The sequence below is a fragment of the Papaver somniferum genome, chromosome 2 (genome assembly GCF_003573695.1).
Source record: "Papaver somniferum cultivar HN1 chromosome 2, ASM357369v1, whole genome shotgun sequence".
NCBI lineage: Eukaryota > Viridiplantae > Streptophyta > Magnoliopsida > Ranunculales > Papaveraceae > Papaver > Papaver somniferum.
Window position 1 is genome coordinate 61,518,252 of NC_039359.1, and position 72,089 is coordinate 61,590,340.

The window sequence follows — 72,089 nt, forward strand, 5'->3', positions numbered from 1 at the left end:
CTTGCATTTTTGCTTTGTCGGCTAGTGATCTCATGCCGTTATGATTCCCTGCGTCACCATAATGGATGTCGTTTAGAATTCGGTGCCCCTCTTTCCTGGATAAGCAACGTAGTAACGGTCCGAGGAAAGATTTCTTGTACAGGATCCCATCCCGATGATCATATCTTCCTACTTTGGAGAGTATTTTCCTGGTTTGTTTGTGATCCGCGGGTAAGGTTCCATCCTTGATAAACGCATGGATCATCATTCTCCAATCATCTTCGTTGTTGAAATCTTCGTCTTGATTTGCTTTTGACAAGATATCTTCTTCCTCAAAATCGCCACGGATGTCTTCTCCCACCTGATCTTCGATATTTTCTTCCACTGTATCTTGATTTGTAGCCAAGGAAAATTGTGATGCAATCGATGGCTCGTATACCCTTGTTATTTTGATAGCTTCGATACTCTTGTCCTTCAGCATGGATGATATATATGCTAGGGCATCCGCGTGCCTGAGATCCCTTCTGCATAAGTGCCGGAACTTGATGTTCAGAATTTGTGATGCCAATGTTTGGACCAAGGCCATGTAAGCTGAGAGGGTCTCGTCGTACACATTGTATTCGAGCCCTATTTGTCGTATGACAAGCTGCGAATCACTTGTCAGTCTTACATCAGTTACCCCCATCTCTATTATTAAGAGGAGAGCATGTACAACTGCCTCGTATTCGACGATGTTATTAGTATGCTCTTTGAATTCTAACCTGAATGCCTGTACGATCCTTTCTCCAGTTGGGGTGGTGATGACAATGCCTATTCCTGCCCCTTCCTTATTTTTGGAACCATCAACGAAGACTTCCCATTGTCTTTGACTCGCGGGTTCGAGGACATCAACTGGATCCTTGCTTTCCTCGTCGGCTTCTGGTATTACCCTAATCTCTTCGTCGTTGTCCAGGGGGAGGTCTGCTAAGAAATCCGCCAAAACTTGGGATTTTTGGGAATGTTGAATTTCATGAATGATGTTGAATTGGTCCAGGTGGGTGTTCCACTTGGCTATTCTACCTACTTTTCCCGCGCTTTTGAGGACTGCTTTCAGTGGTGCTTTGCATGTGACGCGGATGAAGTGAGTTAGGAAATAGGTTCTCAGCTTTTGAGTAGCCCATATCAATGCCAGGATGAGTTTTTCGATCTTCGTGTAATTCCTTTCCACATAATTGAGGGTCTTACTGACATAATAGATAGGCTGTTCCATCTTCGTATTGGTTTTGACCAACACTGCGCTAACTGCGTCTTCTGTCGCTGCTATGTACAATGCCAAAACCTCATCGGGATCAGGCTTCTGCAAGATTGGAATTGAATACAGGTGTTCCTTGATTCTTTGGAAGGCTTATTCGCATTCTGCGGTCCATTCAAACTTACTCCCTTTTTTGAGAATATTGAAAAAATGTTTGCATTTGTCCGAGGATCGGGCAATAAATCTGCCCAAGGCCGCTAAGGACCCATTGAGCTTTTGCACTTCTTTTAAATTCTTCGGAGATGGCATTTCCACTATGGCCTGAATCTTCGTGGGGTCTACCTCAATACCCCTTTTTGTTACCAGATATCCGAGGAATTTCCCTGAGGTGACACCGAAAGTGCATTTTTCTGGATTTACTTTCATGTGATGTTTCCTCATTGCTTCGAAAATATCTCTCAGGTCCTGGTGGTGATCTTTGCGCAGCCTACTTTTGACGAGCATGTCATCAACGTAGACTTTTAGGGTACTACCAATCCATGGCCTGAAGATAGCATCGACCATTCTTTGGTACGTTGCCCCTGCGTTTCGAAGTCCAAAGGGCATTCTAGTGTAGCAATAAAGGCCATGCGGGGTGTAGAATGTTGTGTGTAGTTGATCTTCTTCTGCCAGGGCTACTTGGTTGTAACCAGAATATTTTTCCATAAATGACAACTCTTCGTATCCTTCCACTACTTCAACCAGTTGATCTATGCTCAGCAGGCGATAGTTTTCCTTTGGACATGCCTTGTTGAGGTTAGTAAAGTCGATGCATATCCTAACCCCTCCATTTTTCTTAGGAACGACGACCATGTTGGAGATCCATGTAGGGTATTTGACTTCCTTGATTAAGCCTTCTTCTTGTAGTTTTCGAAGTTCTTTTTCTACTGCCTTATGATACTCTGGTGCAACTTTTCTTATTTTCTGCCTGAAAGGTGGCGTGCCTGGTTTGATGCGCAGCTCGTGTTGGATTATTTTCGGATCAATCCCCGGCATGTATCCTAACTTCCAGGCGAATACATCCGCGTATTCTTTAAGTAATTTAGTTAAGGAATCTTCTCTTTTTTCGTCCATTATGGTCCCTATTTTGATCATCTTCGGGTTTTCTTCCGTTCATATGTTGATTTCTTTTACGGGCTCCACTGGTGTCAACACCGGCTTCGGGTCCCCGAGGACTGGGACATTCTTTAATTGCTATTTGGTATGTTTCTGTCCTTCGTTGGCTGTTGGAGTACCTGCCTCTGTGTTAAGGACATTATCATCTTTTGTCAAGCCCTTCCTTGTGGTTTCCTTGAGGAACAGGTATATGGCCTTTTCTTTCGCAGCTTCTTTATTTTTGATCCTTTGGGTTTTTCGCTGCTCTTCCGGTTCGTTGTTGATACGATCCTGAGTGGTCTGGCACTCTTTTGCAGAGACCCGATCTCCCTTGATTTTCATTACTCCCTCGGGTGTAGGGAACCTGAGATATTGGTAGTAAGTTGCTGCCACTCCCTTGAGTTTATGTATCCATTTTCGTCCAATAATGGCGTTATAGGGGGATGGGGCGTCAACCACGCTGAATCGTGTTTCTACTTTCATGGGCCCGGCGTTCACCTGCAACACGATGTCTCCCAATGGCTTTGTGGGCACTCCATTGAACCCGTAGATGGTTTAATAAGAGGTCATTAGCTGTTCATCATGGAGCTTCATCCGTTTGAAGGCGTCGTAGAATAGAACGTTCACTGAGCTTCCCCCGTCGATGAGGATCTTTTTGAGGTTACATCCGGCCATTGGCAGTGTGAGGACCAAGGGATCGTTATGGTCTTCCATATCTTCTTCGATATCTTTAGTATCAAAGATGATAGGTGCGTCCATTGATGAGTGCCAAATATTGTATATATTTATCCCTTTTTGTTGGCATTTAACTCATCTTTTGTGCATTAATTCTACATTTTATCCCATATTCTGTGTTTTCATTGTTTTCAAGAATAAATATTTTTCTTACTTAATTTTGCATTTTTAGGTAATAAATAAAGTCTGGATAACTTGCGGAGCGGAAAAGAGCTGAAGAGTGGTGAAAAGCCGGAAGAAATTACGCAAGGAAGCCGCAAAGAATGGAGCGCACGTCCAAAAAGCTAGGAATGGGCTCAAGAAGGAAGAATTGTTCTTGAAGAAGATATGGGATTGGCATACCCAAGGCCCAAAACCCTTACCCAAACCCATTTTCTATATCCATACCCGCCTCCATTCTCAACCGTTAGATCGGATACATCTCATCATCCAATGGTCGATCCTTCGTAGAGCATCAAAATCTGCTGAAGTCTCTGCAAAACACACCATAGTACCTAAATTCCAAGCCTTCAGATTAGATCACATTTAGATCCCTACGGTCGCTTCTTTTCCTGCGCATCAAATAGCGATACTTCCGCTAAACACTACAACACCTAACCTCGATCTTCGCCGTTAACTTCGTTGTATCAAGACATCCGAAGGTCGCTACCAGACTCTTCAGGGGTAGCCATCCGATTCACCTACCAGCTTCGCATCCAGTGACTCAGATCGCCAACATAGAATCTTGATATCCCGCCTAACACCCAAGTATCGAACACCTATACCCTTCAGCCAAACGCACCTTACCCAAATTCTCATCTTCCTTCGAGAGCAGTCGAGCTCTGCTCCTGCCAACTCCACCACCACACCCTGCCACAACCACCACTTCCACCAACTTCCAACAAACATCATCATCATCACTCACAAATCCCTCTAACGTGCCATCATTTCCTATTCACTGATTTCCCCTAGTCTAGGGTTTTGAAAATTAGGGTAAAAAGAATTGATGGACATGGAAGAGAAATTAGGTGAAGCTAGAGCCAAACTGACACATGGGAATGGAGTAGGAGAACAAGAGGAAGGATGGGTCAGTGTGGATTGAAGAGAAATCGCATCAAAGAAGGTAAAATCCGAAACCCTAATTTCTCTGCCAAATTAGGTATTTGGGAAATTGTCCCCAATTTTCAATTGAAAAAAAAGCATGGAGAAGAACAGAGATGATAGGGGTATGGTTGAATTAAATGAATTAGGTGAGAAACCCTAATTATGTACTGTTTGATTTTGGGGATTTTTGGGAAAGAACCCTAATTTTGTAATTTGGGGGAAAACCCAAATTGGGTCTGTGGGTATAAATAGAAGGGACTGGTGTGATGTAAAGGCTTATCTCTGGACTAGCCAGTGTATCCCCATTAGGGCTGGACTAGCCAGTTCCTCTTGGGTAGATTTTTCTTCCCTGTTTTGTATTTGTAGATTTAATTTTATTTTGCAATTTTAATTCCAAATTCAGTTTTAGTTTATCTTGTTTCAATTCATGTTTTGCTATCCATGTTTTGCTATCCATGTTTTTCCATGTTCTGTGTATTGTTCAGTTTCTCCATTTGATGTAATGTTCTGTACTGTTTCTGTTATGAATGTTCTGAATCCCAAATGCTAGGACTAGATGAAATTATGAACCAGCTGAGATAGTCTTCATCATGTGCAGCTCATGTTCAGTGTTGCTAAGCCCTTAGACTAGTTGTGCTTTAATCAGACAATTAGCACTTTGGTAATTATCTTAGCTGTGAGTAGAATATCCCCTAGGTTAATGGTGGATTCAACATCCTAGTGTTCTTTCATCACTCTTGTTTACTGTCTCCCTTCATTGTTGTTTTCTCAATAGTTCACTGATAGTTTAATGTTTAGTTTTGTGTTTAATCTTAGTTCACTTTTAGTGTCAACTGTTAGTTCACTGTAGTGTTTAAGGTTTAGTTCGTCAAATGTTAAGTTTGTTCATTGTGAAGTGATGGAATGTTAGGCTATAAGCCTTAGAGCATTGTGTTGATTGAGCAATGGGGAGAAACTAGTGCTCACTAGTGACTGTGAGCAAACTAGTTCTCTTCCCACTCTAGTTGTATGCCTAGGCTCCCAACTTTGCCTTTCATTTTTTGTTCTTGCTCACCTTCACCATCTCCACTGCCCTTGGCTAAAAACAGCCTTGGTTTGTTCCATTTCCTCCATTGTTTCCTTGTTACTTTTTTTTTTCTCCACTGCCATCTCTCCTTCCCTGGCCTTGCTGCCAGTTCTGCTCAGCTGCCTTGGCCACTGCCCTGCAACCCTGCCAGCAATCCTGTTGCTGCTCCCAGCTCCTGTTGCCTTCACTTCTCCAGCCTTGCTGTGCTCCTGCCAGGCCCATCCTTGTTTGCTGCTACTGCTCCAAACCCAGTTCATCACAAGCCCAGTTCAATACAGCCCAGGTTCAAACCATATCCAAAGCCTAGTGCACTTCAAGACCAACTAAGCCCAAGCTCAGTTCACTTCATTATCAAACAAGCCTATAATCCAAAGGTACCCTAAGCCCAAAGCCCAAAAGGCTTCATAGTTAACCAACAACAATTTAGGAGCCCAAAACAGCTACACACTCCAAAACACACCCAGTCTCTGTGGATCGACCCGTACTTGCACGAGATACAACCGACGACCGTGCACTTGCGGTATTACTGTAGGCCCGTTTTATTGCGCTTAATTTTACACATCTCCGGGCCCACCAAGTTTTTGGCGCCGCTGCCGGGGACTGGTGCTGTGTTTTTCTAGTAGTTTTATTAGCTATTTTTGCATTTCACTGCATAGCATTTGCATCTGCATCTGCTTCACTTCATTTGCTGTTGGACCTGCTGTTCTGAACCAATTTTTCCTCTGCTGGGACGCCACCAAGGAAAAGAACCAAAGCCCAACTGGGTTTTTGCAACAATATCAGAGCAGCTGGGCTGTGCTTAAAAGGTAACCCATTTAAGAGAACCCGAATTGTGGGCTTCCAATTTTTAATTGTGGGCTTGTAATATTAAAGCCAATTTTTGGGCTTTTTATTTTCTGTTGGGTTTGTAATTAATTTTTGTGGGCTTGTTTGTTTAATTTGTGGGCTTGTTTAAATTCTTTCATTGGACTTGTATTTTGGACTCTGGGTTTAAACCCAGCTGAGCTTGTAACCGATTGTGGGATTGTTTCCACTCAAGAGTGGACCTCGAAACCAAAATTTTAAAACAAACGTCGGGCCTTAACCAACTGGGCCAAATTAAACTTTCAAAATTAAAACTTAGTGTTTCGTGGGCCGCAGCCTTCCTCCCATTCCATTAGAGGACCAACAGTGGGCTTGCTCCCAATTTCAAAAACCAAAAATTTCTCCCATAAAAACCAAAGTTTTCCAAATGTTTCCCTAAAAAAAAAATTTTTCTTTTTCCCATCAAAGCCAAATGTCTCCCGACAAAACCAAATTTTTCCCAAAAAGTCCAATCCCATTAAAAACCAAATTTTCTTGTAGATAATGTGTTAGTTAAAATTCCTTTTGTATATATTTTGTGCTCATCCATTGTGACTCCGAATATTTGGAGTTTTGCCTTGGATAACGGAGTTTTAATTCTGCTTTCGCCGAAATCGGGTATTCTCTCTCCTTTACTCTACTCAGCATGTCCCTTTCCATATGTTGCATTCTAATTCTTTCCATATTTTTAAACATTGAGGACAATGTTTAGTTTAGGTTTGGGGGTATAGAGTAGATACCACGATAATATGCCATAATTGAAAACAAAACTCCATCTTTTGAAAAATTGAAAAATTCCAAAAAAAATTGAAAAAAAAAAACATAAAAAAATGGAGCTCATTTACCTTGAAATGTTGACTCTTTGCAAATATGTAATTATTAGGAGTCTTAGTCTAGATATTTAGGCACCCTGATTCTAGCACAATTCACATAGTGATAAGAAATTTGCACGCGCACGATCTACCAATACATGTATGGCCTCGATCTTCAAGGTGTTTGATAGGAAGTTACGATTGCCAATCACTTTAGAATACTGAACGAAACTTGACTAGCTTGTTCTTTGGTTGGTTGGGATAGAAGGTGGAGGTTACATTAAGAAAGACAACCATCGAATTTAACTGGGTGCATCAAAAAGGGTTACCTCTTGCAAAGTGTCATGTAATTTTTTGTTTCTTTTTGTTATGTATCAAAAGAGCTACCTTATGTAAAAATCAATTTCAAGTTCTTGTGCAAAAAAAAAAAAAAAAAAAAAAAAAAAAAAAAAAACGATGTATATTCAGAAAAAAAAAAATAAAAAAAAATCAAGTATTTATCAATTCCATCTCTCTTGTTCCAAAAAAAAAGAGAGTAGTCAATGTAAATAAGAGTCATGTAAATAGTCATTTTGTTGTTTCATTGTAATAAGCAAGGAGGGTGTATGCCGTTGATGTACAACGCGAGTAATTGTGAAATACCTCCAACTCATTCACAATTCTCGTAAAGTCCGGACAGCTAGCTAGATTTCGACCTTGGTTCTTAGCCTGAGAAACTATCTCTTGGTGATTAGTAGTCATAACTTCAGATCTTTTTTACACATGTGTAGATACACTTTACACTCTTATCACATGTCCTTTTTTGTTATCAGTGCTAGGATTGTGCCTTATAGCTAGATTGACATCTCCATTTTGTTGTGAGCTTAAACTGTTTTGCACATGTCACATTTGATGGAATATGAGCTTATATTTTGACCTAGAACTTTGTAGGTACGTTCTAAGCAAACCTTCACGAGACTTCAACTCGTCCACTAGGGACACTTAGTGGTTTAAAAGGCTTAGTGCATACGCTAAATGCATTCGAGAGACCAGCGACAGTGGTATAGTTAGGATTTCCTTAGTTTTGTTTTACTTAAGGACAAGTAAAATTCAGGTTTGGGGGTATTTGATGAGTGCCAAATATTGTACATATTTATCCCTTTTTGTTGGCATTTAACTCATCTTTTGTGCAGTAATTCTACATTTTATCCCATATTCTGTATTTTCATTGTTTTCAAGAATAAATATTTTTCTTACTTAATTTTGCATTTTTAGGTAATAAATAAAGTCTGGATAACTTGCGGAGCGGAAAAGAGCTGAAGAGTGGTGAAAAGCCGGAAGAAATTACGCAAGGAAGCCGCAAAGAATGGAGCGCACGTCCAAAAAGCTAGGAATGGGCTCAAGAAGGAAGAATTGTTCTTGAAGAAGATATGGGCTTGGCATACCCAAGGCCCAAAACCCTTACCCAAACCCATTTTCTATATCCATACCCGCCTCCATTCTCAACCGTTAGATCGGATCCATCTCATCATCCAATGGTCGATCCTTCGTAGAGCATCAAAATCTGAAGTCTCTGCAAAACACCATAGTACCTAAATTCCAAGCCTTCAGATTAGATCACATTTAGATCCTACGGTCGCTTCTTTGCCTGCGCATCAAATAGCGATACTTCCGCTAAACACTACAGCACCTAACCTCGATCTTCGCCGTTAACTTCGTTGTATCAAGACATCCGACGGTCGCTACCAGACTCTTCAGGGGTAGCCATCCGATTCACCTACCAGCTTCGCATCCAGTGACTCAGATTCGCCAACATCGAATCTTGATATCCCGCCTAACACCCAAGTATCGAACACCTATACCATTCAGCCAAACACACCTTACCCAAATTCTCATCTTCCTCCTTCGAGCAGTCGAGCTCTGCTCCTGCCAACTCCACCACCATCACCCTGCCACAACCACCACTTCTACCAACTGCCAACAAACATCATCATCATCACTCACAAATCCCTCTAACGTGCCCATCATTTCCTATTCACTGATTTCCCCTAGTCTAGGGTTTTGAAAATTAGGGTAAAAAGAATTGATGGACATGGAAGAGAAATTAGGTGAAGCTAGAGACAAACTGACACATGGGAATGGAGTAGGAGAACAAGAGGAAGGATGGGTCAGTGTGGATTGAAGAGAAATCGCATCAAAGAAGGTAAAATCCGAAACCCTAATTTCTCTGCCAAATTAGGTATTTGGGAAATTGTCCCCAATTTTCAATTGAAAAAAAAGCATGGAGAAGAACAGAGATGATAGGGGTATGGTTGAATTAAATGAATTAGGTGAGAAACCCTAATTATGTACTGTTTGATTTTGGGGATTTTTGGGAAAGAACCCTAATTTTGTAATTTGGGGGAAAACCCAAATTGGGTCTGTGGGTATAAATAGAAGGGACTGGTGTGATGTAAAGGCTTATCTCTGGACTAGCCAGTGTATCCCCATTAGGGCTGGACTAGCCAGTTCCTCTTGGGTAGATTTTTCTTCCCTGTTTTGTATTTGTAGATTTAATTTTATTTTGCAATTTTAATTCCAAATTCAGTTTTAGTTTATCTTGTTTCAATTCATGTTTTGCTATCCATGTTTTTCCATGTTCTGTGTATTGTTCAGTTTCTCCATTTGATGTAATGTTCTGTACTGTTTCTGTTATGAATGTTCTGAATCCCAAATGCTAGGACTAGATGAAATTATGAACCAGCTGAGATAGTCTTCATCATGTGCAGCTCATGTTCAGTGTTGCTAAGCCCTTAGACTAGTTGTGCTTTAATCAGACAATTAGCACTTTGGTAATTATCTTAGCTGTGAGTAGAATATCCCCTAGGTTAATGGTGGATTCAACATCCTAGTGTTCTTTCATCACTCTTGTTTACTGTCTCCCTTCATTGTTGTTTTCTCAATAGTTCACTGATAGTTTAATGTTTAGTTTTGTGTTTAATGTTAGTTCACTTTTAGTGTCAACTGTTAGTTCACTGTAGTGTTTAAGGTTTAGTTCCTCAAATGTTAAGTTTGTTCATTGTGAAGTGATGGAATGTTAGGCTAGAAGCCTTAGAGCATTGTGTTGATTGAGCAATGGGGAGAAACTAGTGCTCACTAGTGACTGTGAGCAAACTAGTTCTCTTCCCACTCTAGTTGTATGCCTAGGCTCCCAACTTTGCCTTTCATTTTTTGTTCTTGCTCACCTTCACCATCTCCACTGCCCTTGGCTAAAAACAGCCTTGGTTTGTTCCATTTCCTCCATTGTTTCCTTGTTACTTTTGTTTTTCTCCACTGCCATCTCTCCTTCCCTGGCCTTGCTGCCAGTTCTGCTCAGCTGCCTTGGCCACTGCCCTGCAACCCTGCCAGCAATCTTGTTGCTGCTCCCAGCTCCTGTTGCCTTCACTTCTCCAGCCTTGCTGTGCTCCTGCCAGGCCCATCCTTGTTTGCTGCTACTGCTCCAAACCCAGTTCATCACAAGCCCAGTTCAATACAGCCCAGGTTCAAACCATATCCAAAGCCTAGTGCACTTCAAGACCAACTAAGCCCAAGCTCAGTTCACTTCATTATCAAACAAGCCTATAATCCAAAGGTACCCTAAGCCCAAAGCCCAAAAGGCTTCATAGTTAACCAACAACAATTTAGGAGCCCAAAACAGCTACACACTCCAAAACACACCCAGTCTCTGTGGATCGACCCGTACTTGCACGAGCTACAACCGACGACCGTGCACTTGCGGTATTACTGTAGGCCCGTTTTATTGCGCTTAATTTTACACATCTCCGGGCCCACCATCCATCCACTCTTCGTGCTCGTCCACCTCTACGCCATCGATCTTATATAATTCGCAGTGGTCTTCGAATTGCTTCCGTAGCCTCTTTCCTATCTGCTCTGTAAGTGAGGGCCCTGCGGCTTCGGAACACGAGATAATGTTGATTGTGCGGTTTCCCTCTGGAAGTTGGACTTGCTTGGTTTGTTTAGATCTGTCCTCGGTCTGGTGTCCATTGAAGCAATAATACTCACAATAATCTTTAGACTTCTCGGTTCTTGGGGGATGTTTTCCCTTAGACCACGGCCACTCCAAATTTTCCTTTCCTTTGATCTCTCGCAAGATCCGAGCGTAGCTAGCATTGAGCTTCGTGTAAACCTGATCTTCGAATTTTCGATCATCTTTTCGTCGTTCATCTCTTCGTTCTTTCCTATCTTCGTGAGTCCGTTCCACTGAGCTATTTCTTTTGGCCCCGCTCGTTTGTTCTGCGGAATTGGTACGGTGAGACCTCTGTGTTTGTGCCATCGGGTTCTCACGCTGGATTTCTTCAAGACGAGCGTACTTATCAATAATTATTCGAAAATCTCCTTCTGTCTTAGGTACGCTTCCGTGGATCTCAACAAATAGTGGACACATTCGGTCTAATCCCAATTTGTAGCAGTTGATACTTACTACAGGATCCACATTCCTTATGGCTTGGCAGATCTTGTGCCATCTGTTGGTGTATTCCCTCGTTTTCTCCTTGTAACCAATTGCCAGAGAAAAAAGTTTATCCATTCCGGTGTTGACAGCTTTGTTGTACATGTAGGTCCTCAAGAATTTCTCTGCGAGTTGATCGTAGGAGTTGATGGAATCAGGTGGCAGGTTGTAAAACCAAGACAAAGTCGATCCCTTCAGACTTGATGGGAAATATCTACAGAGGACGGCGTCGTTTTGACTCCATCGGGCTAAGATACGATTATAATACCGGATATGTGCCGCGGGATCACATGATCCGTCATAGCATTCAAAAGTTGGGACAGGGCACTTTAACGGAATGGGGGTATTTTCCAGGCGATGAGTTAGGGGCGTGGAGTTATCTTCTTTCATCACCTCTTCAATCCTTCCTCCGCCTTGTTTGGCTTTTAACTGCCTGATCTCAGCCATCATCCATCACGCAGCTCCTCCATTGCGCGGTAATATCCCACGTTCTCATGCTCAGTTAAGCGTTTCTTTCTTCGAACTTCACTGTCATAATAGTCTAAGTCTTCGGCGGCATATTCCGGATCGGATGGACTGCTTCCCCTGGCGGCGTTTGCTAGGATGATTCTTCGGTCTCGATTAGGCTCTGGTGATTTAGAATTTGCTTCGTCTAGTTGTTGGCTAGTCTCCGTGCTTTGGGCAATCCTATCTTTCAAGTCTTGGTTCTCCCTGGCCAGAAGAGCTACGACATCTGCGTAGACCTGCTGGCTCTTTTTCAATTCTTCGAGCTCTACCATCAGTCGGTGGGACTGGTTTGATCCCTGATTGGAAGTTCCGGCTTGTACCCCTACGTCCATAGTTCCCCCTTCGTCTACTGTGTGTATTAAGGGTGGCCGAGGATCATCTTCAATTGTTGGTATCTCCAAGTTTGGTCCCCTCGGTTGAGCTTCCACCCGCGGTACTAAAACCACTGGTATGGTTTGATTCTGTCCGTTGGTTGACGGCATTCCGAAGACTGGTGGATGTGCGGGCTGATGTGTCATAGATTCTGCCACCCCTTCTTTTTGTTGATGGATTTGGTTTGAAACCAAAGTCTTGTTAGCTTCTGCAGCCTGGAGGACCGCAATAGTCTTCGTGGCTGCTTCTTTGAGAGCCGCGGCTGCAATGGAGTTAGTGTTCATAGGTGAGGTGATTTCCGCAACATCCTGCCTCTGAGTAGCTGTTTTAGCTTTGTCTCCTTTATGCTTGCTTCGGGTCATGACCGGGGTAATCCTCGGTGTCTCCTTTGATGAGGTTTTGGTTTTTCCTGCCTCTAGTATCTTTTCCATTTTTAATCTTTTTCTGCATAGAGGAATAAATAAAGAGAACCAAACATATCCACGAGGATCTGGTTAGTGCCATTCATATCCGCAAGATTATTGTAATAGAAGGAAATGAGCTGCCCAAGGGCTTTAATAAAACAGAAATGTAAAGACTTCATCGGTCTAGTTTTTGCAATACAAATCCTCTAATAAACAATCATGGACCTTGTTTTCAGACTATTTTTGAAAAAGAAAACTCTTGAAAAGGCCGATCCGTCGCGGGAACTCATGAATCTGGATTATTAAGTCTTAGTTTTAAAAGGAAAACGCCTCATGTGCAAATCTGTGATAGATAGACGTGGGTTTGTCTGCTTTGAAATGGTGTTTGTGAAAATGAAGACCATGAACCCAGAATAAAAAGGGTTTTGAAAGCACGCTGAACCCAGAATAAAAAAGGTTTTGAAAGCACGCTGAACCCAGAATAAAAAAGGTTTTGAAAGCACGCTGAACCCAGAATAGGGCACAACCATAATGCGCGTTTAAGGTGAAATCACAGGATAAGATAAATCTTTTACCGGGACAAAGTCCCTGTTTCTAGCGCCATATTGTGAACACATAAATCACGAAGCCATCCACGTGTTCACAAACAATATTCGCATATATCCTAATTCTAGAATTGTACGTCGTCTGCGTAACGGGGATGATTATATCGATTCATCCAATCGAAGCCCTCGGGCTTGTCATTGTCTAGTCGAATATTATCATAAATAATGCTCGTATAAAGGAATAAACCAAGAATCAAGTATAAATGTAAAGCATATGAACTTTAACGCTGAATGTAAGGTGCTGAAATGTAAATAAGACAGATTTACGTGGTTCGGCACTAAGGCCTACATCCATGGGGTTGATGTTTCACTATGTATTGAATGGATACAAAGATAGTCGAATGACTTTGGAGTATACATAGGTCTGCGGAAGTAGGGGGATTACTTACTCTTCCTATTTCCCTCTCTGTATTCTCCTATAATTTCTCTCACTTGGTCGACCCCTTCTCTCTTAGTGGAGAGGGGTATTTATAGGGTTGGAACGTGGGTCCCATTTCTGAGATGTCGTTGTAATCTTATCTTCTTGTGCTTTGTGCCCATTACGCAGAGGTCTTCGGCATATGCCGCGGCCTGACCTTGAATACGAAGGATTATCCTCGCCTCTTCCACGCGCTGATTGACACGTGTATATCTCTTTGGTATTTAATGCGGGTAGATGGATGTCTTCTCGTGTCAGACAAGTGTCTCTTTGTCTGGTCACGTCTGTGTCAGCCAAACTTCCTCTCGGCCGTTGATCTGGGATATTCCTCGGGATTGGGTGTGATAACACCCAAGGGATATTATCTGGTGCTCCTCTGAGCCATCATACCTCTGTGATCCTCTGTCCCTGACCGTCGGATCTGCTAACCAGTGGCATCTTTTGATGAGATGCTTGCTATCATGTTTTGATATCTTGTTTTGCAAGCCTTCCAGGTGTCTCTTTCTGTACACGTGGTGGATGATGAAAGGTGTACATACAGTGTCCTTATTGTGATGGTTGTATAAGCATTTGTTTTCTTAATATAATTCGACATTTTAAGCCAGAGAAAAGTTTATGTTTCGGTTCTAGAATTACAAAGAAAATTTAGCAGAATAAAAATATCACGGTTTGCATCTACATTTTGTCATTTTACCCTTAGAAAATATTTTGCATGCTGACCTCTTTATGGATAAAAACATTTTACATAGCAACAAATTTCTCGACAATATATTATACGATAAGTTTTTAGTTTTCTTAACCATCTCATTCTTTAGTTAGTATTGAACCATATGGATTTCTGGTATCTCTGTTCGCATAAAAACTCTTCTAATATCCTACGTATCTAATAGCCAACATATCCAATTGGTAAACTAAGAAAATATTGAGTTAATATGAAAGTGTTTCTTCCGAAGGGAAAATTATGAGATAAAATGCTTAGTGAATGCACCATTTTTGTGTGATAGCTCATGCATAAGTTATCGTAAATTTAATCTACTAATAGCTTTTTTGGATAGCATATAAGAAGTTGTTTATTGACTCCTAGAATTGAAAAGGAAAAACTCGGTTTGGGTATAAAATTTCGAAACTAATGATTTCAGGAAGCCGAAAAATTAACTTTTTATAAAACAAAATAGTTTTGCTTCTAGATTATGCTTCTATATCCAAACGCGCTATAAGAGTTGTTGGAATCGATGAGCACAAGAGACTCGTGAGTTATATTTCAAGGTTACAAATTTGAGAATCGGAAACTACCAAAAAAGTTCAGTAACTTAGCTGAACGCAGTGATGCGTCGCCCATCTACAAAATATAAAGCACAGATGGTGCAGCTTTTTCAGTCAAATATCGTGGGCACTCCTCACATTGTCCGCAAAAACGGCTAGCTCCATATGAGTTTTGCTAAAACAATCTACCCAACAGCTGACATAATCCAAGTTTTAGAACATCCACAACTGTATATCTCATGAAAACTAAGTTACATTCGGCTTTACTTTTCACATTGTTAAATAACACATCAGGATATGAATGAAACTTCTTTTATTTGGGTACCGCTAAAACATTTTTGATCTAGCAGTATCACAATCAACCATTAATCGATATGAACAACATTTATATTTGCAAAATAGATGTGGCAAGATAAAAATTGTTCAAACATTGGAAACAAAAAAATTATTTGATACCCTTAGCTCCCTTTGAATGGGCACTTGATGGGGTTTGTGAGTTTGTCTCCCTCAGGCCCAGATGCGTGGTTTTAAATGTGCGTTTGAACCAAACATGCCGAGCCAAATTTGGCAGATACAGTATGCCATTTGGTTCTTTATTTCCCGCTTGGAAATCTTTTTTTGTTCTACGGCCTCTTCTTCACTTCTTCTTTTGTTCTTCTTCCCTTCCGATCCGAATTCGATTGGTACTTAATGCTTAATGGTTCTCTTCGACGCAAATTTCTCCGATCTCGTTTTAACCCGGCGACACTCTAACTCTCACACAATCATCGTCAAATCCAAACAGAGAAACATGACTATAACGGCAACTCTCTTGATTTATTTGCTTACCTTCTCGAAAAATGTAGTTCTTACAAACAAACCAAAGAAATTCATACAAAAATCATTCATTCTGGAGAAAATCAATCTGGGTTTTTATTCCCAAGACTTATATCAAATTACTCAGAACCGGGGTTTCTTGATGGAGCCAATGAAGTGTTTCATAACATACCCATTGACTGTAAATCGGACTTTCCTTTATGGAATTCAATCTTAAGAGCTAGTAAAATACATGGGTTTGATGAAGAAACCATTCATCTTTACATTCAAATGCGGAATTCAGGTGTTTCTAGTGATGGGTTTACTTTCCCACTTGTTATCAAAGCTTGTACTTCAATGGGTGATTCTAAGTTGTGTAAAGCTATTCATGGGCATGTATTGGTTTCAGGATATCAATTTAATCTTCATGGTGGGAATGATTTGATTAATGGATGATGCAACTAAGGTGTTTGATAAAATGTCACACAGAAATCATGTTTCTTGGAATACTATGTTTTCTGGTTTTGCACATAATTTTGATTGTGATGGTGCTGTTAAAATGTTTCAGTTAATGGAACGAGAAGGTGTAGAACCACATTTGTTGACATGGACGTCATTTATATCGGTACATAAGCGATGTGGATTGCATGACAGAGTTATAGAATTGTTCGAGATATGAGAGGGAAGATGAATTGTTCAACTGGTGAAGTCATTGCTGTGGTTTTATCTTCTTGTGCTGAATTGGATAAGTTTCAAATGGCTAAGGAGATCCATGGGTATGTTATAAGTGATGGGTTTCAGGATTATATGTTTGTGCAAAATTCGCTTATATCTGTTTATGGGAAAAATGGTAATGTAGAGGAAGCTAGAAATTTGTTTATGGAGATTAAGACGAAAAACATAGTGAGTTGGAATGCGTTAATTTCTTCATTTGCGGGTGCTTGTTTTTGTGATGAAGCTCAAGAAATTTTCTCCCAGTTGGTAAACCTTGATGATTGGAAATTGAGACCCAGTGTGGTAAGTTTTAGTGCTGTCGTTGGCGGTTTTGCTGCCAAGCAGAGAGAAAACGAATGCTTTGAAGTCTTTCGTGAAATGCTGCTTTCTAGGGTTCATCCAAATTCGGTCACAATTGCCAGTCTTCTGTCTTTGTGTGCAGAGGTTGTAGCTTTGGGTTTAGGGAAGGAAATTCATGGGTATTCGATTAGAGCTCTGATGGATAAGAATATATTGGTAGGAAGTAGTCTAGTTAATATGTATACGAAGTGCGGTGATGTCATGGACGGATGTTCAGTATTTGATCGAATGGAAGATAGGGATTTGATCTCTTGGAATTCGATGATTGCAGGGTATGGTATGCATGGACGTGCAAGTGAAGCACTTCCAACTTATATGTTCTGGGCCGCACGCGCGCTACACTGATGTATTCAACGAGTATATAGCCTTGGCCGACAGGCCCGGGTAATCTTCGAAAATTTCATCGTGATGGGGATAGATCAATGCAATGGACCATGTCCAAAGGTAATCCAACAACCAGACTCGAATACCCAACAATGTTGAGCGCTAAAACCGTTGATTTAGCATCTGGTGATGGTGGTCATCCGTATTCTGTATCCATGAATTCTTGTTCATGTGTACAGGCCATTCACCAGGGTCCACTTTAAAGACGGTCATGCCCTCATCATGCGAACTTGTCACACAACCAGTTGGCAGACTTGCTCTGTCTTTTGGGCAGGGATAAAATGAGAATGCTACTTTAACGGTCGTGAATACGTAAACCCAACTAGAGCGGTGTTCTCGCCCCCTGTTCATCACAACGAGATACAGAATGTGTTAAGGATTTGTCCTTACTTTCGGGTGGGTTGCATCTCGACGGGCTGGCAGCGGGTGTAAAAACTTTCGCCGCATTTTTGGAGATAAGATCGTTATGCGGTTTATCTTCGCTCGACCCGGTACCTGATACTGGAAAAGAGCTTGGTTTTGGTTTTGGTTAAAATAGGACGAAAACCAGATGTAGTTACAATGGTTGCACATCTTTCTGCATGTAGCCATGCGGGGCTTGTTGCTGAGGGTCGTAAGCTGTTTGATCAAATGGGCAATGAATTTCTAATTACGCCAAATGTGAAACACTATTCTTGTATTGTTGATCTACTTGGTAGAGCGGGCTTATTTCATTAAACGAACTTATTGAGAAAATGCCATTTGAACCAGATGAATGTGTATGGGGTGCACTGCTGAACGCATGCATGATTCATAAAAATACAGATGTAGCAGAAGTGATTAAGTCTCGCTTGAATCTTGAATGAGAGATGACTGGGACATACATGTCTCTCTCCAACATCTATGCTTCCCAGGGAAGATGGGAGGATTCTTCCCAAGTGAGAGTTGCAGCCAAAACTAGAGGGTTAAGGAAAATCCCAGGTCAGAGTAGGACTGAAGTGAAGAAGAAATCTTATATCTTTTCATCTGGTAACAGTTTTCAATCAGGTTTGGACAAAGTTTACGAAATACTTGATGATTTAGGTCCGCGAATGGAGGCTGAAGGTTATGTACCAGATAAAAGCTTTGTTTTGCAAGTTGTGGGTGATGAAGAGAAAAAAGAGAGATTGAATGGACACAGTGAGAAACTGCTAATATTCCTCCAAACTTTCCAATTCGAGTCACAAAGAATCTTCGGGTTTGTGGGGACTGCCATAACTGGACTAAGATTTTCACAAAAGTGGCAAAACGTGAAGTTATTGTTAGAGATGGACGTCGTTTTCACCATTTCAAAGATGGGTTATGTTCTTGCGGAGATATTGGTAAATCTTTAAACCCTGTATTTATTTTGTCCCAATAGAAGTTGTTTATAGGTCATTCATTCTTTGTTCCTTCGGGTTCCCGTTACATCTATTCTTGCTCTTCTGTAAGTTACTCTAATGCGCTATAGAAAAGTTCTAGCATATCCCCCCACTCTTGTGCTGACAACCTAAACCCCCATATCTTGAACCCAAATACACAAACCCAGTCGACACTGAGTAAGACTTCCATTTAAAGTGGATGTTTTAAGCACGCCTTTTGACTTTTGAGGCACGCCTTGGGCCTTAAAAAAGAACATTCTGCCTTTAATACTTCTGGTTCCCGGGCTTGTGTTTAATACTTGTTCTTTTGGAGCTTAAAAAATCCATAAACTGCGCATCACAGGAGCTTAAGAAAAGAATATCAGTTGCCTTTAAGATCCAGTGCTTAGATCATTAGCAAAATTGAAAAAAAATTGAAATTAACTATGAAGCGTGTGAAAGATTGTACCAAGTGACAGATCTTGTGACATATACAGAAGACAAAAAATAGGTTTGTTTGCTCATTGGCAAGACTGGCTCAACACCGTCTGAATAGATAACAAACTGACATTTGCTTGTGCTGTTTTAGCACCAAGTTTGGATTCGTGTATACATATGTACAGAGTCGAGATAGGGTTGCACACAGGCATTGTTTATGGCATGATCAGTATAGGTGTTCTTGCATTTCTTGCGCTCATCCTTAAGCAAAATAAACCGTTGGGTGATGCGAATCGCTAGAGAAAGGCAAGGATGCACCACATCACCACTCTAGTACAAGTGGCAAGCAAGTTGGGTGTTCTATCGCCAAAATGAATGGGCGAGATGTCCTCGGAGGCCGTAGTTGGGTGTTCTTGCCAAAGAAGAAAGTCTCCCTTCTTGCCTTTGCCGTTTTTAAGACATTCTTCAAGGTTCTTATGTTCTTTATATCTATTTTAATGGGATTGATAACCCTTATATTCTCCTACTTTGTCATGACCATTGTCCAAATAAAACTAAGGCCCAAAGCTGAATTACAATTTTGACAGAGTAGTTTCCAAATCTTGATTCACTTGGAACCAAAGAGCAAATAACATTAACTGATCGTTAAAAGCATCTAAATGATGTTGAATTCCGTTCTGAATCATCTGGAAGGCAGGAAGGGTTTTCCTGTTGGGTTCAAAACCCCTTTGGCTTTGGCCATATCATAAAGAACCCCTAATTTATATTCCAAATATAGTTGAGCTTCGGCCACTTTCTCTTTGTTACACTGAAAATGTTCAAGGTTTCTGCAAATGTTCTTTTATATCCGGATAAATATGCAGTACTTTTAATGGGATTGACAACCCTTAAAATTCTCAAATTTCGTCATGACCATAGTTGACCCACGTTTCCCATTAGATATCAAGAATGTCATTCGTAAGTGTCAAACCAGTCCAAAATCTGCACAAGCAATGTCCTTGTCATGTATTTTGAACTTGTGAAGTAATAATTTTGATGGTGAATCATTTTCTCTGATCATCCAAAAACTGAAAAATCAAGATTCATTCATACATGCACTCAAGGTTTGAAAATGGTCATGCCTATGTAGCGTGCTCGTGAGGGTTACCGATACACATGTCTAAATAACACCGATAAATAGTAAAAAGAACGGTGTTATTTAGACCCGTGAGGGTCACCGATACACATGTTTAAATAACATTGATAAATAGTAAAAAACGGCGTTATTTAGGCCCGTTATATCCGTTTTCATGCATGTGATAACCGTTTTTCTAAAATTGAATTTTACGTACTTTTCATCTAAATAATATTTTAGCACAAGTTTTTTAGACTGTTTTTCTGTTTTCACACCCGTTATACCTGTTTATAGAAAAAAGAATATAAAAATATTACTTTAACGAATTTTTTATAATCTTCAATGGATAATGAACCAAACCAATGAAGGGCCGTCTTGCGTTGAATAAAGTCAAGTATTCTATTAACTCGCAACTCTCAACTCTCTTGTGATGGGTTAGTGTTCTTGGAAGAATCAAAATAATCGATCAGATTCATCTAACATTATATAAAATTCTTTCACACCAAATGGAACCACCTCCAAGATGATCAATTGGTTTGTTTAGATGTCACACTAGCTAAATCGTACACAATTCTTCCCCTGATTCGTTTCTTTTTCTTCTATCTATGGCTGAAACTCCAGCGTTAACCACCTCTAATGCATGCTCCCTGAAGTCATCCAATAACCAAACTACAGCTGCATATCCTCCATGCACGCATGATTCACTTTCTCAAGAAACTAGAAGAAAAGAAGAGTCCAATGATTTCATATCAGTCAAACCTCTTCCCAAAACTTCTTCAAATCAATTTAATATTCGATCTCCAGCTTCGGTATCATCTACAAGCTTTTCATCCTTCTTCTCAACTGTCTCTGCTTTCTCAAAAAAGAAAGAAGCAAAAAATAAAGCAACAAACCATCTTCAACAGCACGTAGAAAGTGAGATTCCATTTCATCAGAGATCTCTAAAGTTTAACCCAACTTTACCTACAGAAAATCATCACCAGCTTTCCAAAAAAAAAAAAAAACAAAAACAAATATCATTCTCAAAAAGACACCATTGAAGATACCTTTATTTTCCAGTTAACGGAAAGGATGAGAGATCTAATGCATGCCCACCACGACAACTGTTTGGCACTCCATGAACTGGGAAATCGACTACCATATGATACATTGAAAGAAACAATCAAAAAGCACTGGCACCCGCTTACTTTACAACATATCCAAACAGAGACGAACACCCCTGAGTATAAAGTAATCATGTTCCACGAAAGTGATAAAGACATGATTCTGGCACATCAACCTTGGATCATCGGAAACCAGATAATGTTGTTTGAAGACTATGATAAGTACCAAGAAAACTCTACTGCATGTTCAAAAAACTGTTTTTTGGGCTCAACCATTATTCCTCCCTAGATGCACATACCCTATCCATACCCGCCAATCCTACCCTACCCGCCAGTGTTATAACCTTATCCTATCCTACCCATTATTTGACGGGTAGGGTGACGGTTAGAAATATTTTTACCCGCCATTAAATGGGTAGGATGACGGGTAAAGCACGAAATTACCCTACCCGCCTACCCGTCTAATACTGAAAAGACAAAGTAATCCTTGTATTGTTTTCTCCTCCTGCCTATTTTTTTATTATTTTAAAACATATTAGGGGTAAAAGACAAAGTAACCCTTGAATGGATTTTACTTTCTATCGAACCATTTCATCTATTTTTCATTCGAACCATTTCTCTCTTTTCATTCGAACAATTTCATCTCCTCGTCTCTGCAGTAGCGAAGTGAAGTCTGGGTTTCGAGCTGAAGCTGAAGATGTAAGTGATTTGTGTGTTAGATTTGTGTATCGTTATGTGTTTGAATCTATTTTTTTGCTCATCTCAATCCACTTTCTTATCTCTGCAGAAGAGAATTTAGGGCTTCAGGCTGCAAGTGCAGTTTGAGGTTTTGGGGATTTCGATCTGAAGATGTAAATGTTTAAAGCTTTCAATTTGTGTTTTGATTTGGGTTTCGATTTGTTCTTTTGGATTAGGCTTTCATTAAGGTGTTGATGTGTTAATTAGATTTTCTATTTTATATTAGTAACTGATTTTGAAATTTTTATGAAAAACCCTATACTACTGAAATAGAACGTGGGAATTAGGATTTCTCTGTATTCTTTTGCTTGGGTTTGTTTGCTTTGTTATATAAAACCCTCTTGGCTTCATCTATTTGATTATACTTGGTTTTCCATAATGTAAGTGTTTTGAATTAGATTGCTATGTGGCTGCCCTGATTTATTGTGTATTAACTCTTTGCTTCATCTATTTGATTATGCATACAGATATTTCTTAAGAGAAACGATGCTGGTGACCATTTTCCCTCACTTGCAATCTGCTTAGGCTTTGAACTGTTAAGTACCGTTATCAGGTTTGGTTCCCTCCCTTATAAACACATTTCTTGATCTGTATCTTTGATAATTTTAGATGAATTTTCGTGTCTTTGCTTCTAGTTGTCCGTTGTTTAACATGTATGATATATGGTCAACTGTTGTTCAAGTAAATCAACTGACTTAAGTGTATCTTATGGAACCTTTTGTCTTATAAAACAATTCTTAACATAGCTCAATAAATGAATTTAGAGAACAAAAAGTAGGTTTGTTCTATTACAGATTGTTTCAGGGAGCAGAGCTTATACCTTGTTACAAAACCTATACATCCCACATATGATGAGCATGATTAGACACTCATACCCCTTAAGAGTTTTTATTCTAATCCAGGGAGAGATGAGAGTCGACGAAAGAGATTACTGCTTGTGACATGTCCTTCCACATTGTGGAGAATCTGGTGGTTTTTTGAAAACATATATGTTTTTTAAAGAACCTTTTCCATGTATAGATTTTCTACTTTGTGAATCCAAATTTTTAGAGAAGCAATATGAAGTAGATACCTTTGTATTTCGCAATTAATGACTGCATTGGTAGGACTGCATTGGTTGATAACTTTCACCGTAGGTGTTGTTGATATACTAGTGTTACTGTCAGTTAGTATTTTCCAGTTTGGGTGTAGTTATCATGAATGAACTCAAATGGATTAAGTTTTGTGTTGAAGTTTGCTAGTAGAAAGTATTACAAGCGTAAAAGAGTACTTTTATGTAGTCTTTGAAGGTTATATTAAGAGTGATGTTTCTATTTCATTGTTGGAATGTGGAGATCTTTGTTATGTTATATTAGTGTGGTTAGAAGCCATAGTGTATCAAGCACCCTGTGTAAAAAGCTAGAAATCCCAATATAGACATCAAATATTTCTCATGTACAAAGTAGTATGTTATAGTTAGCAAATGGTACTTATACCTGACTTAGCTCCTTTGTGACTGTTTTACAGGGACTGTCGTAAAGCTTTATCACCCTGATTGTGTTGGAAAGGTTCCTCAATTTGCGAAACTGTGGATCCCTGGATTTGTAGTAAGCATATCACCACCTTTCTTCTGTTATGTTTTTGTTCATGTTCTGTACATACACATACAGATATGTAGCATGGTACTTACAGTGTTTATGTTATATGTACACAAGCATTTAACATATTGTATTGTATAAATATGTAACCCGGATTCTTCAACGGTAGAAGTTCTACTTTGTTCTCAGGCTTAGTAACTGTTGCAGTAGCATTACTGGTTACAGTATTCTTTACTGGTTGCAGAAGTGACTAGTGAGGAAGCATGGTTGAGATTACAGAATTGATGTCAACCAGACCTCCTATTCCCTCTCAAGATTCATATCAATCTGTGCAACAAAGGGTCAGTGTTGTTATATCTCCGCCACCTCCACCTCCACCATCTTGTCAACCTGAGGTCAGGGAAAGTATGAAGCGGAACAGAACATCTTCGGTGTGGGAGCATTTCCAAAAGAGTGTTGATGAAGTTGGTATTAAATGGGGGAAATGTAACTACTGTGAAGGTGGTAAATATAGGGATGGTGGTAAGAAGTATGACACATCAAATTTGAACTGACATTTGACCAAGTGTTGAAAGTATATGGAGTCACTAGAAGCTGCGCTTTGGACTCTCTCGGTCATCCTAGCAATCTGGGAGATCAGCAGCAAACAGTTGGGGTTACGTTCTGTCAAGATAGATGTAGGAGAGCCTTGATAAAGTTCATTATCACAGATGAACAGTCTTTCCGAATGGTTGAAGGAGAAGGATTTATAGCATTTTGTAGATATCTTGAGCCGAGGTTCAAACTTCCATCGCGAATGACCGAAGAACGTAAAACCCAGTTATCTATAACGGAGGATGTTGACAAATCAGAGGTGGAAAGATACTTATCGGAACACATTTACTCACCAACAAAAGACAACAAAAATGGTTCGAAGTTTGATATACTCACTTGGTGGAAAAGCAATGCTGCAAGATTTGATATTCTATCACTTATAGCAAGAGATATACTTGCTATTCCCGTCTCTTCAGTTGCAAGTGAATCTGCTTTCAGTACTGGAAAGAGAATACTTGGTCATTTCCGAAGTTCTTTAAAACCCCGAACTGTGGAAGCATTGATTCTCCTACAAAACTGGTTAAGGACACCGATTGATATGGATCCATCTACATTTGGAGCTGAAGAGAAGGAGGATGACGTCTTAGAGTCAGGTATACAACTTTCCTACAGTGATTCTCCTACATTTGTCAAGTCTCTGTTGTTTTCAGTTTCTTACAATATAGTATAACCATATGTATATTTCCATCAGTAAGTATACTGAGACCTCTTAATCAACATTTGTTGGTTCTCCTTCGGTGCAAGGATTTCTATTTTATCATGTTGTTGTAATCAAGTGCCATGTAGCTTGAAGTCAGAATTGCTTTACAGTTCGCAGTGCCTAAATCAGATCTTTTGATGACTGTAAAGGATGATTCAAGCATATAAATGCATTGTATTGTATTAGGTGTTGTAGAACTACCTGGCATGTATCTCATTAGGAAACCGTGAAGTTGCAGATATAGCTTTGGTGTCTTTTTATTGATGTAGTGGTGATATATGCAAAGAGATGTGAACTCAGAAAACAAAAAATATGCAAAGGATGACGGGTACTTGAACATGATTAGAGTTAGGTCTCTGTCATTATTCCTGTGTATGCTTGCACATGGTTTTGTTTGGCCATAATATGTTAAGGTTATAAGATAATGTCTTGCTTATTCAGCACTTGTAGATTTAGGATAACATTATTTCATGTCTGGGTTTCTGCCTTTTCTGAAATATACTGCCTTTTCTGAATACATTGCTCTGAGTTGCATGTTAGTTCTAAACCTATCAAAGGAGTTGTTTCTTCTTCTTATTTTTCTGTACTTTTTTTGAAGTATAGTTACTATCTCGAACTCATAGAATTTAGCAATTTCCTAGCCTCTTATTTTGTCTTTCAAACATTAACAGATACAGAACTTGTTGTGATATTACTTGATGTTGGTATTATGACTGAACTTTGCATCAAATCATTCACTATTATGACTGAATCTAACAAGAGATAACTTGTATGCAGATTTATTTGGTGATCTTAGTACTTATTCCATCATCGTAGATGATAATTGAAGAAGAAGGTCAATATGAAGAGCTTTTGGTGATGATACTGTTATATGAAGAACAAGGTCACATGAAGAACATGGAATTGGGCTGGGATTCATCGTCTATTTCAAAAATAATACAACTCTTTTCTTGAGAATACTTTTGTTTGTACATTTTTTATGGTTATGCTTTTGTTTCTAAATTCATCGTTGGTCTACTAGCACAACATGCACGGTCCTTTTTCTTGTTCAGAGTCTGAAATTCAGACTTCAGAAAGTCATGGAGAAGGGGGAAAACGGCTATACCCGCCACCCTATCCTACCCGACCCGCCAGAGAATGGGTTGGGTAGGATCTTACCCATTTAATGACGGGTAGGGTGACGGGTAAAAATTTTCTTAACCGCCGGTAAACGGGTAGGATAGCGGGTATAGACCATATCCTACCCATCCTACCCGTTGTGCAGTCTATTCCTCCCTATCTATCTTGAAGATGAAACTGCTATCAGAGAACTATTGGCCCAAAATCTGTATTAGAGGTTGATCTACGTGGAAAACCTATTAGAGCAAAAATGGAGATGGACCTCTCAAAACCATTCACCCCAGGTATCATGTTAAATATAGAGGTCCATGTTGGGTACAGATTGGATATGAATACCTTCCCAACATTTGTTATAGATGTGGGCTATTAGGACATGTTGTTAGAGATTGCAATGTTTTTGCGAGCTACGAACATGCTTTGCAGGACACCATGTTTCCTATGTTCCCCTATCATAAGCTTAATGAAGGATGAGAGTCAACATCAAAAACCTAAACAACTTGGTATCGGCTCCTCCACATCTTCCAACCCCAGTAATGAAGGATCATCGTCAACCCCACAATCAACTCCATCAGGACTCTCCAACCGACAATTGCAGCAGATAATCCAGGAAGAAGCGAAACGAGTTCAAGAACAGTTGAGGGAGAATAACACAAGAGCAGCCACTCCAGCACCGCCTAAACCAAATCGGCCAACAACTCAGACGATTCAGACTCCGGTTTCATCTCGCCTTTCAGTTATTATGAGTCAGATAGGCTTAAAATGGACCCCAGTTCCACAAAACCAGCTGAACAAAAACTCTGCCAACGCTGCGTCCCAGGTTCATTCTCCTAAAGCGGCTACAACATTCCATGCATCTGTGACAATTTTGGCAGCGACCGGACCCACAAAACAGCAGAAACAAAGGACCAAGTGACAACATCCACATTCGGTCTCATTTTGTGGGGCCCGTACATTTTAGTGTATCTGTAAAAGATGTTGTCATTCCTGACGCTGGCATATCAAGATTATTTCCACTGAAGAAAACAGCTGCACCATCGTCCGATACTGGACCGTCTCATACTCCACATCAAACCCAATCAAGTCTGGCCCATCACTTTTTTTCCCAACCTTCACCTTCATCAAACAAGCCCAATTCTCTCCAACATTTTTTCAACCCAAGTTACATCACTCTCATTGAATCTTTCCTACAAGATAAAGAGGCTCAAATCAACATAGTTGTTTCGAACAAAGATGGAGAACCACATGTCAGAGTCACTCGTAATCATTTCCTGGCACCAACTAATGAACCCACCACACCTGTCAAAACCTACAAAAGAAAACTCATATATCCAAGAAAATACATCCCAGTTCATCTCAATTTACCTTCAACCCCTGAGTTTGCTGCTTAACCTCCACTTAACAAACAAGAAAATATGTCTCTGTGGCCTCCCTCATACCTCAATCAACCATAGAGTATCAACCTCAGTTGGAAATACCCACTTGCAGATCCCACAAACTTAAATCCACAAGATTTCTTCATCCTGATAACTCCATTCTCCCTTACAAACCAAACCCTCCAACCTCCAGTAACCTCCCCAAGCAAACCAAACCAGCATGGCACCTATCTTTGGATGACGAGACTGATGCAGCTGATGATCACAGAAACAAAGGCAAGCGAGTTGTTGGTTCTGACCAACACTCGCAACAACCATGAATATCTTGGCTTGGAATTGTCAAAGCATTAATAATGCATTGACAGTTCACAAACTGTGTGAGTATACACGTAGTTATAAACCGACTCTACTTTTTTTTTATCAGAAACTTTAGCTAGTAGTGCAACTATGAATAATCTTTGTTTCTCTTTTGGATTTCATGAATGCTTTGCTATTCCATATATTGGAAGATACGGAGGGCTCTGTTTAATGTGGCAAGCTCACCTAAATATCCAAGTTATTGTAGAAAGTCAAAACATAGTCCATGTTCTTGTATCTTCTGTCTCTTCTTCGACCCTTGGCTTTTCACTGGGATGTATGGGCCACCTCACCAACCAGCAAGAAAAGAAATTTGGGAACTCTTTGACACTGTAATACCTCCCCACAATCTACCATGGATATTAATGGGCGATTTTAATAATATTACGTATCAAGATGAGAAAAAATGAGGTAGTCTAGTCAACTCAACTCAAACACAACCTTTCACCGATATGATCAACGGAGATCCATACATTTGGTCAAACAGACAAGTAGGAGCTAATTTTATCTTGGAAAGACTAGATCGAGGACTCTGTAACCAACTATGGTTCACTTCGCATCAAGATGCAGTAATAAACCATCTTCCTCGAATCGCTTCGGATCATGCTCCTCTGATGTTAACACAAGGAGTCTTACATATGGGAAATCGAGAAACATTCAGAGTTGAACATATGTGGTTCCTTCATCCAAATTTCGAAAATACGGTTATGGAAATATGGAATCAACAGAGTGATCCGTACCCGCCACAAAACTTTCATCATAAGTAACAGAGTTCATCCATTAAATTAAGGAAAATTTCTTGTTTGGTCCTAAGCCCATATAGTTATTTATAGTACGGTCCAATCGGAATTTTTTTTTATCCGGAGGTCCAAAATTAATTAAAACATGGAAATGTCCATAATGCCCATTACTACCAAACGTGTGTGTCTACACTGCTTACAAATTTGAGTACATATCTGGTACACTGCTTAAAAATTCGAGTACATATTTGCTACACTGCTTACAAATTTGAGTACATATCTGTCTGAGTACATATCTGTCGTACTGCTTACAAATCCGATTATATATCTGAATGCTTACAAATTCGAGTACATATTTGCTGCACTGCTTCCAGGTAGAGTACAAATCTGTAAGAATCAATGATAAATAAATTAGAAAACGTATTACATCACATACATTGTAGGATCATACAATGTAGCAACCCAACCTTCTATGTTCCTCCAAATCCATTTGCAGCACACCTTCTTTCAAACACACGTCACAACCAATTTGTAACTTCATCAAGACCACCACCAATTTCACAAGCTTGCAAATCTGAACCAACAACAACTCCTGTTCCTATCATTCAAAATCTGTCATTTCTTGCAATAAGTTCTGAATTGCAGCTCCAGATCATCTCCATATCCAATTCCAGTACTGAATCAAACGTAACAAAGAGCATCTATTTCAGTATTTCATATACGTACTGAATCAAACATAACAAGGAGCACTTCCTATCAGTATGCGATATATGTACTGAAGATTCATGAACTACAAATCAACAGTATGACAACAACAGGTGACAGATCTATGAAAAATAAGAGAATCGAAAGACATATTACAGTATTTCACATAAGTACTGAAGGGTAAGACTAAAAAAGGAGCAAAAAACAGCAAATAGCACTTCCTATCAGTATTATACATACATACTCATGGATCGAACCAAAAAAATTGGAAAAACTTCAAATAAAACAAAATTAGAAGAGTTTTGTATCAGTACGCCATATATGTACTGTCAATTCATACACGAAAAACAACTGTAACAAACCTAAAAATGTTATAATGTTGAACCAATGATAAATCACAAATAACCGCTACAGTTTTAGTTACCTGTAACCCTGGGAAAACAGCATTGTTAATCGCAGATTCCATATCAACCCAAAGAACAGATCTTTCTTGAAGAAAATCATGCCACCTCTGGGACCTCGTAATGACTGCAAATTGAAACAGAAGACATAGTAAACAACATGACCCTTGAACCTAAACCAATAAAAACAAATGCTGCTTGTGTTGGTGTCAGTAGTTGCAGTCTTGCAGACTTCATGAATGTGACTAGGTGTACCTTGTGAGTGGTGGTTTTTAAAACATCACAGTATTCAAATGGGTCGGCAAGTACAGATGCAGCAACGATACCACTTATGTGATCCATATCCATCATGAGAAAAGCCCCAACAGAATCTGCAATATTCAAGAAACATAGCAGGAAAGGGAATTAGGTGTGCGTAATGGGTTAACTAGTCTGATTCTCTGATCACTAAGAATAAAAACTGTTGACAATCAAAAGATATGTGTATACCTTTCTCATTCGAGGATAATCGAAATCACGAGGATAAGCACTAGCACCAACAATGATGAGTTTTGGTCGAAAGAGGGTGGCAGTTTTCTCAAGCATATCATAATCAATAAGGCCTGCAAGTGAATTTGGTAATGAATGCAAATTATCAACGAATTATAAATGAACAACAATAGACCACATAGTCATTACACAATATAAGAATGCAGAGCAGCACCTGTTGAATCATCAAGACGGTAGGGCATTGATTCAAAATAAATCGAAGTCCCAGATACCCGTCTTTTAGGAGTCATAAATCCATGTGACAAGTGACCTCCATGAGGAAGATCCAGACCCTGTGCCAGTTACATGAACAAAGCCCTTTGTTGACAAAGTGTCTCTAGCTCATCAATGTACTCATTGCCACCATAGTACCTACATTGCAGAATGAAATGATCAAATGCATTTCAATACAAATACAGGGAAAAAATACAATATTAAGCACCATCTTTACCTTTTACCAGAAAGCCCTTCTGAATACTTGTTTGTGAGACAAGAACCCACAACTTCCATCACTGCGCGAGATGTAAAATTCTCTGAAGCAATGAGCTCCAAGCTGTTAAACTGACGATTCTTCTCACTATCAATTATTGAACGTACTTCAGGGTCTGCCTAACTTGAGAAGGTAATCTATCCGCAGTAGTAGTACCCAACTTGGGAAAAAAAGTTGAAGAACCTTTAGTAAAAAGATTGGTTTGTTGTACAACAGCACCCATTATTGCAGCTCCACTGTATGCCTGCATCTTCTTCACTTCTCCTTAAACTTAACAAGTAGCACTTCCTCTCAGTATGCGATATATGTACTGAAGATTCATGAACTACAAATCAACAGTATGACAACAACAGGTGACAGATCTATGAAAAATAAGAGAATCGAAAGACATATTACAGTATTTCACATAAGTACCGAAGGGTAAGACTAAAAAAGGAGCAAAAACACAGCAAAGTCAGCAATCACAGGCACTTTGACACCATTCTAAACATAAGTGATGATAATCTCAGAAGTGTTCAAGGTTCTCCAGTTTTCACAAATAAGAAATTTCAGGTCATCAATACTAGACTTAAAAGTAACCAGGTGAGCAAAATGATGATGATTATAATAAATGTATGCATAGCAGTAGGTATTTGGATTGGAACACTCTGCATCAGACATGTTTTGAACCTGCAAATGTCACAAAGATGTAACAGTATTAAAATACAGTATTTCACATACGTACTGATGGGTCAAACTAAAAAAAAAAGTGAGAGATCTATGCAAGAAACAGATTCTAAGAGCAGTTTCTATGAGTATGCCACATATGTACTGCAGATTCATGAACTACAAAATCAACTGCATGACAAAGAATAATTAAGAATCTAGGAGAAACAGCAGAATCGAAGCACGTAATACGGTATTTCACATACGTACTGATGGGTCAAACTAAAAAAAGTGAAAGATCTATGCAAGAAACAGAATCCAAGAGCATAAACAATGAGTATGTCATATATGTACTGCTGGATAATACGATCTGAAAGTGAAAACAAACCTGATTTTGAAAAGAAAACAGAAATATAATCAAATCGAACAAAAATAAGCTAAAAACTTAACAATCTAACCAAATAACTGAATAAATACGAACAAGATTCATAAAAAACAAACAGAACACAACCGATCTCCATGATCCAAAATTCAAATCTTATAATGATTCAAAAACTGTAGCAGAAACAATGAGTATGTCATATATGTACTGCTGGATAATACGATCTGAAAGTGAAAACAAAACTTATTTTGAAAAGAAAACAGAAAGATAATCAAATCGAAAGCTAAAATAAACTAAAAACTTAACAATCTAACCAAATAACTGAATAAAAACGAACAAGAATCATAAAAAAAAAACAGAACACAACCTATCTCCATTAAACTGTAGCAGAAAGAAGAAAACGAAAAGATTAAGCAACATACCTGTTAAAAATCGCAGAAGAAATCTTCAGAAACCCTAGTCCCAAATCCAGAAGAAGAAAGAGAGCAGAATTTTCCCAAGAATAATCAGCTGAAAGTTTTTTTAGAAACTTTGAAATAGACTGCTTTAATATATGTAGGATTGGAAGGGTAGTTTAGGTATTTAGAAATTTCGCATAATTTGTCCCGCACGTGTACAGGACCTGGGCTTAAAAAGTTTGGTCCATTTTCATGTTTTCTCTTAATTATGGACCTCTGATTAGTGGGCTTTAATGGGTGGACCTGCCACTAACTAAGAACACTATAATGGTACCTATTGGTAATTCCTAGTTAAATTAAAGCGTTGGGCCAAAGAAATTTTTGGACATCTTCCTTTTCTTATCAAAGCTGCAGAAATCTCAGTCATGCAAGCCCAACATCAATGTGCCATAGCAACGAATGCAACACTGTCACTGTGGCTCCAAAAGGAACAAGATGCTAGAAACACTCATCTGAATTTGGCTTATTGCCAAGAAGTGTACTGGAAACAAGGATCTCGAGTTCTGTGGCTGCAGCAAGGCGATCTTAATACAAATTTTTTTCACACCCAAGCTTCGATTCACAAACGGCATAACCATATTAATCAGCTCATGACGGACCAAGTTACATGGACCCAATCCTCTCAACAAGTCATTGACCTCATCATTAGTTTTTTTTCTAATCAATATAGGGCTCCACAAACAATCATCGACTGGTCCTTGTTCGAGGATATCCAACCTAGATTAACAACAAACCAATGTCGGTGAACTGATAGCACCAGTTAGCCATGAGGAATTTGAAAACTTGCTCCAAAAGGAATAGGGTCGGATCAAGCTCCAGGTCCAGATGGGTATACGGGCAAATTCTACAAAGACCTACAACATATTACTGGAACGGACCTTTGGGCCATGGTGAAATATTTTTCATCCATAATCACATTCAAAACCCAATCAACCATACAAATATCACTCTCATCCCTAAAAACCAAAACCCTATCCAACCATCTCAATTCCGGCCGATTGGTTTATGCAATGTGGCTTACAAAGTGATATCCAAAATCTTAGTAAATAGATCGAGACATATATTACAATTTATCATCAGCTCATTCCAAAGCGCTTTCGTCCCAAACAAAGCAATTCATGACAACATATCCATAGCTGCTGAACTGTTCAACCATATCAGATGTTCGTCACCAACCCTTCATCCAAATATTGCACTGAAATTGGATATCAAAAAGGCTTATGATAGCCTAGATTGGGGATTTGTCAAAGCCACTTTCACAAAGATGGGTTTTCCTGCTACATTTTTTTACTACATCATGACATGCATCATAACGGTCACATATGTTATTAATATCAATGGCTCGACTCAAGGTCACATCATACCAACTCGAGGCCTTTGGAAAGGTGATCCGTTATCACCTTATATCTTCATCATTTGCGCAGAGATATTGTCAACAAACCTGGGAAAAATGGAGATAGAAGGAAAATTGGAAGGATTAAAAATATCTAAGAGAGGGCCTCCTATATTGCATTTGATATATGTTGATGACCTACTCATCACGTGTAGGGCCAAACCAAAAACATGTGCTAACCTGAATAATATCTTGCATAAATACTCTAGTTTATCAGGACAGGAGATTAATAGAGACAAATCAAGCATCATTCATCATCCAAAACTTTGGCCACACAATATCTAAGAGATAGCGTATTTTTTCCAGATAGAGCCAACAGCAGATCCACCTAAATATTTAGGAGTTACTTTCAAAAAAGGAAGATACTCAGAACATATTCACACGGATCTAATCGATTGACTTCAAAGGAAAGCGCAAGGCTAGATTAAAAAATGCGTCAACCAAGAAGGATGATTGGTTCTGATCAACACCTCACTAGCTCCAACAGCTAATCATAACATGCAAACTCAAATGCTACCAGATTATGTGCATAAGAAGATGGACTGAATAACCAGGAATATTTTCTGGGGACACAATAATCTACAATGAAAAATACATCCAATTGGATGGGACAAGCTGTCAAAAACAAAGAAAGAAGGAGGCGTTGGCATCAGAACGAGCAAAGAGCGTAATCAAGCTTTACTACTCAAAAGAGTATGGCACATGCATACAAGATATCAGTCGATATGGAAAAAGATGTGTGACGACAAGTATCAAACAATGGAACAATACTGATTCCCAACATCCAGGCCCACAAAATCAAATTCAAGCCCGTACTAGAAAAGTTTATCTAACTTAGTTTTTTTTTTGCAGGACAATTGTTTTAAAATCATTGGAAATGGAAAATCAACTAAAATCAGAAGCAACTGGATACCAAAACAAGTAGTACCAATATCAACAACACTGGCACAAGATGCAACAGCTGATTCACTGATCAATATGGATATACAAACACATGGAACCATCAGAACATCTATCAGTCATTCAACATCAATACGACCCAAAATATCATCAACATTCACCTACCAACCTCACCATCACAAGATACATATACTTGGCCGTACTCCAAATCAAGAAAGCATACTGCAAAAACTGAATATACTATTCTCACCTGTTCCCATCCATCAACACCTTCAAACTTAACACCTTCCATACCAACACCTCCCACAACATCACCAATCAACCAAACCACAATATCCAACAACCTTGTGGACTGTAGGCCCATTTGGGAGCTTGATGGTCCACCAAAAATTAGGCTTTTCCTATGGAAAGTCGCATTAGAAGGATTACCAAACTTCGATAAACTTCACCCTATCCACCTCACCCCTACCAATCAATGTCCAGTTTGCAACAGACATAGAGAAACCGAGCAACACCTCTTTTTCGAATGTACCCAAGCAATAAAACTGTGGAACCTTATCATCACCCATCTACCCAGAAGCCTAAACCCACCACCAAATACAATACCCAACAAACCAAACAACATCTGGGAAATGCTAGCAAACAACCTGACGGCAACAACTAAAACTTTTTTTCGGATTTACCATCTGGCGGTTATGGCTTGCAATAAACTCACTAATTTACCAAAGGAAAAAACAAACGGAAACACAACTTAAAAGTATTGTTCTAACAATGGTCAAAGAATTTCATTGGGCCCAACATCACCTGATACCCATCTATCTAGGACAACTCCATCAAGCAACAAGAATTAGAAGATTCGGAGATATCACGATTCACGTGTACATGGAAACCACCACAACAATATTGGATCAATATAAACACTGAGCACGAGGAAATCCAGGACCGGCAGGAGCATGTATTGGAAGAAAAAATACAGGACAAGTGATAACAGCAATGGCAACTCCTATAGGCATTACAACAGCAATAACGTCGGAAACGTGGGGGCTCCTTTTAACAACAAGATTAGCAACAACATACCAATGGCCTAGGGTGTGGTTCGAAGCAGATTCACAAGATTTAGTGCAAACGATCACAAACAAAGACATCACCTACCCATGGGACCTTAAAGGACTTCTACGAGAAATCAAGCAACTTATGGAATGCATTCATCATGTTAAGCTAACACATGCATATAAAGAAGTCAACCAGGCGGTAGACAAATTGGCGAATGAAGCGGTCGAACACCAACAAAAAAACCCAACTTCATCGAAAACAAGAATTTGGGACACCTCTTGCCCATCTTTTATTACAAATATTGTAACTGATGATAGGAATGGGATATCCTACACCCGTACTATCCGAACTGTTCTTTAATCCTTTTAATAAAGCTACCTCCTTCAAAAAAAGAAAAAAAAATATTTCTAAAATAAAATATTAAAAATTACAACTAAAAAGTTTAAAATAAATGAATAAACAAATAAAATAAAAAAACGCAGTAACAAAGTTATTTAGACCTGATATAACCGTTTTCACGCATGTTAAAACCGTTAGATAGGAAATTCAGATTATAATTTATTTATTTTTTCTATTTAAACCTTATCACCCATTGTTTCTGATAAACGTCAAATACACGTATTTTTCGCTAAACAACGCGTTTTTTGTCTGAAACGTGCTCACACCCGTGCTAACGTTCACACCCTATTGCCGTAACCCGACCTGTGACCTGTTTTTCAAACCTTGCATACACTTGCATGTGAATCACTTTCTTGTGTGCTTCCCCATCCAGACTTGTTGATTAGAAGAAGGTTATCCAATGATATTTCTTTAAAAAAAGAGTCAAAGATAAAGCTCGAAATTATGAAGAAAGGGTTAGTATTGGGACCTTAGTTCCACATTGGTTAGATGGTGCTTAATTGGGTAGTTTATAAGTCAACGGGATCCCTTAACTTGTATACCGGTTTTAGAGTTGAGTTCTACCCATGGGCTTATGACGAGTTTAGGGTCGGTACCCTAACATTTGGTACCATAGACAACCACCACGACCGTGCTCCACGGAAGGGTTACCTATATATAGGCTATATTAAGTTGTGGATACACCTATGTATGGGCATGGTTGTGACCCCATTGAATACTGGTAGTCGAGTGGAGACGCCATAAGGAAAGGGCTACCGCCGGGCCAGTGTTGATAAAGTGGGCACGTTGAGTCTGGAAGCGTCGTGGGATGTTGGGACCTTAGTCCCACATTGGTTAGATGGGTCTTAATTGCTTAGTTTATAAGTCAATGGGATCCCTTAACTTGTAGACTGGTTTTAGAGTTGAGTTCTACCCATGGGCTTATGACGAGTTTAGGGTCGGTACCCTAACAATTAGCAAATTCAATTGAGAACTTTGTTGTTTAGTCCACTAAATCCGACTCGGGTTAATAGCTAGTCCATCGGGAGAAGTTATTTACTCGCTAGTCCAAAAAAGGTTTGAAAATATTGAAATTACTCTGCTAACCCTAACATATAGTACTATGTAAAACCCTCTTTTATGCTCTCCATAAGCATCACTACGTACCTACATATTAATATGTTATGTATTGATACTACATATGTATTATTGATAGTACATATGTTACTACATATTAATATGTTATGTATTGATACTACATATGTAGTATCAATATGTTATGTATTGATACTATAATGTATTGATACTACATACCAGCATGTGTTATGTTATGTATTGATACTACATGTTGCTACATATTAATATTTAGTAACATATTAATATGTATTGATACCACATACCACATATGTTGTAGTGATCTACACTACAAAAATGGCGTTAAGAGGCGGGAATTCCAGATCTAAAGTCTGCGGTGAGAAGAGAAAGAATAATTAAGGAAGAAGATAAGATTTATTTTATTAGCTGACTAAGAAAAAGAGAGTACATGGGTAATAAATAGAGACTAGCGTACACTCTCACACGCTCGGGAACACACACATAAGATTAATAAGTATTATATCACCCCGACTAAAAGATAGAAGGAACCCCACATGTTTGCCCATAAGACGTTATACTCTTTTCACTACATTTCCCACTACTTCTTGAGATCCTTGTCCTCAAGGATCAACTTGGGAAACTGCTTCGCCATGAACTGTTTGTCTTCCCATGTAGAATCCTTCCCTGATGAGTTCTCTCATCTAACCAAAACTTGTGACACCCTCTGCTTGTTCTTCATGATCTCTCTAGTGTCCAATATCTTCTGTGGAGTAATCTTCATCTCCTTATCTTTGGTTAATGCTGGCAGAGTGGTTTGTGGGAGCATACCAGTACCAAGATTGGGTTTAAGCTGAGAAACATGAAAGGTGGGATGTATCTTAGAATTTGGAGGTAACTGGAGTTTGTAGGCCACCTTACCTACCTTGTAGATGATCTGATATGGACCAAATAATTTGGCTGCTAGCTGTAAGTTCCTTCTCAGTTGGACAGAGGATTGTCTATATAGCCTTAGACGTAAGTAAGCCCAATCCCCCACCTCAAAATACCTCTCTATACGCTTTTTATCAGCTTGTTGCTTAAATCTATGCTGAGCTTCCTCCAGCACACCCCTGAGTAACTTAGTCATAACCTGTCTTTGGTGTAGATATTCATCAATTGTAGCATTAACTCCTGCATAGGGAAACTCTACACCATATTGTGGAAAGGAGTAACCATAAAGTGCCTACAATGGAGTGAGCCTTAGGATTGAGTGAAAACAAGTGTTGAACCACCACTCAGCCAATGATAACCATGATACCCATTTAGTTGGATTGTAGCTGGTCATGCACATGAGATATATCTCTAAGCATGCATTCACCCCTCTCTGTTTAGTCATCAGTTTGAGGGTGATAGGATGTACTCATGCTCATAGCAGTACCCAGCTTGGTGAATAGTGCTTGCCAAAAGTTGCTTAGGAAAACATTGTCTCTGTCTGACACAATACTCTTTGGTAACCCATTTAATTTAAAAATGGTGTCAAGGAATACCTTTGCAACTAATACTGCAGTGTAAGGATGGCTCAAGGCTATAAAGTGTCTATATTTAGTGAATTTGTGCACCACCACCATATCACTTCTCTTCCTTCTGACTTAGGCAATCCAGGGATGAAATCCATGTTGAAATGTTCCCAAGCTTGCTCAAGTATGGGTAATGGCTGCAACAGGCCAGCTGGTAGTGTTGATTTTACCTTGTGCTGCTGACATATGTCACATTCTTGAATAAATTTAGTGATTTTTACTTGCATTCCAACCCAGTAAAAATACAATTTGGCTTTCTAATAGCTGGCTTGAATGCCAGAATGTCCACCTATAGATGAAGAATGAACTACTGTGATGATTTGCTGTCTCATATTTCCATGGCTTCCTATATAGATTCTGCCTTTATACTTAAGCATTCCTTGATCATAAGTAAATCCAGGTTTAACTTCTCCTTGAGTTAGTAATCTTGGATTCAGTTCTTGAGCTAATGGGTCATTCTTATAGCTGTATTGAATGTCTTCCATCCATGTTGTCCTAACTTCTGACAGAGCATGACAAGAGGGTGGATCTTCTAGCTGTACTCTGGAAAGAGTATCAGCTACCTTTTTGTCAGCTACCTTCCTATATCTCAGCTCATAGTTGTATCCCAATAACTTGGACAACCATTTTTGTTGCAACATAGTATGCATTCTCTGATCAAGAAAATATTTAATGCTTTGATGATCTGTAAAAATAATGAACTTGTTGTTTATTAGATATGGGCTCCACTTTTTTACTTCCATCACCACACTCTTCAGCTTCTTCTCATAAGTAGATAAAGCTAAGAATCTTGCTCCCATGCCTTTACTGAAATAAGCCAAGGGCCTTCTTTCTTGCATAAGTACATCTCCCACTTCAGTGTCACAAGCATCAGTGGCTATCTCAAAGGGATTAGTAAAGTCAGGAAGTGCTAGAACTGATGTAGTTGCCATAGCTTTCTAGAGAAGATCAAATGTTGCATGTGTTGTTGTGGACCATTGGAAGTTGTTCTTCTTTAATAAATCAGTTAGAGGTTTGAAGACCAATCCATAATTCTGCACAAACTTCATATAACACGCAGTAAGTCCTAAGAAACCTCGCAAGTCCTTCAGGGTTGTTGGTGTTGGCCACCTTTGCATGCATTCAACCTTAGAAGGATCAGTTGCTACCCCTTCTCCAGAGATTATGTGGCCTAGGTTTTCCACCTTCTTCTGTCTAAAAGAACATTTACTCTTCTTAGAAAATACGGAATGTTGCTTCAAGAGTTCCAAAGTGAGCTTCAGATGTTGAATGTGGGTCTCCTCATCTGGATTGTATACTAATATGTCATCAAAAAACACCAAGATACATTTCCTTAGATGTGGTTTGAAGACATCATTCATTAAATCTTGAAAGCTTGCAGGGGCATTGGTCGGCCCAAAGGGCATGACTAAGAATTCATAATGACCCTGGTGAGTCTTGAAGGCAGTTTTATGGATATCATAAGGTTATACTCTTATTTGGTGGTAACCAGCTCTCAAGTCAATCTTGGTGAAGAACTTGGCTCCCTTGAGTTCATCTAGTAATTCTTCTATGAATGGTATGGGGTACTTGTCCTTAACAGTTATCGCATTCAGCCTTCTGTAATCAACACAGAACCTCCATCTTCCATCCTTCTTTTAAAACAATAGTATTGGAGAAGAAAAGGGATTGTGGCTAGGCCTGATCACTCCAGTTGTAAGCATTTCTTGAATCTGTTGCTTCACAACCTCCTTTTGGACATAGGGTATTCTACAAGGCCTTTGATTTGGTGGTGATGTTGAGGTTTTGAGTGGAATATGATGGTCATGAGATCTGGCGGGTGGAAGGGAAGTTGGTTCTTGAAATACATATTGATACTATTCTAAAATGTTCTCTATGTTTTTCGGAGTTGGGTACTGATAGACACATTTTTGTGTCTAATTTTTCCTCAATGTTTCGTGTTGCTAATACTCGTTTTCGTACTTATTATGGTGTTTTGTGTGTTTGTAGGTATTTTTTGGAAATAAATATTGTTGGAAAATTCGGCTCGAAAAATCACTCGGAGCACCCCCGAAGGACATTTGCTATACGGACCCCCACTTTTACTAAGGAGCACCCACGGCTATGTGTAGCCCATTTTTCTATAGCACCCAATGGTTATTTGGCATCCAAGACGTTGGATAAGGGCTAACCTCCTTCTTCGTTTGAATTAAAAAAATTGGCGGGAAAATTTTCACACCACTAACAGATTTTCAGTTCGTGATTTGGAGGGGTTATAGTGTGATTCAGCGGCTGATTTTGATTGGGATGAACGTGATATTCCCAAACAATGCTGGTATGGGTGTTCAAATGAGTGTACTTGGTATGGATAATCATTGGGAAGAAAACAGGGGAGTACGTGTGCAGTTGAGATAATCACGGGATTTGCATGAGTTGGAGAGAGTTTTGCGCATCCAAGGAAGATTCTAACAACCATTTGGGTCGTGACAGAGATAATATTAAGGAGAATTTGCAGTTGTATAACGCGTGCAGGAGCAGAAAAGGGAAAGAATATTTTCCCATGTCTGTCAGAGTTTTTGAGAATTATCCTGGAGTTATTACAACGATTCTTAGGCCCTGTTGAGTATATAAAGACTGTTCGGAGGTCATGCAATGGTTACGGAGAGATTGGGGAGAAAATAGAGCAAAGAAACGTAAGTTGGAGACATCTGCTGTTGCTTCCATTGAAGAGAACACGAAGAACATTAGACTGTAGAAGACAGTCGTTGTGCTATAGTGACAACGACACTCTATTTCTATTGTTCACTGTAACAGCTCGGTTTGTAACAGATATAAGTGTTACAAACCCGATTTTAATCTTTTTTCTCCCATTTCATTATTTGTAAACACCATTTGAGCAATGAAATCAATTTTTGAGCGTGTTTACAACATGATAATGAGCTAAATCTCCCACAACCAAGGCAATGAGGAAGCTATTTACGCATGAATAATTGGTAACTATTTTATTTTCTCTAATTTATAATTTATAATTCACTCAATCACTGCTTTTGCAGAGTTTTAAATTTTTTGCATAATTTTCTTAATTAGTTGTGATTCAATCTGATAGGTTATACTTTATTTAGTCAATTGATAATCCATGCTTAGGGAATACAGTTGATATTTGAGAATTTTCCTGATTATTTGTGAGTTAAGAAAATAAGGGACTTGTAAGATAATTAGAGTTTTCGGTTATTTAACATCATTGATTCGTGTGTAATAGTGGAATCGGTGTCTTGGTTATTTTTAATTCTTGAAATTAATTTTGCAACAAGTTTTCTATTTTTAAGTTTTATAAGTCTAAAATCTTTTGCTTTCACAAATCTCAACGAACTTATTACTACAACAACTTGAAATCACATCAGCTACCTTCAGGACAAGCTTATATTGAATATAAATGACGCATAAATGCATGTGGATTCTTTTGTAGGTACTTATGGAAAGCTCTGTCAGACATCATGGTGACACTTGCTGGTTCAGTGTTTCCTACCAGCTCAATCTCCTGTCCTTCTCTACAGAAGGTGATCTTCATTTGTTTAAAATCAAACTGGACTGGGCTTATTTCTTTCATCCAATCAACCCCTAATACCATGTCACACCCACCAAGGTTAAGTATCTGATAAACACATTTTTGTGTCTGATTTGTCTCGATTCTATAATTGATAGTGCTCATTTTTGTACTTATTACGGTGTTTTATGTGTGTGTAGGTATTTTTGGCCAATAAACATTTTTGGAAAAATCGGCTCGAAAAGTTGTGTGGGGCACCCCCGGAGGACATTTGCTATTCGGACTCTCACCATGGATAAGGCGCAACCTAATTACTAAGGGGCATCCCTGCAGGGAATCTACTATTCGCACCCCCACATTGGATAGGGGGAGACCACTTTCTTCTCAAAATTCAAAAGAAAAAATTGGCGGGAAAAAAACCAGTTTGCATACCAGAGTTAGGGTTAGATTTCTAGGTTGTTTTAGGGAGATTCAATCGCGGGAATTTGTTGGGCTGGACGTGATTTAGCATAACAGGCTTGGTATGAGCGCTGGAATGGATTGAATTGTGATAGAACTCGAGTTGGAGCAAAACAGAGGTGAAGTTACACACGGGTCTCTGCTGGCCTGATTTTTGAAGTTTCAGGGAGATTAAACCGGAGATAATCTTTTCGGAGATAGCTACTTACCTAATAGAGAGTTTGGGATGATTTGGAAAGCTCAGAAACGCGTAAACAAGTCGGCAGAGAAGATTATTTCCGTGACTTGCACGAAAAGAAAGAGAGAATTTTTATCGGAAATTTTAGGTTTCTGAGCAGTATAAAAGGAGTTCGGATAGGTCATAGAAGGGTTACGAATAGTTTGGGGTAGTTTAGATAACCACAGAAAGCTCAAAATTGAAATTACAGACATTCAGTTCTGCTGGTGTAGGGGAAGAACACGAAGAACATACTACTCCCAGAGACAGTCGTTTCTTCTACAACAGTTTTCATATATCGTTTCTCTAACAGTTGTTTGTAACGCTTATACACCGTTGCAAACTGTCTGCTTAACTAGTTTTCTCTTGTTTTTCACCCATTTGAGCTATGAAAACCTATTTTGAGTATGTGAATAATATGAGGAGCTAAACCCCTTAGCCGAGGCGACGGAGGAAGCCATTGTTCCATGAAAAGTGCTATATATTTCTATTTTAATTAATTCTTGCAATTTTTTTATGATTATTTGCATGGAACTAATATTGGAAAATTGATTTTTATTGAATGATTGTGATCCGTTTTGATGGAGCATGCTTAGTTTAAGACTTTTGATGTTTCATGCTTGATGTATACAATTGTTACTTCAAAAATCTACTAGAGGCAATATATTAGAATCACTTTAAACGCAAAGAATTGCATGAATATTGATTAGATTAAATCAATTAATTGGAAAATGGTGGAATCCTGAGTCTCGGTGCTTTTTATAATCTTGATAACAACTTCATCGTGAGTTTTTATTTTAATTTAAGTCTAAAACAAATCTTCACAAGTCTGAGTGAACGACAACCTTTTACCACTATCTACAACAACATAAAAAACCACATCAATTTTTGGCGCCACCGACGCGGATTTATATTAGGTTTTATATTTATTTTATTTCTTTTAGAATTTTTGTTCTCTTTTACGCCTTTGGTATTTTTCGATTCTTTTCAGATTGGAGCGAAGCTACAAGGAAAGAAAAAAGTACTATAAAAGGAAAGCATCGCCAAAGAAGGAAAGAATAGAGGAATCCAAAAGGAGTGAAGAAGAAGATTTTTTATATAGTTATTTTGTTTTATTTTTAGAAACTGTAAATAGGGTTTTATTTTTTGTAATTTTTCTTTTTATTTTTGGACACTTTTTGGACTTTATTTTTGGACTGGGACATTATTATTTTTAAACCCTACGGAAGGGTTGGTTTAAATAAAAACTGTGTGCAGAGAAGGACGGTGATTACGATATCGCCTCGGTCCCTCGGGTTCGTACATGACATAGGAGTCATGGCCCGAGTCGACTTCAGCGGTTCTTCGCCCGTCTGGTACGGGAGGTAAGTTTTTCAAAACACCCGCGAATCCCCTGCCAGCGGGTTTACTGTACTCCTTCGTTTGCATATATGTTGAGGACTTGAAAACGGTTGCATTAATTTCCTAGTAAAGGGCAAGGACTGGCCATACAAGATAAGGGTTCGGATTTAATCACCGTTCTCTTCTTGCCCGCCTTAGGAAAACGAAACCAAACGCGAACCTAAGCCTAAAATTTTGTCTAGAACGAGACCGATAGGGTAACGAGCATAATAGGAAAGTCGTTCGAAAAATATTGGTTACTCTTTTGAGCATACTTCGAAGTTCATGATGGTTTCTGTGAGTTGAATGCGTGACTGTGCCGCCTTGTAACCGGTGAGGCCTTGGGTATCAAAGCTCCACTGAGCTTGCCTCGCCTCGATTCAACTTACTTTGACTCGGATTGATTCCAGAGGGGTTTGCTCAGATTGTAACGAGTTCTTTTTCGAAAGAATATAAGCTGGTCTAGAAACAATCTAAGTGGAACCATCATGCTTTTTGTTTGCTAGAAAATTAGGTTTGATTTGGTTGAGTCAGCCTTGTTTTGTGATTGCATAGAATCCCAAATATCCCGATAGTGCCAGAAATGGCAAATTTAAAAGCTTTGTTGAAACCTACTAGGACTACTCGTCCCTCCTGTATCGGGTTAGATGAAACTGAAGCAAATTATGAACTTAGGCCTGGGACCCTACAGATGCTCCCAATTTTTTTAGGGAAAGAAAATGAAAACCCATACTTCCATGTTATGGACTTTGAGGAAATTTGTAGTACTCTAAAAATTAGAAATCTTGATGATGATGCTTTGAAACTCAGGTTATTCCCATTTTCCTTAAAAGATAAAGCCAAGTCGTGGTTGTATAGTTTGGATTCCGAATCAATCAAAACATATGAACAACTTACATCTGCCTTTTTGAACAAGTTTTTCCCTAGGCACAAAACATCGTCTATTAGGACGCAAATCTGCACATTTTCTCAACAGGAGGGAGAGTCTTTGTATAGGTATTTTGAAAGGTTCAATGACTTATTATCCCAATGTCCTCATCATGGTTTAGAAAAGGTTAGGCTAGTTCAAATCCTTTATGAGGGTTTAGATTATTCGACAACAACCATGGTTGAGTCTCTATGCACTGGTGGTTTTGAAAACCAAACTGTTGATGCGGCGATGGAATTTTTGAATGAAATCGCCGAAAAGACCCAGCAATGGGAATATAGTAGGGAACCCAAGAAAACATTTCTTCTAGGTAGAGGAAACGTTAATAGGGTAGAAGGAGGCTATGAATCAGATGCCAAAATTGCTGTTATAGCAAAAAGGTTAGAAGCCTTAGAATTGGGTCATACTAGTGGTAGAATAGAGCCTTTTTGGGAAGGCCAGAATAATGAAGAGCAAGCCAATGCTCTCTATAATAACACTAGGTTTGATAACCGTCAGAAGTTTGACCCATATTCAGAAACCTATAGTCCTGGTTGGAGAAACCATCCGAACCTTTCATGGTCTAAGGGCCATAGTCTAGGTCAGTTTAGTAATTATAATGCTCCCCCAGGTTTTGGTTACACTAAGAATTCATCAGGCCAAGAAAATAAAACGACTAGCTTAGAGGAATCTATTAAGATGTTAGCAAAAACTCAGGATATGTTAGCACAGAGCCAAATTAGTTTTCAGCAGGAAACCAAGCAGAACTTTCAAACTACTGCTCAGAGCCTTGCTAAGCTAGAACTTCAAGTCGTCCAAATAGCTAAGACCTTAAGTGAGAGAGATAACGGAAGGCTCCATAGTCAGACTACCCCCAACCCTAGAGGAGTTCATGAAGTAGGTGCAAAACCATTTAATCAAGTGAATTCTGTCATAACCCTTAGGAGTGCTAAAACGGTAGACAATAGGGTAGCCAAGCCTAATAGTGGACATATTGTAGATCCACCTTCTAGTTCCCAAGATGAGCCCCGAAAGAATCCACTAACTGAAGGAACCAATAAAATTTCTAGTGATTCCAATGTGGTTCCCGACATGTCTCATTTTGTACCCAAAGCCCCATATCCACAGTTGTTAGCTCCAACAAAGAGAGAGTCGAATTTCAACGAAATACTAAAGATATTTAAGCAGGTAAACATTAACATCCCTTTATTAGAAGCAATTAGGCAAATGCCTGCTAATGAAAAGTTCCTTAAGGACCTTTGTACACGAAAGCGTAAGCTTAATGTCCATAAGAAAGCCTTTTTAGCTGGTCAGGTAAGTTCAATCCTTCTGAACCAAAAAACCCATAAGTATAAAGATCCTGGATGCCCCACCATATCTTGTGTGATCGGTAATTATTCAGTAGATAAGGCATTGCTTGACTTAGGAGCTAGTGTGAACTTATTCCCTTATCATGTATACAACCAGCTAGGTCTTGGAAAGTTGAAACCGACTAAAATGACATTGCAATTAGATGATAGGTCTGTCAAAGTACCTCGTGGTGTCATAGAGGATGTTCTGATTGAGGTTGATAAATTTATTTATCCGGTGGATTTCGTTGTTCTAGATACTCAGCCTGTTCAGGATCCTAGTGCTCAAATACCGGATTTTAGGTCTCCCATTTTTAGCCACAGCTAATGCTGTCATCAACTGTAGGACCGGACTTATGAACATCTCCTTTGGTAAAATGACCACTGAACTAAATGTCTTTAATGTTAATAGACAACCTTTTTACGATTTAGAGGAAGTGAAATATGATTAGCACTTTAGTTCAGGATCTAATTCAGGATAATTGGGACACTTTAGTTGGTGATTCCTTAGATGAACTTGATGAGGAAATTCTCTTAAGTCAGTTAGGTGACAAAACTTTTGAACTAGAAGAAGCTCTTGAGTATTTTAAAGACTCTGAGGATACAGAAATTCAAGCCATAGTTAGAGGTTTGTCCGAGAATACTGACTACCCTAAGTTTGGGGGAAGTAATGGTCAATTATCTCTATTAGAAATCCCTAACTTGGGATTAGAGCCTAGTGTACCTGAGGTATTACTTGAGTCACTTCCGACTCCGCAACCGGATCCTCCTGATATTGTCCAGGAGGAAATTCTAAAGACTTGTTGTTCGAATGAGTCAATTTGTCAAGACACTCATATGAAGCTAAAATGGGCACAACAGAAAAACCCAGTTGTCTTGCAGGAAACCTTGGATGAGGATGTGCTATGTATGTTCATTTTTCTGATTTGGTGCAGTTGTCTGATAATTGTGGCAATTTTATTTGCTTTTATTGACCCACAGTTGTTTCGACTATTGATATATGATTTGAAAGGTAATTAGCCATTTTGTGGTATTTGACGTCTCGCTGAAGACTTTAATTTTAGCACTTTTTGGGAGGTAACCGAATCTCATGCAACATGGTAATATCTTTCCTTATCTCTTTTGCTTCAAATGGTAACAGTTTCTCCTTGTTCATGCTTTTAATTTTATCTTTAGAACATTGAGGACAATGTTAGATTTAAGTTTGGGGGTATGGGAGAAACTTTTTAGTGAATAAATAAACTCCAGAACCTAGAAATTAATTCCTATTGAGGATTGCACTAACTAATCTAAGTGGATGGAAGCATTTTGATCGTAGGAGTTGAGGAACCAATCTGATTAGATGGAAACATCTAGAAGAGACTATTCATAAAAGCACAGAGCTCAGGTGTTAGAAGTAACATGATAGTTCCACCATATCTCGTTGAGTCCTTTTCACTTCTATTTTTATTTTATTTTGTTTTTAAACCATGTTTCTCTAAGTGATAGGTGGGGCCCACGATTCAAGTTGTTACCAATGTTATGGTGAATTAGAGCGATTCAGTTACAAAGAAAAAGAAAAAAAGACCAGACAAATTAGACCAAAAAAAAAAATGAAACGAAAAAGCTGGAAAAAAAAATTCAGTGAGTAAAGTCGACCACTGGTACCCTTGATATATGCCAGTTGTGTTGACCTAGAGTTAGGTTATCGACCACTGGTACCCTTGTATATGCCAGTATGTTGATATTAGTCAGATTAGTATCTCAATCCATTAGGATAGGTTCATTTTGGCGGAGGCCTTCAGACAGATATGGGAAACACCGTTAACTTAGTAAACATCAAAACCATCTACGTTTTTCTATATCCATCTCTTAATATATCCATGTGATTGGTTTGACTCCGAATATTGATGTCCATAGTGCAACTATCTGAGTAGAGCTCTGTCACTTTATATGAATTTTAGTATGCTTGAGTGCAAACTCGTGTATAACAATTGGAATTTCGCATCAGGGTATTTCTTCCTGTAGTCAATAAGTATGCCAACCAAGGAGATTCTTTAGTGCTTTCCAAGGTTCTGCGTAGATAGCTAGGGTCTGGAGTATAAAGGTTTTGTGGGTATACCTCTGGTAAGCCCTCCCGAGACTATAACTCGGCCACTAGGGACACCTAGGGGTTTAAAGGCTTATTGCATACGCTAAATGCAATCGACGATGCCTGCGTCAGTGAGTTAGGATTTTATCTTTGCTCGAGGACTAGCAAATAATAAGTTTGGGGGTATTTGATAGACACATTTTTGTGTCTAATTTGTCTCGATTCTATAATTGATAGTGCTCATTTTTGTACTTATTACGGTGTTTTATGTGTGTGTAGGTATTTTTGGCCAATAAACATTTTTGGAAAAATCGGCTCGAAAAGTTGCGCGGGGCACCCCCGGAGGACATTTGTTATTCGGACTCTCACCATGGACAAGGGGAAACCTAATTACTAAGGGGCATCCCTGCAGGGAATCTACTATTCGCACCCCCACTCTGGATAGGGTAAGACCACTTTCTTCTCAAAATTCAAAAGAAAAAATTGGCGGGAAAAAAACCAGTTTGCATACCAGAGTTAGGGTTGGATTTCTAGGCTGTTTTAGGGAGATTCATTCGCGGGAATTTGTTGGGCTGGACGTGATTTAGCATAACAGGCTTGGTATGAGCGCTGGAATGGATTGAATTGGGATAAAACTCGAGTTGGAGCAAAACAGAGGTGAAGTTACACACGGGTCTCTGCTGGCCTGATTTTTGAAGTTTCAGGGAGATTAAACCGGAGATAATCTTTTCGGAGATAGCTACTTACTAATAGAGAGTTTGGATGATTTGGAAAGCTCAGAAACGCGTAAACAAGTCGGCAGAGAAGATTATTCCGTGACTTGCACGAAAAGAAAGAGAGAATTTTTATCGGAAATTTTAGGTTTCTGCGCAGTATAAAAGGAGTTCGGATAGGTCATAGAAGGGTTACGAACAGTTGGGTAGTTTAGATAACCACAGAAAGCTCAAAATTGAAATTACAGACATTCAATTCTGCTGGTTGTAGGGGAAGAACACGAAGAACATACTACTCCCAGAGACAGTCGTTTCTTCTACACAACAGTTTTTCATATACGTTTCTCTAACAGCTGTTTGTAACGCTTATACACCGTTGCAAACTGTCTGCTTAACTAGTTCTCTTGTTTTTCACCCTTTTGAGCTATGAACCTATTTTGAGTATGTGAATAATATGAGGAGCTAAACCCCTTAGCCGAGGCGACGGAGGAAGCCATTGTTCCATGAAAAGTGGTATATTTCTATTTTAATTAATTCTTGAAATTTCTTTTATGATTATTTGCATGGAACTAATATTGCAAAATTGATTTTTATTGAATGATTGTGATCCGTTTTGATGGAGCATGCTTAGTTTAAGACTTTTGATGTTTCATGCTTGATGTATACAATTGTTACTTCAAAAATCTACTAGAGGCGATATATTACAATCACTTTAAACGCAAAGAATTGCATGAATATTGATTAGATCAAATCACTTAATTGGCCAATGGTGGAATCCTGAGTCTCGGTGCTTTTTACAATCTTGATAACAACTTCATCTTGAGTTTTTATTTTAATTTAAGTCTAAAACAAATCTTCACAAGTCTGAGTGAACGACAACCTTTTACCACTATCTACAACAACATAAAAAACCACATCAGTATCCTGACATCAAATTTGAATGCATCCCCTTGCATTTCCCAACTGAATTGTGGGAATTAGGCTTCACTCACCAATGTGTTGCCATCTACTACTGCCACTTGAAATGTTGTTGTTGTTTCTATAATGTTGCCACTACTCTTAGCAATTTCAGGGTCAAGGAAGCTGTGTATGCTCCCACTATCTACTAGAATGGTAAATCTCCTCTTCTATTCAGTGATGCCTTGAACCTTAATGGTATTGTGAGAATTATTACCTGAGAGGGCATTCAGAGATATCTCCACTTCTTCTTCTAGCTCTTGTATGAATGGTGATGTTTTTTCAAAGTTGTTGTAGTAGTATGATTCGTTCAAGACTTGTGAAAGCGGATTTTTAGATTTTTTTAATAAATAAAAATAGCGAATTAATTTAAAAAGATGTTGTGAAAATTATGGAGAGAATAGGGCTAGGATTCCACCATTGGTTGATATTAGTGATTTAATAAAACAATAATTATGCAACTCAACATTCAAATTGATTCTAATAGTATTGCCTAGACATGTAGATTTCCAAAAGAATAGATGTTAATCCAAGCATAGAATATCAAAACCCTAAAGCAAGCATATTTTATCAAGAGAAAATACACCTAACTAATCAAAATCATAAACAATTTTTAGTTCAATGCAAAAATCATAATAGAGTTGTTGTAATTAATTAATAAAATATATCACTTTTACCGAAACAACGGCTTCCTCCATAGCCCCAAGGATTGGGTTTAGCTCCGCATATTGGAAACACACTCAGAATAATTTTTCATTGCTCAAAAGTGTTTACAAGTGATGAAATGGGAGAAAATAATGATTAAACCGGGTTTGCTCTAAACGATCCCCAAACTCTCCATCCCCTCACTGATACCCAAGACACTCTTATTTATACTGTGAAGCCAATCTTAGGTCGACAATCATCTCAATTACTCCAAAAGATCTTTGCAGTTAATGAAAGTATTTCACGGGAATATTTCCTCTCCATTTTCACACGTCTTCTGAGTTGTATGGTATATCCAAATCTTCTCATTTAATTGAGCCAAATAATGAAGAGAATATCTTCAATTAATTCCGTGAATAATTCCTTCCCTGTTTTCGAAAATATCCAAAAGTATACGATTTCCTTCCATTCAAGACACGTACAAAATCTTACTATCATGGTAAGAAGATAATCATGTCTTAAAGACACAAATATCCCCATAATATCATGACCAGAATCTCACACAGTTGAGATTTCTTTTCCCGCCAAATATCTTTCCCGTGAAGAAGAAGATGGGTGCCCCCTATCCGGTCCTGGGGTGCGAATAGCAGATGCCATGAGGGGTGTCTCTGATCAGCTGCTTGGGTGCAAATATCCTTTGGGTACCCCTTATCATTTGGGCGCCCCTTATCCACAAGTGAGAGTCTGAATAACACGTTCCTTCCGGTGCTTTAGACGACTTTTCGAGCCGATTTTTCCAAGAATGTTTATTTCCAAAAATACCTAAAAACACATAAAATACCATAATAAGTACAAAAATCGAGTACCAACAATACATGAAATTAAGGACAACGTAGACACAAAAATGTGTCTATCAAATACCCCCAAACTTATTATTTGCTAGTCCTCGAGCAAATCTAGAAAAAAAAATGACTACACTTAGCACGTGCAGCAAGCCGTTAAACCGCTAGGTGGCCCTAGTGGCGGAGTGTTGTCTCCGGAGGGTTTACCAGAGGTGTACCCACAAAACCTTTACTCCAGACCCTAGCTATCTACGCAGAACCTTGGAAGGCACTAAAGAATCTCCTTGGTTGGCATACAATCATTGACTATAGGAGGAAGTACCCTGATGCGAAATTCCAATTGTTGTACACGAGTTTGCACTCAGCATACTAAAATTCATATATAAGTGACAGAGCTCTACTCAGATAGTTTCTGTACATCATAACCGGAGTCAACCAATCACATGGAAAGATTAAGAAGATGGATAAAGAGATGGTTAAAAGTGAACGGTGTTTCCCATATCTGTCTGAAGGCCTCTGCCAAGGTGAACCTATCCTAATGGACTGAGATACCGGTCTGACTAATATCAACAATCTGGCATATACAAGGGGACCAGTGGTCGATAAACCTAACTCTAGGTCAACACAACTGGCATATACAAGGGCACCAGTGGTCGACTTTATTGAATTTATTCCGGTTGGTCTAATGGTCTGGTCTCTTTTTTTTTTTTTTTGGTATCTCAATCACTCTATTCCACCCTAGCAAAGGTAACAACTTGAATCGTGTGCCCCACCAAATCACTTAAAAAATAAAAACAGAAGGATTAGGATTCAACGAGATATGGCGAAACTACCATGTTTTTTTTAATTCTAACACCTGAGCTCTGTGCTTTTATGAATAGACTCTTTAGATGTTTCCATCTAATCAGATTGGTTCCTCAACTCCTACAACCAAGATGTTCCCATCCACTTAGATTGGTTAGTGCCAACCTTAATAAGCATAAATTTCTAGGCTCTGGAGTTTATTTGTTGCAGCTAAGAGCTAACAAAAAGTTTCTTCCCCACCCCCAAACTTAAATCTAACATTGTCCTCAATGTTCTAAAGATGAAATTAAAAGCATGAACAATAAGAAACTGTTACCACTTGATGGATGGAAAAAGAAATAAGGAAGGATATTACCGTAAGCATGAGTACCTCCCAGGAAATGCTAAATTTAAAGTCTTTAGCTAGACATCAAATACCTCAAAAAGGATTGTCACCTTCCAAAGTCATATATCAATAGTCGAAACAATTGTGGGTCCATAAGACCAAATAGAGCTGACACCAGTATGAGACAACTGCACTGATTCAGAAAAATGAAAAGAAGGAGCACGTCCTCATCTAAGGTTTCTGTCAAGACAACTGGGTTTATCTGCGGGCGTAATTGAACTTCATATGTGTGTCTCGATAAATAGATTCATCCGAAAAAAGGGTCTCTAATACCTGGGTTACCTCCTGGACAGTATCAGGAGGATCGGGTTGCGGAGTCTGAAAAGACTCAAGTATTATCTCAGATGTACAAGGCTCGAGTCCCAAGTTAGGGACTCTAATTAGGGATACGATACAATCACAAGAACCATCACTACCCCCGAACTTAGGGTTCACAGACAAACCTCTAACTATTTCTTGAATTTCCGGATCTTCAGAGTCCTTAAAATACTCAAGAGATTCTTCTAGTTCTCTACCCCCAAACTTAGGGTCATCATTATTCTCAGAAAAACCTAAAACTATTGCCTGAATTTCTGGGTCCATAGAATCTTTAAAATACTCAAGAGCTTCTTCTAAAGATTGATCACATATCTGATCTAAGAGAATGGTTTCCTCAAAATCATCTAAAGAATCTACCAGTAAAGTGTCAAGCCAATTATCCTGAACCAAATCCTGAACTAAAGTGCTAATCATATTCACTTCTTCTAAATCATCATTCTCAGAAGGTTGTCTAGTAACATTAAAGACATTTAGTTCAGTGGTCATATTACCAAAGGATATGTTCATAAGCCCAGTCCTACAGTTGATGACAGCGTTAGCTGTGGCTAAAAATGGGCGACCTAAAATCACTGGGATTTGACGACTTGGGTCCTGAACAGGCTGGGTGTCTAGAACAACGAAATCCACAGGATAAATAAACTTATCAACCTCAATCAGAACATCCTCTATGACCACGAGGGACTTTGACAGACCTATCAGCTAATTGTAGTGTCATTTTAGTCGGTTTCAACTTACCAAGACCTAGCTGGGTGTATACATGATACGGGAGTAAGTTAACACTAGCTCCTAAGTCAAGTAAAGCTTTATCGACCATGTGATTACCAATCGCACAACATATGGTGGGGCATCCAGGATCCTTATACTTAGGGGGTGTTTGGTTCAGAAGAATGGAACTTACCTGACCAGCTAAAAAAGCTTTCTTATGGACATTAAGCTTACGCTTTCGTGTACAAAGATCTTTAAGGAACTTGGCATAAGCAGGCATCTGCCTAATTGCTTCTAATAGCGGAATGTTGATGTTCACCTGCTTAAATGTTTCCATTATCTCGTTGAAAGTCGACTCCTTCTTTGTTGGGGCTAACAAATGTGGATATGGGGCTCTAGGCACAAAGGTAGACCTATCAGGAATTTCTTGGGAATCCTTAGAGACTGTTTCAGTTTCCTCGTCTACGGGCTCCTCTTGGGAAGTAGAAGGTGGAACTACAGTATGTCCACTAGGCATGGCTACCTTATTGTCTACCGTTTTACCACTCCTAAGGGTTGTTATCGAGTTCACATGGTTTGATGATTTCTCACCAGCTAAAGATATTTGATGGACTCCCCTAGGTGTGGTTGTGGTTGACTAGGAAACTTTCCTTTTTTCTCAATGTCTCATTTATCTGACTAACCTGGGTTTTCAACTCGGAAATAGCCTGAGAGTTAGCCTGACCTATTCTCTTATTTTCTTCTAAACCTTGAGCAACAGATTGCTGAAACTGCACAGTGTTACGAGTTAACAAAGCAAGAGACTCTTCTAAACTCATAATCTTCTTATCCGAAGGGTTCTGAAACTGTGCCGGAGCTGAAGGATTCTTAGTATAGCCAAAACCTGGGGGAACCTGAGCATTACTAGACTGACCTTGATTCTGGCCCTTGGACCAAGAAAGGTTTGGATGGTTTCTCCAGCCAGGGTTATAGGTTTCTGAATATGGGTCAAACTTCTGTTGGTTATCAAACCTAGTGTTGTTATAAAGAGCATTGGCTTGCTCTTCAACAACATGGCCTTCCCAAAAAGGCTTATTTCTTCCACTACTACCACTAGAATGACTTAATTCTAAGGCTTCTAACCTTTTGGCTATAGCTGCTATTTTGGCATCTGACTCATAAGATCCTTCTACCCTATTAACATTTCCTATACTTAGAAGAATTGTTTTCTGGGGTTCCCTACTATTTTCCCATTGTTGGATCTTATCGTCGATTTCATTCAAAAATGTCATCGCTTCATCAACAGTTTTATTTTCAAACCCACCTGTGCATAAGGACTCAACGATGGTTGTTGTTGAATAATATAAACCCTCTTAGAGGATCTGAACTAACCTAAACTTCTCCAAACCATGATGAGGACATTGAGATATCAAGTCATTGAACCTTTCTAAGTACCTATATAAAGATTCTCCCTCTTGTTGGGCAAAAGTACATATTTGTGTCCTAATAGACGATGTTTTATTCCTTGGGAAAAACTTATGTATAAAGGCAGAAGTAAGTTGGCCATAGGTTTCAATTGACTCAGAGTCCAAACTATACAGCCAAGATTTGGCTTTATCTTTTAAGGAAAAGGGGAATAACCTAAGTTTCAACGCATCATCACTTAGGTTTTTAATTTTCAGAGTACTACAAACTTCCTCAAATTCCCTAACATGAAAAATAGGGGTTCTCATTCTCCTTACCCAAAAACATTGGGAGCATCTGTAAAGTCCCAGGTTTCAGTTCATAATTTGCCTCGGTTTCAGCTAACTTGATACAAGACGGACGAGAGGTCCTAGTTGGGTTTAGCAAAGCTTTCAAAGTTGCCATTTCTGGCACTACCAAAGGACTAGGAGTACTAAGGGTACTTTCCTCACAAAGAGACAGATTCTCAAAACTGAAGTTTCCAAAAACGGGGCTCTCAAAAGAAGAGTCTTCGAGCTCCCCGTCTTCACAAGAATAACTACTAGGTTTTTCACTAATCAAACGACCTAGAGTGTTTCTTTTCCAAGCTCGTTTAAAAACTTCGGGCATACACTAGAAAAAAAAATCAAAAAGAAAAGCCCTAAAAAGGAAAGGATGTTTTATACAAACATAAACAAGGCTTACTCCACCACAGCAAACCTACTGATTTCTAGCAAACAAAAATCATGATGGCTCCACTTAGATTGTTTCTAGACCAGCTTCTAATCCTTCGAACGGGAATTCGTTACAATTTAAGCAAACCCCTCTGGAATCAATCCGAGTTAAAGTAAGTTGAATAGAGGCGAGGGAAGCTCGGTGGAACTTTGATACCCAAGGCCTCACCGGTATTACAAGGCGGCACAGTCATGCATTCAACTTACATAAACCGTCAAGAACTTCGAAGTATGCTTAAAAGAATAACCAATATTTTTCGAATGACTTTCCTGTTAAGCTCGTTACCCTATCGGTCTCGTTCTAGTCAAAATTTTAGGCTTAGGTTCGCGTTTGGCGTCGTTTTCCTAAGTCGGGCAAGAAGAGAACGGTGATGAAATCCGAACCCTTATCTTGTATGGCCAGTCCTTGTCGTTTACTAAGAAATTAAAGCATCCGTTTTCAAGTCCTCAACATATATGCATACGAAGGAAGACAGTAACTCGCTGACGGGGGATTCGCGAGTGTTTAGACAAACTTAGCTCCCGTACCAGACGGGGGATGAACCTTTGTTGTTGACTCGGGCCACGACTCCTATGTCATGTACGAACCCGAGGGGCCGAGGTGATATCGTAATCACCGTCCTTCTCTGCAAACAATTTATATTTAAACTACCCTTCCGTAGGGTTTAAAAAAAATAATGTCCCTAAATTTAAAGTCCAAATCCAAAAATATAAAGTGCAAAAGAAAAAGAAAGTCTAAAAAAAATAAAAATGTCTTTTTTTTTTCTCTTTTTTTTTTCCTCTCTTTTTTTATTAAAAAAAAAAATCTTCTTCTTTCGCTCTTTTCGCTTTGCCTTTTACTCCAGTCTTTAAGTATTCACCAAAAGCTTTGGCAAAATTTTCTTTCGCTTCAAATTCCAAAATCTGAAAGAAAAAGACAAAAACCCAAAAATGTAAAGAAGAACAAATAAAAATAAAAACCTAAAAAGAAAAAATATCTAATAACTCTAGCCTAAAGACAAGTCCGCGTCGGCGGCGCCAAAAATTTGATGTTTTTTTCAAAGTTGTTGTAGTAGTATGATTCGTTCAAGACTTGTGAAAGCGGATTTTTAGATTTTTTTTAATAAATAAAAATAGCGAACTAATTTAAAAAGATGTTGTGCAAATATGGAGAGAATAGGGCTAGGATTCCACCATTGGTTGATATTAGTGATTTAATAAAACAATAATTATGCAACTCAACATTCAAATTGATTCTAATAGTATTGCCTAGACATGTAGATTTCCAAAAGAATAGATGTTAATCCAAGCATAGAATATCAAAACCCTAAAGCAAGCATATTTTATCAAGAGAAAATACACCTAACTAATCAAAACAAAATAAACAATTTTTAGTTCAATGCAAAAATCATAATAGAGTTGTTGTAATTAATTAATACAAATATATCACTTTTACCGAAACAATGGCTTCCTCCATAACCCCAAAGGATTGGGTTTAGCTCCGCATATTGGAAACACACTCAGAATAATTTTTTATTGCTCAAAAGTGTTTACAAGTGATGAAATGGGAGAAAATAATGATTAAACCGGGTTTGCTCTAAACGATCCCCAAAATCTCCATCCCCACACTGATACCCAAGACACTCTTATTTATACTATGAAGCCAATCTTAGGTCGAAAATCATCTCAATTACTCCAAAAGATCTTTGCAGTTAATGAAAGTATTTCACGGGAATATTTCCTTTCCATTTTCACACGTCTTCTGAGTTGTATAGCATATCCAAATCTTCTCATTTAATTGAGCCAAATAATGAAGAGAATATCTTCAATTAATTCCGTGAATAATTCCTTCCATGTTTTCGAAAATATTCAAAAGTATACGATTTCCTTCCATTCAAGACACGTACAAAATCTTCCTATCATGGTAAGAAGATAATCATGTCTTAAAGACACAAATATCCCCATAATATCATGACCAGAATCTCACACAGTTGAGATTTCTTTTCCCGCCAAATATCTTTCCCGTGAAGAAGAAGATGGGTGCCCCCTATCCGGTCCTGGGGTGCGAATAGCAGATGCCATGAGGGGTGTCTCTGATCAGGTGCTTGGGTGCAAATATCCTTTGGGTACCCCTTATCATTTGGGCGCCCCTTATCTACAAGTGAGAGTCTGAATAACACGTTCCTTCTGGTGCTTTAGACGACTTTTCGAGCCGATGTTTCCAAGACTGTTTATTTCCAAAAATACCTAAAAACACATAAAATCCCACAATAAGTAGAAAAAATCGAGTACCAACAATACATGAAATTAAGGACAACGTAGACACAAAAATGTGTTTATCAAATGGTGCATTGGATGGAGAGCCTTCTTATAAGGTAGATACTTCTTCATCTTCTCCAACAAGCATGTATAGTTGCTGCTTCACACACCTATGGCCTTTTTAATACACCTCATCACAATTATAGCACAATCCCTTTTCCCTTCTTGCCATCATGTCAGCATAAGATTGTTTCTTGAATTGGGGGTATTTTTGGGCTAGTGGAATTGCAGTGTTTAGGAGAAGGTGTATTTGATTTAGGGTATATGACAAAGTTTCTGTGGGTGGTGTTTGGAATAGATATGGGTGGTAATTTGCTTGTAAATGAGGATTTATGTTTTTGAGCTATGTTTTCTAGTAACAATTCCTGCATTTTTGCTAGGTAGATGGATTGGTGTCGGGAAGTTGGAGAAAACATATGGACAGCTATTTGGAGTTCCTTCTTAAGCCCACTTATGAAGCTAGAAATGAAATATTCTTCAGTGAGGTGCTTGTTCTTAGAAACCATCAGTGCCTTGAGCTCTTCAAATAGCTCTTGATATTCTACTACACTACCAACTTGGCTGAGTTTGTCAAACTCTCCTACCATATCATCATGACACAAATCTTGGAACCTAGAGGTAATGTCTTTACAGAAAGTTTCCCATGATACCACTCCTAATCCTTCCTGGTAATCCTGGTACCAGACATCAGCTCTACCCTCTAAGTACAATGATGCCATCATAACCCTTTTTTCATCATTTATAGGGTGAAGTTGAAAAACCTTTTTACATTTCATAATCCAAGACCTTGGATTATTACCATCAAACTTCGAAAATTCTACCTTGGGTTTATGAGAACTCGAAAACTGATTAGTCGTCTGAGAAAGATTACCTTCCGAATGTCCACCATGTGTAGATCTTTGATGACTTCCTGAATTTGGAGGAGGTGGTGGTGGTAGAATTCCATTATCACCTTGGTTCGTTTTTATTCTCAAACGATCCTCCATAGCTTGAAACTCGTTTGTCAGCTGAAGTGATAGTGTTTTAGTTACTGCCTCCGCTATCTTGACTTTCTCAGCTTCTCTTGAACCTTCTGATTCATCAAGCCGCTTCATCATTTGGTTCAAATTTTTATTGATTTCATATATATCCTTTTGATTAACCATCATCACAGGTCACCAAAACAGCTGCTCTGATACCAATTGTAGTGATCTACACTACAAAAATGGCATTAAAATGCAGGAATTCCGAATCTAGAATCTGAGGTGAGAAGAGAAAGAATAATTTAGGAAGAAGATAAGATTTATTTCATTAGCTGACTAAGAAAAAGAGAGTACATGGGTAATAAATATAGACTAACGTAAAACTCTCACACGCTCGTGCACACACGCACAAGATTAATAGGTATTACAATACCCGACTAAAAGATAGAAGGCACCCCACAGGTCTTCCCATAAGAAGTTAGACTATTTTCACTACATATGTTACTACATATCAATAAATATTAACATATGTATTGATATTGTTAAGTATTGATACTACTAAGTACCAATACTAATATGATATTACATATGTTATGTATTGATACTAATTAGATCTTGAAGGGTGTTTTAGGTATTTAGAAAACACACTTTATAATCTCCACAAAGTTTTCGGACCATCTTGTAAATAATCTGGTCCAAAAACATGTTTTTGGAGATGCAAGTAGTTTCACGGATGGACTAGACATTAACCGGGTCATGAAGAACTGGATTAACCAGTAATTCCTAAAATTCACTAAAACTCAATATTGTCTAGTTCTTTTTTCTTTGAAACGGGGTCAACCAAAGTTAGGGTTTTAGACATGGTGAATGACTGTCATATGAGTAATGATATTATTTTGAATCATAGGCAGGGGCGGAACTACACTATGACTAGGGCTAGCTTAAGCCAGCCGCACCAATACAAAACCATTTTTTCCATAGTTTTTTTTTTGGTTGGGCCATAGTATGTGTGTAAATTTTACGGTTAAGCCAGGCATAAGAAAAGATTCAAGCCCATCTGATAGCGGATGTGTAGTTGCGCCAAGAAGAACTCAGTTGTCGTTAGAGAATAGTTTGATATCAGTTAGACCTTTGTTGGCAGTTTGAGTTTCCCGTATTGGCTATGAGAAAGTTATTACAGGGTAATGAATGTGTATTATTGAATAGAATTGTTTCGGTAGTTTACAAGAACATTGGGGAGGAGTATTTATACATTGACTAGAGATGGTCAAGTCTTGTTGACTTGACTTATATCCTAATACACCCCCCTCAAACGTTACAGGCAGACACAGTAACAGTTTGAAAAAGAAAACAAAACATAAATGCTCAACAAGAGCCAAAAGAAAACAAGAACAGTCATCCAACAAGGACCAGAGTGACAGACATATGCTCAACAAGAGCCAATATGTAAGGAGTTAAGTAATTCAACAAGAATCAAAATAAAATAATATCTCAACCAGCATCAGTAAGTGTAGAAGTAGTAATAGCACCTGTAGTTGCAGAAGTAACAGTATTGGCAGAAGAAACATCAGTAGTTGTAGCAGTAAAATGAAGTAAACCAGACAATAGTCTTGAGAATGTAGGATAACACAGTCCTTTTATGAAAACATCGGCCAACTGCTCTTCAGAAACAACATGAACAACCCTGAGAGTTCCATCTTCAACTAGTTCCCGTATGGTATGATAATCTACCTCCACATGCTTGGTCCTAGCATGGAAAACAGGGATTAGAAGCCAGACATATAGCACTTTTATTATCCCGCTTGATTTGCAGAGGATATGAAACAGAAATATGTAGTTCTGACATAATATAAGTGAGCCACTGTAACTCTGCAACAGCTGAAGTAAGACTTTTATATTCTGCTTCAGCTGAACTTCTAGAAACTGTAGGTTGTTTCTTTGAAGACCAATAACTAACAGAAGCACCCATAAATACCACATAACCAGAGGTTGACCTTCTTGTATCTGGGAAACCATCGCAATCAAAATCATTGTATACTAGAAAAGAATGAATATCATCCTTATGTAAAGAAATACCAGCACTTATAGTTCCTTTAAGATACCGTAAAATCCTCTTGACTAACAACATATGTTGATCTGTGGGAGCATGTATAAATTGGGATACATAGTTGACACCATAATAAATATCAGGCCTTGTATGAGTTAAGTAATGAAGACTCCCAACAATTGTTCTGTACTCTAAAGGATCAGCCAACAACACTCCATCATGAATTAAGCACCTTTTTCCCTTAGCAACAGGTGTATCACATGGTTTACACTCAAGCATATGAGCTTTACTTAACAATTCTAAAGTATATTTTTGTTGTGTCAGAACAATAGCATCATCAGTTCTAGTAGCTTCAATACCCAGAAAAAAATGAAGATTTCCTAAATCCTTCATAGAAAACTCCTTACTTAATGCAACAACCAGTTTTTGAATAAGTAAATCAGAACTACCAGTTAGAAAAATGTCATCCACATACAGTAAAAGAACCAGCATATCAGACTCAGTTGTATAAGTGAACATAGAATGATCATTTATGGACTTTGTAAAACCACATTGAAGTAAGAAAGAACTGAATCTCTGAAACCAATCCCTTGGTGCTTGTTTCAGTCCATATAATGATTTCTTTAAATGACATACATGATTAGGAAAATCAGGATTGATAAAACCTGGAGGTTGTTTCATGTATACGTCTTTAAAAATATATCCATGAAGAAAAGCATTGGATACATCTAATTGTTTTATTGTCCAACCATTAGTGACTGCTAAAGTAAGAACTACTCTTATTGTGGTAGTTTTAACAACTGGTGAAAAAGTTTCTCCATAATCAACTCCATCCTGTTGATTGTAACCTAAAGCAACCAGTCTAAATTTAAGCCTATCTACAGTTCCATCAGCCTTAATTTTGACTTTGTAGACCCACTTACAACCAAGAATGTTCATGTGTGGTTCAGGCTTAACATAAGTCCATGTCTCATTTAGTTGTAGAGCTTCAAATCAATCTTTCATTGATCCTACCCATTGTACAATTTTTGAAGCTTCCTTAAAAGATTTTGGCTCAGAAATATGGTCCAATAAACAAGTATATGCATGAGGAAGTGGATGTTTAACTGCATGATTGAGTACAAAATCAGGAAACTGTTTATGTTTTGAAATACCACTCATAGACCTGGTGACAACAGGATTGTGAGAAGATGAAGGAATAAGAGTAGAATCTGAAGATTCTGGAGGAGATTGAATAATAAGAACATCACTAGAAGACGAAACAACAGAAGGTGTTGCAGATGCATAGTAAAAAGAATTTTCATCAAAAATAACATGTCGTGAGATATGTATCTTTTTAGAAACAGGATCAAAACATCTATAACCCTTATGCGTAGGGCTATATCCAATGAAAACGCATTTAACTGATTTTGGAGACAACTTGTATGTTCTATAATGACTAAGATAAGGAAAACATGTTGAACCAAACACACGTAAATCAGAATAATCAGGTTGAACATGAAAAAAAACCTCATAAGGGGATTTCATTGATAAAACAGGTGTTGGTGTTCTATTTATAAGAAAAGTTGCAGTAAGAAATGCATCAAACCAGAGAAACTTAGGACAAGATGAGTGAAAAAGAAGAGTATTACCCATTTCTGTGATATGACGATGCTTTCGCTCTGCAAGGCCATTTTGCTCAGGGGTATTAGGAAAAGACAATCTGAGTTGAATACCATTTGAGTCTAAAAATTGTTTAAAAACACCTTTGGCAAGCTCACAAGCATTGTCAGTTTTAAAACAAAGAATCTTTGTAGAAAAAATATTCCCAATAAGATTTTTAAAATGTGTAAAGCACTATAAAGCATCAGTTTTCAATTTCATTGGATAAATCCAATGAAATCTACTGGCATCATCAATGAATACTATATAATATTTATAACCAGTAAAAGAAGAAATTGGTGATGGTCCCCAAACATCACAGTAAATAAGAGACAAAGGATTTGATTCATGAGTGTCAGAAAGATGAAAGGGAAGTTTTTTACTTTTGACAATTTGACATGGATGGCAAAGAGAATCCGATGATTCAGAATTAAGAGTAATAGACTTATTAGAGCTCAAATGATGCACAATTTTCTTAGCTGGATGACCTAATCTATTATGCCAAACAGAAGAAGAAACAAGCATAGTAGAGAAAGATGTAAATTGAGAATTGGAGCTAAAAGATAAATTGTGAATGGGATATAAGTTATTGACCATTCTACCCTGAGCCAAAATTGTGAGAGAACTTAAATCTATAATTACATAACTCTAAGGATCAAAGACAAAATAGCAACAATTGTCTCTAGTAAATTGAGCTACTGACAGTAAGTTTTGAGCTATTTCTGGTACTAATAAGATGTTATCTAGTTTAAACTTTGCAGTAGAAGTATGAAGTATAGAACTACCAGTTTGAGAAATAGCAAGTCTTACCATTTCCAGCAAACACTTTGTCTGATCCATTATACGCAAAAGTATTATGCAGAACTGCTGATTCTCCAGTCATATGTCGAGAATCCCCAGAGTCAAAAATCCAAGTTGTAGAAGCATCACCAGAAGGATCATCACACATAGCTGAGTTAACTTGAACACCACTAAAAGCTTGCTCTACATTTTGTACACTAGCAGCATTAGAAGACTGTGTATTAGTGTTGGTAACTGGTGGATGGTACCTAAAAAAGCACATACTTGCTGCATGACCAGTTTTCCTGCATATCTGACATTCCACTGTAGAAAAATCCACAAATGGTCTTCTTGCAGTTCCATCATAAACATCTCCACTAGAATTAGTAGACCCAGCACTACTCTTGAATGAAGACCCATTCTTTGAAATAGAACCATTTGAACCATTATTCTTGAAATTCTTTGATTTTCCTTTACCATTATTACCACCATTATGAGTATTCCTTCCATAGAAAGCTGTTGGATTAATAGTATCAAAACTAGAACAAGCTTCTTGATCCTGATGTTGATCCATAAGCCACTGCTCATGAGTTAACAACCTAGCCTTCAATTCACCAAAATTATAAGGTGATTCACGATTTTGAGCAGCTATAACAAAAGTGTCATAATCTCTACCAAGACAATTAAGAGCGTACATCATAAGATCATCATCAGATACTCTATCATTAATTGTTGCCAGAGAATCTGTAATAGTCTTCAAAGTGTGGAAGAAATCACTAACAGATTGAGATCCTCTTCTTAACCCATGTAATTGATTTCGAAGCAAATTACGTCTTTCACCAAATTGAGACCTAAAACTAGTTTCAAGATATTGCCATATCTGGCGAGCAGAAGTCATTCCAAGAACATCCCCTGAAATTGTTGGGGTAAACGTTTCTTTTAGACAACTCACCACAAAACGATCTTCCTTTCTCCAATAAATCCATCTAGGATTAACAATTTTAACACCATTAACAAGAACTTCAGATGGGGATTCCACAATCTCACCATTCACATAACCATAAAGATCCGTGGAAATAAGAACCGATTCAAATTGATCACGCCAAATCAAAAAATTTGCATGATCTAATTTTGATGAGATAAAATTACCTATATTATTGAAAGGTAATGCAAAATAACTCGAATCTCCATTAGTTGAAACATCAGCAGCGGAAGGTATTGCACCATCATCTTGATTCAAATTAGATTGTAAATTGGAATTGTTGTTCATCGTTGCTCTAGTAACCGGCATAGTTGAAAGAAGTTGTTTATTGTAGAGATGAAGATAACCTAATCAAGATCTCAAGAACCAATAGATCAACAAATGATAAATTTCGGAACCAAGATTTTATCAGAAGACCAGTAAATTTGTTGGAAAACGTATTTGATCTGTAAGAAGAACACAGAATTCTCAGACGAAATTATTGAAAAATTTATTACAGGGAAAATTTTCAGACCGACCTCAATGATACCATGAGAAAGTTATTACAGGGCATTGAATGTGTATTATTGAATAGAATTGTTTCGGTAGTTTACAAGAACATACGGGAGGAGTATTTATACATTGACTAGAAATGGTCAAGTCTTGTTGACTTGACTTATATCCTAATAGGCTAAAACAAGTTTACCATTATGACTGAATGTCAAGGTTGTAGTTTTTCCAACTGGTCCGTTTGGCACACCCAACATCGTAAACCTTCTTGATTAGAAGAACGGGAAAACCCAGAGTGAACAAGCTTTTGGTGGTTGTATAGAAACATAGTTGGAACGGAAAGTGCGTTGTTTTCTACTGTCATCGCATTTAGTTGTAGATTTGTAATCATGGTTTGTCGTATCGGCGGATGCATATTTGTACATGTTGATAGTGATCCAAAATTCTTAATTTGACTGTATCATCCGGGTATTAGATGGATAGACTAGTGTTAGTGATGGCTAGATTGCAACAAGTCCTAGAATAAAAAAAGTTGTTGGTTAATGTAAAAGTGACCTAAAACGGGCCTCAGGATTAAAACCTATATCGTGGCCCAACATGATCATTTCCAACAACTTGAGTAATGCATCATGCATGCAAGTAATATGGAGCTAGCATTTGGAAAATTAGACGTGCAGTTGTTTACTAGCTGACACCCTTGACCTGACCCTGTTGTTTTAACCGTGTACCGCAGCAATAAAATCACTGCTGCATCAATCGCATACGTTGTACTCACGTCTTCCTAACAGCAAGTTCATCCAAAAAACCGCATCCTGGCCACCACAACTCAGTGGCGGTTTCTGATCAATAAAAATTCTATGAGCTTAATTTCAAAGCTTTTATGTAAGCATCTCAAACTTTTGCAGGCATTGGTACGCTAACCAGAGACTCTGCAAGATCATGCGTTACAGCAATGGGTCACTTACTCCAACCATCCACAACCACAGATGTAGCGTAAAACAAGCAGGGTCGTGGGCTGTTTTACATGTTTAATTTCCAATGGGCCCATACCCCAAATCGTTGTGTTTGAAGGCCGCCAACAACTTAGCATTTTACAAACCCACAAGGGGCAGACCTTTTCTCTCTCCTAAAAAAAAGAGCTCCCAAATAGTGTTTTTTTTCCTTCCCTTTTTTTTCTTTCCTCTTCACCCATGGCTAGGGTTGTTCATGGTCGGTTTTGGTTCGGTTTCTAGCCAAATCAAAACCGAAACCAATACTATTGGTTTCTAAAAATCTAAACCAATCCATTAACCATTGGTTTGGTTTCCAAATGGTTCCAGTTGGTTTCGGTTTGTCACAGTGGTTTTTGGTTAACCAATAATTATGTCAAACCAAAAAAAAAAAACACAAATTTACAGATAAAAAAATCGTAGTTGCCGATAGTATTGGTTTACACAAATTTACAGACAAAAAAAATACAAAAAATATCAAGAATAGTTAAAACTTTCTCTAATTCTAGAGATCAAAAGAATATATATAATATATCTTAATTTAGTTATTGACAAATAAAAAAGAAGGAAGACGGGAAGAAAAAAGTCGAGTAGCAGCGGCTGTAGTTGGGGGTGGAGAAGGGAGGCGACTGAGAGAAGAAGAAAGAGAAAGAGGGAGAGTATCATAATGAAATATTATATTTAGGGTTTCTATTTATCCTCTAAATCAATGGGTAGAATCTACTACTTGTAAATTAACGTAGAAAATAAGTTTAAAAATTAATCGGTTTTCTAATGGTTTTTGGTTCGGTTTTAGAGGTCAAACCAAACCAAAACCAACACTATCGGTTTTCCACTTTCTACACCGTAACCAATCCATTAGTAAATGGTTCGGTTTGGTTTCTTCCTAATTGGTCTGGTTTGGTCCGGTTCCAGCGAAAAACCGAAACCATGTTCAGCCCTACCCATGGCATAGTAAATCTTTAGCTATCCCTAGGGTGAAGTAAGATCATGATTGAGGAGGAACGGATCTGACTTGGAGGTTTAATTGCATAAATGTGTTGTGGTATTTGTTTTTGGTGTTTTCAGTAGTATGTTTGGATTTGTTATCTTTGTTTTAGGTTTAGGATTTGCTTTTATTTCATATTTGTTCTTATTTATTGATTGATTGTTTGGAGGTTTGGGTGAATTTGTTGAGATAGATGTCGATCTATTATCACCCAATCTATTCCTTTTTGATTTACCTTGTTATTTCATTCTAATTTCTTCGATTGAGCCTGTGGAGATAGATGTCGATCTATGCTCTTTCGATCTGTTCCTTTATCGTGTATTGATATTCTCTTTTACTGTTCTGGTTCTCCGATTGAGCCTGTGGAGATAGATGTTGATCTATGCTCTTTCGATCTTTCCCCTTTTAGTTTCTTCTCTCGGCTTTCTTAAAATGATCATAGGTGTAGATGATAATGTATATTGGGGCTAGTGTCTTTTCAATTTCTAATTTGTGATTTTGTATATATTATTAAAATGTTCTAATCCATGGTTGGGTGATCTCTTTCTTGTTAGAGACATAGTAATCGAATTTCGAATAGGCTGTTTTTACCTTTTGTTTTTGGAAGTGTTGTGCTTAGGATGTGGTAAATTTTACAAAAAATATGTATGTATTAAATCCCTAATAAGCTTGGGTCTTTTATAAGTAAGAGGGTTTTCATTGTGTTTCTCTAGCCGAGGCTAATGAGCTACCCAGTATGGGTTTTGCTCGAAATAGGAGGTCTGGAATTGGTGTAAAACAAGTGAATGTTTTTAATGAAGCTGGTTACATTAAAAAAGTCTAGAGATTTACTGCAATTAGTCATAATCAAATTTGTAAGCATGGGTTTTTTATGATCTTGAGCTTCCTTGTTAAGTTAGGATTCTTTATAATAGTGTTGTTCAGTGAGGATAGGAATTGTTATCAAGTGATCATCCAATGTAAGTTGTAATTGTAAGTTGATTGAAAGCTCAATATGAGCGAAAAGTGAGTCTTATAAGAGAGTGGTCTATGTTTGGAGGCCAAATATTTCCTTGTCTCTGGAAGTGTGGTGCCCTTGAATGTGGTTAAAATTTTAAAACAGTCAGTTTGTTAGAAGTAAGTGTTCGATGTTGGGCTCCTTAATAGGGTTATGCTCGAGGTAGGAAGTCCGGAGTTGTAGTAACACAAGTGAGTGAATTTTAATGAAGCCGATGGCTTAGATAAGTATAGATATTTTGAACGTTAGTCATAGTCAGATATGTTACTACGGGTCTTAAAAAAAATAAAAATTCAAAGAGCATCCTTGTTCAGTTAGGATTCCCTTTTATTAGGATATTAGGAAATGGATTTGTGTTAGATGACCTTCCATTGTGAGCTGTAGTTGTAGATGAATGTAAGCTCCGTGTGCTCTTGGTAAGTAAAATTTTGTCTTGTTTAAGAGTGGTATGAGTTCTAAGTGTTATTAGAGAATTTTAATTGATTTATTGATGTTTGTTTCTTTTTTTTTCAGTTTCTTTTAAGGGTTTCGGTTTTTTTTATCCTTCTTCGTTAGTTTTCCTTGGAAGGTTGTATTGATTAGAAAGGAAAAGTTTAGTCTAATCCTTGGTTTCTTGTATTTTCCTAGAATCATAACATCTTTTCTGTTTTCTCTTTAGTTCCTTGCCCGTAGGGGATTTTGGATGTTTCTAGTTTTTTTTTATCTCTAGTGGAGTTTTTCTTGTTTTCTTCTTCTCCTTTTTTTGGTGTTGTTTTGTCGTCACATCTATGCAATTATGTCCAGGTATGACCTCTAATCCTCTGATCTGAAAAGCTCGAAGGCTAGCTACTTCTTTCTCTTGGTTTCTTCCTCTAATTTTCCTCCTTGTTTATTTTTGGTCTGTTGGGTACATCTCTTTTTTGCAAGCAAAGAAGGGTCTTCAGAACTTTGTTGATGGTCAGGACTAAGGCGCAAGATGACTTCATTTCAAGTTCACTAAAATAAAAAAACCGTTGAAGAAGATTAGATTTGGGGCTATACAGGGGCCGTTATTCTTCTAACTTTTTCTAAAGATTATCTGCTTTTTTAAGTTCAATAGTGGTTTTTGCTTTTAGCATACGTAGGTCTGATCATCCGGTTTCTGCATCATTAGGAGTATCATCTTGGATTAAATTTAGGAGTTTGTTGAGATTGTTTGGAGGTTATTAAATTATCTGTTGGTCACTTAGCTCAGGGACCTTAGATATACTTAATATAAAAAAATCAATAGTTAAGGTTTTTATCAAATTGAGTTCTTGTACAGGGTTTTCTATTAATCTTCTTTTTTTATTTGTCTTAATGCTTTCTTATTTAGTGAGTATTATAGTATTTAATATAGTCATTGGTAATTCTTTCGTTCAAGAAAATATGACTGATCATGTGAAATAACATGATGTTGAAATCATTGTTGGTTATGTATTGTCTTGGTCCGGTTTTATAAATCGTGACTCTACTACTTGTATTTTTTTGGAGATACATTTATCATTTTATAAGTTCTTGATTGCAGAAAAGCCTAAAATGGCATCTTCAATCGCCAAGAGGACGAATTATTTACCTTGTACAAGCCATCGTGACACTTCTATTAGTCTTGCTATTGATAGAAGGGCTGAGGACCATACATTGATAGTTTTATCACGAGTGAAGGCACTCATCTTCCACAACTTGCTTGTGGCGACATACATACATCCAACATTAGAAGACAGCTCATTGGGTACCGATGGAGAACAAAGATTTTCAGAGAAATTGAGGAATTATAAATGTAATTTTATCTTTCTGGGTAGTTTTATTACAATTTTATGGACTTTTGGCGTTGCACTCTTTTTCTTAGCCAAGGGTTTACCACAATGGTTTTCTTTGGCAAGGTTTTTAACGAGGCAACTAAACCGAGTCCCACTTTTTTCGAAAGACTTCAAATTTATTCCCTATGTATTTCTTTTTTGCTGGTGATCTGGGATGATATTAGAGGCATATCCCTTCCTAGGGTAACTTTTAGCGATCAAGTCCAGGTTATTTAGCCGGTTTATTAATATAAATCGATTTATTCTCAAAAAAAAAATAACTTAGCATTTGATATAATTTCAAACTCGAAATTTTCATTGGCAGGATGAGTCATTTATTGATAAATGCGGCGGAAGTTTGTTTAATGGTGTGTAACGCTGCTACAAACCTTCTAGCATAACATTTTAGGACTAAGGAGGTAGCAGCTAAAGCTTGACGAGGTGGTGCTCTCCCTCTATTGTACCTGAGGTCAATAATTCACAATCACTGACCCATAATTGATCTTATAAGAATATAATCTATATTCAGATGTCGACGAGTTTGTAACTTGATAGAAAATGCAACTGCGATGTCTAAAATTCTCAGGGCCAGGGGGATGTTGATTTCATATCACTATCTGTATTGTCTGTTGAAGTTCTTCAGTTTTTCTAAAGCTGTTTAATCCCTGGCATTCCACTAAACCAAGAAGAGTCAAGCCATCACGGCCAAACACATGCAGCCCCACTACTAAATTCATTTATATTAATATAATATCAAGCACATACTGGACTTGGCGAACAGTGGAATTCAACCTAAATAAACCTTGCATTTTTAGTGGCCATTCAAAAGAATTAGGGGCCAATAATAAGATAAAATAAGGTCACCCAAACCTAAATAGAGTCCACCCCTTATCAATTCTTTTCGTAATGTCAAAACTATTCTTCAATAATCGGAAGTTAAACAACAATTTGATATTTATTTTTTTCGATTTTTGGGGCGACCATAATCGGTAGTAAATTGTGTTAATTAAATTTCCGAATATATAGTGTCCCTAAAATGAGATTTTTCAAAAATCCTTCAATTTTTGAATTTTGGTACTACCATAATCAGTAGTAAATTTAACTTCCGAATGTATATTGGCCCCAAAATGAGATTTTGCCAAAATCCTTTAATTTTCTAACTTTGGTACTGCCACAATCGGTAGTAAAATATGTTAATTAACCTCCGAATATATTCAATTTTTGAATTTTGGTACTACCATAATCGATAGTAAATTTAACTTCCGAATGTATACTGGCCTCAAAATGAGTTTTTGATAAAAACCCTTAATTTTTCGAATTTTGGAATTATAACAATCAGAAGTAAGGTAAGTGAACTTAACTTCTAATTATATAGTGGCATTTTCAAATGAGAATTACCATATTCGGTAGTATTTTAAGTTAATAAAACTACCGATTATATACTGGCCACAAAATGAGTTTTTGGATAAAACCTTAATTTCCAAATTTTGGAATTATAAGAATCGGAAGTAAGGTAAGTAAACGTAACTTCTGATTATATAGTGGCATTTTGAAATGAGAATTACCATATTCGGTAGTATTTTAAGTTAATTAAACTTCCGATTATATACTGGCCCCAAAATGAGTTTTTGAAAAAAATTCTTTAATTTTCGAATTTTAATACTACCATAATCGGTAGTTAATTGTGTTCTTTATCTACCTATTGTGTATAATTTTTAGTACAGAAAAATTGAATTTTTTGAATAAAGAATAATCGGAAGATAACAATCATTTTATCTACCGATTCTGGTTGATGTTCATCGTTTCTTAAAAACATCATCCATAATCGGTAGGTAAAATAGATTATTATCTATCGATTACATTTCTGCTACTGTAAATCCAAGAACATCAACCATAATCGGTAGGTAAAATAGATTGTTACCTGCCGATTATGTTTCTGCTTCTGCAAATCCAAGAAAATTTCGGATTACATTTTTGATTTCAAGTAATCAGATCCTAATTTTGGATCACAACTACCGATTATGGTCGCACCAATAATCGAAAAAAAAAAACAAACTACCGAATTATTGTTTAATTTCCGATTATCAAAGGATAATTTTGTCATTACGAAAAAAATTTGATGAGGATGAACTCTATTTAAGTTTGGGTGAACTTATTTTGTCTTATTGTTGATCCCTAATTCCTTTTGAGTGGCCCCTAAAAATGCAAGGCTAAACAACCTTTCAATTTTCACATTTTTAATTTTGTTACATCATGCCTGCTTGCTTAGAACAGTATTTTATTAAACTCCGTATGCTCAGGTGAACCGATCCAAAGACGAGAAA

General features: G+C 38.1%; 3 protein-coding genes and 1 long non-coding RNA gene across 4 annotated transcripts; 3 read left to right on the plus strand and 1 right to left on the minus strand.

The window, feature by feature from the left end:
• The first annotated feature begins 16,387 nt into the window (after nucleotides 1-16,387).
• LOC113351180 (putative pentatricopeptide repeat-containing protein At1g17630) lies at nucleotides 16,388-17,373 on the plus strand. The gene is made up of 2 exons (XM_026595215.1): nucleotides 16,388-17,063; nucleotides 17,165-17,373. Exons 1-2 carry the CDS (start codon nucleotides 16,388-16,390, stop codon nucleotides 17,371-17,373), a joined length of 885 nt encoding a protein of 294 aa, XP_026451000.1.
• Nucleotides 17,374-18,018: 645 nt separating this feature from the next.
• LOC113351181 (pentatricopeptide repeat-containing protein At4g02750-like) lies at nucleotides 18,019-18,522 on the plus strand. Its single transcript, XM_026595216.1, has one exon. It carries the CDS (start codon nucleotides 18,019-18,021, stop codon nucleotides 18,520-18,522), a length of 504 nt encoding a protein of 167 aa, XP_026451001.1.
• Nucleotides 18,523-22,019: 3,497 nt separating this feature from the next.
• Nucleotides 22,020-23,487, plus strand: LOC113353402. The gene is made up of 3 exons (XR_003361268.1): nucleotides 22,020-22,034; nucleotides 22,389-22,474; nucleotides 23,428-23,487. It is a non-coding gene; the product is annotated as an uncharacterized LOC113353402 (long non-coding RNA).
• Nucleotides 23,488-39,303: 15,816 nt separating this feature from the next.
• Nucleotides 39,304-39,726, minus strand: LOC113351182 (uncharacterized mitochondrial protein AtMg00860-like). The gene has a single exon (XM_026595217.1). The coding sequence runs from the start codon at nucleotides 39,724-39,726 to the stop codon at nucleotides 39,304-39,306; it is 423 nt and encodes a 140-aa protein (XP_026451002.1).
• Nucleotides 39,727-72,089: the final 32,363 nt, after the last annotated feature.

Coding starts and splice junctions, on each gene's coding strand:
- LOC113351180 (XM_026595215.1), top strand. CDS start 16,388: ATGAGAGGGAAGATGAATTGTTCAACTGGTGAAGTCATTGCTGTGGTT. Junction 17,064..17,164: donor TTCGATGATTGCAGGGTATG/GTATGCATGGAC, acceptor CTTGGCCGACAG/GCCCGGGTAATCTTCGAAAA.
- LOC113351182 (XM_026595217.1), bottom strand. CDS start 39,726: ATGAATGATGTCTTCAAACCACATCTAAGGAAATGTATCTTGGTGTTT.
- LOC113351181 (XM_026595216.1), top strand. CDS start 18,019: ATGACTGGGACATACATGTCTCTCTCCAACATCTATGCTTCCCAGGGA.